The sequence below is a fragment of the Mustela erminea genome, chromosome 9 (assembly GCF_009829155.1).
Source record: "Mustela erminea isolate mMusErm1 chromosome 9, mMusErm1.Pri, whole genome shotgun sequence".
Lineage (NCBI taxonomy): Eukaryota > Metazoa > Chordata > Mammalia > Carnivora > Mustelidae > Mustela > Mustela erminea.
The window spans coordinates 49,849,439-49,921,527 of NC_045622.1; positions in this window are offsets into that span (position 1 = coordinate 49,849,439).

Below are 72,089 nucleotides of genomic sequence, written 5' to 3' on the forward strand. Positions count from 1 at the left end.
CCACAGTGCAGTTGTTGTGAGAGATGATAACATGGTAGGTCCTTTGTAACCTTGGTCATTTTCTGTCTTAAGCCACCAGGTGCTTGCCATCATGTCACTCACTGATGCCTGCACGTGAGTGGTTAGGAATCCAAAAGGAAAGTAAGAAATGCAAGGGAAGTTGTAATGGTTGGTCTTCTCATATGTGCTGGTTATAAGGCACTTTGAGTCTCACCTTCTTAGTCCTCCCAGTGATATTTTAATTAGATATTATTCCAATTTCACAGATGACAAATGAGGGCTTTGCAAGTTAAACAGCAGACCCGAAGTCATAAAGCCAATCAAGCTGCAATTTCAACATGGGTCTCAGGTGAGGGGGAAAAAAAAATCTAGACATTTTTGTAAAATAAAAACACACTTAATGGGCTATCGATATAACCACTCAGCAGATTAATACAGCTGCTTCCTATTCTAATAAGTGAACAGCATCCAGATGACACATTGTTACATATAGGATCTTAGAGTGAGCACCCATCAGAAACAGGACATTTAATTCAGGTAGCCATATTTATGAAACATTTAAAGACTTTTGAGCATACACAAAAGATGCTGAAGGGATAGAGAGTCCAGAAATTATCTGACAAGAGAAAATTTTTATAAACTACAATCATAAATTACCTAACTCTAGCTCTCTCATTGGAGCATTTGAGCTAAAGAGCAGAAGAGTTCATTTCTTGCCAAGGATCAGTGACCTTTCCACTGCATCAAGTGATGCTAATAAAACAGTCTCAGGAGAAGTTTCCTTACAAAGAGTAACATCTCAGGCTGATTTTTAAGTCAAAGGCCTTGCCTCCAGAATTCTAGTACTGTCTTCCCCTGGGGTAGCAGAGGTTTCCCAAGAAAACAACCACATTCTCTTCAGTCCCAGGAAGACGGCCTAGGAACCTATGAGATTCATATTTGGTAAAATTTTACGAAAACTCTAAGTATCTGACAACAAAAAGGGAAAGAAAGAAAAGTCATATTCTCCTTCTCAAAACAAAGTGTTCTGTCAAAATCCCAGTATTGTGAGATAAAATCATGTTGTAACTATCTGAAAAGGGGAAAAATAATGCTCAGACACATTAGTTTTATTTTAGTTTACAATTAATAATTGCCAAAGATGAACACTAACCTGAGGTCCATTTGACTCCAGGCTTGTGTTCTCGATTTCCAACCATTGATTCCCAGAGACATTTAAGTGGAAATTATTCAGTGTCAGGGGTGTGTTGAAAGGAACCTCACATTGGGAAGCTGGTTGGTCTTCATAACCTCTTAGATCTTTGCACTTTCTCAGCTTCTTTGATGTTATGATGCAGCTGGATGGCATACTTAAAAAAAAAAATTCAGGTAAGGCTAATGATGAAAATTGGTGCTTAAAATAGAGCTTTGGAGGCTTTCACTTACCTTGATCTTCTCTGTATAACTCTGTGGATGATTGGCATTTGGCTCCATTAAAGGTTTATACACCATGGGCAAAATGTTAGCAATTGCTCCCTCCAACCTTATTATAACATGGTTCTTGGTAGCTAAGCCACATGCCAGCTCCTGAGTGGTTTACTTGGTGTGAAGATAATTACTCCAGGGTTAATTACAGAATTCGTCCAGCTTTATTACACAGGTTCCTCAGAGACAGAGTCCGTTTTTGGGATACAGTGTGTAAGACTGACTACATATACATGTGCTGCATCACTTCCAGACACGAATCCATGTAATCGAATAAACTTACAGGAGGCTGAATGGTGAGGTTCACTTGGTTCTTCCATTCCTCCCATCCCTTTCTCAAATACCAAGGGCATATAGTGATACTGTGTTAGACATTTTCTAGATTTACCATGGGCTGATTGGACAAATGATTTCGAGATCAGTTTGTATCTATGTCATGAGATTTTCTTAAAACTGTAAATTCCTCTCTCTGAAACATCTAAGACTGTTGAACATTCTCATTTTAAAATTTTTTCTGCATTGTCTGCAAAGTTTTGTCAATTAGATTTTTTTGCTTCAATTAACAGAAAACAGAAAGTGATTTAAGTAATGAGTACATCATTTGCCATATAACTCTCAAATTATAAAAAATATAGAGATAGGAATACAACGAGTGACAATTACATACATTGTCTGGCTCTGCCTGTATGGATTCTCTCTGTTTTCTTCTCATTGTCTTGTTTGTCCTCAGGGTGGCTCATCATGACCACAGGATGGCTACCAACTACAACTGGGGCAACATGTTTCTACAGGGACATTACCAATGCATGCAATATGATTCCTTCTTTTCAAGTTCATGGGGTGCAACCTAGGTTAGTTGACCAATATGAGTATACAGAGAAATACCTTGGCTAGTCTAGAATGATTTAGAATGATTGGAATTTATTTCTGAAACTGGAATGTTAGTTCATAAACCAGCTCTTATGCATGGAGGGCAAGGAGAGGTCAAATAAAAAAGTAGACGACTCCAGATTTGCAGGTGTCAGGTTTTAATAAGCAAGGGAACTTACATACAAGGCTTTACTTGGGCAGCCATGGGACAAGTGGATGTTTGCACCCACCCACCAGAATTTTGAAAGTTTACATAGAATTCTTAACTGTGTGTAGTCACATATACCATGCAGGTGGGCTCAGCAATACCTTACTCTCTAAAAGTTTATGTTTTGGGGACATCTCCCACTGTGAGAATGGTGGGCAGAACTTATGTTTTAAGGACAAGAGAGGAGGTGAGGAATCTCTGGTTCCTTGGGTTTATCTTGTGAGTCAACCAACAGTCACGTTTTTTCTATTACTGCCTCCAACATGGGGATGGGTTCAGTTTCTTCTGTATCACATAAAAAGGGCAGAGTGGAAACCTTAGTATCCCTGGTGTCCTGCTAGGAGGCAAGAAAATATGGTAAGTACTGCATAGTAAACCAGTGGTTTCCTTTATGCAAGGCAACACACTCTTCTCTACTAAGCCTATTCTCCTTTCACAGACACTTCAGTGCTGGTAGTCACAGAGTTCTGTTCTTGAAATTCTATTTCACTCTATAGAGATGATATGTGTGTTATTATAATATATAGTATACACATTATGTCATGGATGTATATGGTGTATAGAGACTGAGGGAATAGATCCTGAAGCCAGGCAACCTAAATTTGAATCCCAATTTGATTATGTGGTGTTTGATTCATCTTAAGCAATTTCTTGAACTCTATATGTTTCATATTCTTAAAATGGAAATTAGGACAAAAACATCCTTTATCTCATAAGGCAAAAAGGTTTTATGGGGATTAAATAAGAAAATATGTAAAGCTTACAACAGTCTTTGGCCTCATTTTAGAAACCTTTCTTTTGGTGCTTCAAACTCAAGAAAGGTTGATATGAGTAAAGGAAAGAAAAAGAGAGAAGACAAGGCACCATATCTTGTATCTTATCTTATTTCAGGTTCAAAATGACAACAGTGATGAAAGTCTTAAGAAACAACTTGTATTTCTTTACACTCACTGTTTGGAAGGAGGAAATCAACATTTACTGTGGTCTTGGTGTACACTAAACACTGCTGGGGGTACTTTAAATTCACCTTCTTCTGTACTTTCCCTCAAACCACATGAAGCAATGTTGTTATTCTTTTACAAAGAAAGATCCCAGGCTCAGAGAACATGGGTATATTGCCCAAGGACAGTAAACGGGGAAATCAGGATTTGAAATCTGATTAGTCTAACTTTGCTTACTTATTTTTACTTATTCCTTAGATTTTGGTTTAACCATTGTTTCTTCTTTAAAGCCTTTTCTGATCACTCAGACTAGGTTCTGTGATCCAGTTCTTTGTTGGCAGAAGACTCTCTGCTGCAGTGGTATTGTTCATCACATCACATTGCTGTTGTCCAAATGTTGTCACATTTTAACGTGTTTCCCCTTACAGATATCCCCCCTTGCCATAGACTTTTACCTCCTATTACTTTTTCAGCAAACAGCAGCAACCTCAGTTATTTTATATTGAATGAACAAATAAATTAGTGGGCAGACATGAGACTCTTTAAACTCCATGGTGTTCTTTCTTCTATGACACTTAGATCTTCTGTCTTCCCTTAAGAGAAATGTGCCAAGTTGAGAGGGATGGAGATGGATGTGTGTGTAAAAGCTGTGTGTACACGTATATGAAAGCCGAATGGTTGACAAAATGTGGTTTATATATGATATATATATATATATATATGTATATATATATATATATATTTTAGTGATTCTATATAGACAATGTTGATAGATATTGATAGCTAGGTGATATTGATAGATGTATCTAGTCAATAAATGTATCTGTATATTCTGGAGATGTTCTAATAAGTGGGAAGTCCAAAGGACCTCAGCACCTTACTTCTTCCCATCCAAGGCTGGGGGTTTTGTAGACTGGCCAATTGAAGGTCTAGAAAGAAGTGACTGGTAAATTTCCCTTGATTAATCCCTGGAGGAGATGAGCTGTATATGAATTCTTAAGTCTCCTGAACTCAAATGAAGATCTCCCTTTTAAACATTTCTGTGGGGCAGACACATCTTGGTTATATCACTTTGTCAGATCATTTGACTTTCCTTTGAAAAATGGAAAAAAATCTGGAGAAAACTTCAAATTATAACAAAAGAATAAAATGTATATATATGTGTATGTTAAAATGGAAAACAAATCTTGTATTTCAAATTATAACAAATTATATATAAAATACTATATATTACAAATAATAAACTTCAATTATAAACTTCCAAATTATAAACTTCAAATTATAACAAAAGGACAAAATGTATGTGTATGTGTATGTAAAAACGGAATACAAATCTTGTAGTTTCTTATCCCCCTTTAGCTTTATTTTTTTTAATTGTTTTTCCATTCTTTGTTACTATTCCTAAACATTCACTTCTGAGGGGCATGTGTATTATGCAGAGTCTGAGAAGATCAATTTAGTGTAAATGCTGTATCTTAATGGGACCAGGGAGAGGGGTTCCAAGAGAGAGGTTTGTGGTCATTTCCAAATTAATGTACAATATATAAAAACACTGAAGGAAAAAATTTTGATTTTCACAGTAAGTAAACACTGACTTTCTCACTTTAAGTAGCTCTGCAGCTTTCTTTGGAAGGTGAGTAAGGAACACTTTATAAAATAAACGTTTATGGATGCAATTTATTCTCACATGTTCGATTATTCATAAATCTATTAAAGCAACTCAGATGATTAGTTGATCGTATTTACATAGCAAATATTTACTGAGTGTCTTGTAAGCATTAAATGCTGTGCTGGGTAAAATGCTGGATGAGTCTTAGTTATTATTCTCAAGGAGTTTTCCATCCAGCAATGCCATCCGTGTGGATTGCACACTACAGTTTATGCAGGCTATCATTATTGCCACTTTTATTGTACTAACACATGCTGATAATTATAACAGTCTTATGGCTAGGCAGATGAGTATGGTTATTTTCTTTTCATTTTACAAATGAGAAATTGGAGGTTTAAGGATATTAAGTGACTTGGTCTAATTCACAATAGTTAAATGATGCCAAGATTTGAATTCAAAGCACTTAACACAATTCCCAGCACCATGCCTTAGCTATTAGTAATAAGGGAATTTGTATCACTTCATTTCTTATTTTATGAAGCTGGAACTTTAGTGTATCTTATTAGTATTAATAGTCTAAAACACCACCGACAAAATGAAAATTCTGTCACTGGATAGTTAATTTTGATTATAAAGCACATCATTTATTACAGTATTGAAACTCATTTTGTGCCTATCAGTGACTAAACTGAATTGCAGTCTGTGTTTTTCTTTACTGGTATGTTTTTATCTTTTTCCCTCCCAAACAAACAAACAAACAAAAACCAACTCCTCGTGCTCACTTCGGCAGCACATATACTAAAAACCAACTCCTGGTATTTTTATATACAGTGCTTTCTCAATAACAATGTGTTAGGTTGAATTATATGTGTCTACCTCTAAGGGCAGCTTATTATAGTGGTTAGAAAAACGAGCTCTGGTGTCAGGCTCTCTGTGTTTAAGTCCTGTCTCCACCACCGGTAAGCTTTGTGACCTCTGGCAAATTTCCTAGTCTCTCCGTGACTTTGTCTCCTCATCAAAAGTAAGGATGAATGTAATTATGTCATACTGATATGGTCCTGATTAAATGTGAAGATGTTCTTAGTGACACCTTAGCTTCAATTAGAACTGAATTTCTTTTACTTCCTCCTATTTCTTTCTCATCTTACTAATGATCTCAACTTGATTTTATAGAAAAATCGATGACAACCTGGGTAAAATGTAGATTCCTAGACCCTACTTCCCAGGTAACTGTACCCCACAGGCTTGATGTGGACTCAAACAATTTGCATTTTTCCCAAGCATTCCTGGATGACTTTGCTGTGGTTGGTCCACCATCCACATTTTGAGAAATTCAGCCTTGGGACAGTTGCATATGCATTTTGTTGAGCAATCTGCACACAATTCCCAGTCCCTGTCCCTATATCCTGGTTAGGAGGCAACACTGAGTGTTTTGTTTCCAGAGTTCTCTGGGTTGCTACCCATAGAATGGGAGGGACATTCCAATTTTCTAGTCCTATTCACATATCAACCCTGCCCAGTGCCTTCACTAAATCATTAAGTCTCTAAAAGCTGGAGGCAACCAAGCTTTTTCTACTAACCCACAAATCTCTTTAATTTCTTGGAAGGTGCCTTGAAATGTCAAAGGGAATCTCAAAAGCAACATTCTCAGCATAACTATTAGTGAGTAGACCCACATGCCATTTCCTGGGAGTCAAATGCTGATGACAGTTCCTTCTTCAAAAGGAAAAAAAAAAAAAAAAAAGAAAGAAAGCAAGCAAAGAAACAAAAGTTATGGGCGCCTGGGTGGCTCAGTGGATTAAGCCGCTGCCTTCGGCTCAGGTCATGATCTCAGGATCCTGGGATTGAGTCCCGCATCGGGCTCTCTGCTCAGCAGGGAGCCTGCTTCCCTCTATCTCCCTCTCTGCCTGCCTCTCCGTCTGCTTGTGATCTCTCTCTGTCAAATAAATAAATAAAAATCTTAAAAAAAAAAAAAAGAAACAAAAGTTATGAGGTTCATATTAAAATTATGCACATGAGAAGTTAGAACATGGCAATTATGCACTTACATGCCAGAAATACTTTCCAGAAAACTCATATTTGAACAGCAGTGTGGGCTTTAGGTAAGAAAATAAAGACAAATCTGAGATAAGCCAGCTCCTTGACTGGAAGGAGCTGTAAAAAATGAAAATTCCTACTCCTTATCTAGTGCTAAATGCCAGGCACAATGGCACATGTCTTCTGCCCAATTTACATGGTCAAGATCTTATAGATAGACTGTGTTAGGCAGAGGTAGAGATAGGAATATCTGTCTCCCTCCCTCCCCAGAGTCAGAAAAAGAAAACACCAGTTGTCTCCTTGGCTTCTTTGCCCCAGTGTTTTGGACCAGGTTATCTCTACGGAAAAAGTGCCACAGACCTTAATAGTGCCAGTTTAAAGAACAGGTCAGCCTGACAGAGGAGAAGAGGGGAAGCACTTAGTGAAGAGGACAAACTGAGTTACATAATGAAACCCATTTACTTCACTTCAGAGAAAAGTAGAAGGAGGAAGCTTTGAAAAAGAAGGAAAACAAAGCTGAAGTTTATTGCATAGAGAGAGGAGTTATTTTGTTTCAGGCTCTTGTGGACTGAGGGGTAATATGGCTAAGAGCAAAGACTTGGGGCCAGAGTCCCTAGGTTTACATTTCATCTGCCTCACTTACTTTGTGACCTTTGCAGTTCCTTAAACTCTGTTTGCCTCTATTTTCTTCATCATGTTCTCTCTAGAGGCCAATGGTGGTGGTGTCACTTTGGACTGACACCAAGAATCAATTATTTTAATGTATAGAAAGTGCTTGGAATCAAGCCTGGCACACAGTGACCACAATGGAAACATTTGCTGTCATTCTCATGTCTGTAGTCTTTAAGCTATGAGCTCTGTGAGGGGGGAACTACATCTAATCGTTCCCTGTTCCTTCAGTTTCTAGCCTGGGGCCCAGTTCTGAGTTGAATTAGCTACTCAGATGAGTAAGACTCTGTATTTTGCCCTTTTTCACCAGACCCAGTCCACTAAAAACATATAGGAATAGTTCCTGAGTAGTTCAGGAACATGACTTGCCCTAGAACACACCACCAGAAAATGATACATTCTGGGTTTCAACACTGTCTTTAGTTTAAGTGCTCTGCACTTCATGCATCATTGGACAGTTTTCTCTTGCTTTCCTTCCCTGCATTCCTGTAATAGTCCTCTGGCCCAAGAGGAGCAAAAGTGTTGTCAGAGTGACCTCCTTTCTCACTATTAGTCCTTAGGTTGAGTGAACGAGAAGGAGACAAGAGTGATGGGTAGACTTGGCCTAGACACAAGTGACCACAGAAGCCACCACAGTTTAATGTCACTTAGAAGTGACATTTTAATGTTGCAGAAAAGTCGGGGGTTATGTACTTTTCTCCTTCCAGGAATTAGAGAGTAATTGTTTGTAGTTGATGTTATTGTTTTGTTTATTTGTTTCTATGACCACACCTAGAGCCTAAACCAAGTCCCAAAGAAAGAAATGGCAATAAAAAAGGGATATGGGAAGTAGATGGAGAAAGGTAAAAGAGGGAGTGTTGCCAAGAGAGAAAATATTTATTAAAAATCACTGTTGTCCATCTTACTGCAGACATTATGTCTTTAAATGTAGAGATTATTTTTTAGCTCCTTCTTCAAATATTTGCTTAATCTGAAGTACTTTATTAATTTTGAGCAAAGAGTGCATTCTGAGCATGAGTGCAAGGAAAGACATGTACGGTTCCCTACACGTGCACATGGCTTGAGAGGAAGGGAGCAACCTTTATTTCAACATTTCTAGATGTTCATAGAGGTGTTCTGTAATAGTAGCTACCTTAACGGCTACCTGCTGAGTATTTCTGTTCTAGCAAAGAATAGAAAAAAATGTGCTTAATATGAAGGTATTGCAAAGCACATTCTGTCACTGACCCAGAAGAAAGCCCCTTTCAACTCTTAAATTCTCTCTTTCTCCTGGTTACACTACATGGCCTAAACAACAGGTGTTTGGTTCCAATTATGGATGGATAGATGGATGGATGGATGGATGAATGAATGAAAGAAATTTTCCTGTTCAAGAAATCTACTCAATTCAAATTTCTATAGGACACTGGGCCAGGGAATTAATGTTTCCTGAAGTCACAGAAGAAGGAAGTTTGTTTCAGTTTTCCCACAACCAGCCCTTAATGCAGATGGTCTATTTAAGAAAGCAGTTAAATCCTACCATTTAAGTTTGTCATGATTCTCAATTGGTCACTTTATAAAGAAAATTCTCTGACCATCCTTTTCTGGTAGAAATTTGCTTGGAAAAATCAATAATGAGGTCTGATTATTGGAAGCTTAAAGCTTCTTCTCTGGCATTCATTTAAAAATAATGAAGGCTCGAAGCCACCTTGACAATAGATCTGATTTGACCCGACTGATTAAAAGGGTCAATGGGAGTTCATTTTTTTTTTTTTAAGAAAAATCGACCTTCTGCTTCTGTATTAGGATAATCTTTGTGATTAGAAGAGTCACAATTCATGTACAGCTGAGCAAAAGGATTCTTTAGTGAAAGAACCTATGCTACCAAACTGTAGAGCTTAGTTACAATTGCCCCTTGACACTAAAATGCACCATTTTCAGTGTGCATTTTGATCAAAGGTCCTTCTGCTATCTCTTTAACTGATATATACTCATAAAATGTAATCATATGATGTACTGCTTTTTTAATGGAAATAAAATTGACCAATAAACTCCACATAAAAATCTAAAAAAACCTGACATTCTTGCAATTTTGATTTCAGTAATGAATGTGTTCATGTATGTGTGAGTACAAGGAAACCCACCTGCATGTGTGTTTGTGTGCACATAGCTTGAAAGCAAAGGGGTAACCATCATGGCAGCATTTTTAGTTATCACTGGAGGTTGTTCTAGAATGGGATAATCTTACTGGCTACCTGCTGAGTAATTCTAGCCAGCCAGAATCAGACAGAAAACCTTTAATGCTGTGTTCGTTTTGTTTGCGTACATTATCTTTATGGAAGGAAGATGTGAATGATTGTATCAAGAATAGTTGAGAAAGTTTTCTATTGCTGAACATTTTGATGAAGGGTAGTCTCAGATAAAGCACAAACACCACAAACAAAACCAGCAACCTAGATTAAGTTTTACACAGGGGTTTGAAGCCAGAGAGTACTAAAATGAACAATAAATTTGTCGTGTACTATGGTGTGATGTTGGCCGAACTCTAGGACAGCTTGAGGCCTTAGTTTTCTCATCTGTAAAATGAAGTTAATACTGTTACATAGCTCAGAACCTCAGTATATGGAAGGTGGTTGTTACCAATATTGTTGTTAGTGTTATTTGATTATATATGTGTGTGTGTGTGTGTGTGTGTATATATATACACACACACACATACTTACCTGGCCTAATATCTATCTCTGACCCCATCTACTCTGTCAAATGTTCTATTCCTGCCCATAAAAAGTGAGCAGATAGGGGTGCCTCGGTGGCTCAGTGGGTTAAAGCCTCTGCCTTTGGCTCAGGTCATGGTTCCGGGGTCCTGGGATCGAGCCCTGCATCGGCCTCTCTGCTATGCAGGGAGACTGCTTCCTCCTCTCTCTCTGCCTGCCTCTCTGCCTACTTGTGATCTCTGTCTGTCAAATAAATAAATAAAATCTTAAAAAAAAAAAAGTGAGCATATAGAACCTGCTCTGTAAATATGCTATTGATTTGAAGCCCACTTTGGAGTCAGTTACCTGAACACTGAGATGATTTTCTCCCCCATGTTAATAGTAATACCAGTAGCATGAGTTGGCTAACTCATTTCCAACACCTATCTTTGCCAGACATTGCGCATATATTTCACATGCATTATGTTATTAATTTCTATAGAAGTCCTACAGAGATTTTTAAAAGGAGCTAAGACTTAGTGAGGGCAAGATAGTTTATGGCAGCACCAAGCCCAACCCAGATTTTTCCAATTCAAAATCCCCGTCCTTTTTTACTGCACAATTTTGCCTTTCAGTAGTAAGAAAAGTAATGATCATAGCTCAGATATGGGGCTAATTTGCAAAAGCCCACCAAATTCAAAGTGTAGCCAGCATTTAGACCATTGTCTCTTTGTGTTTGCGTATGTCTTTGGAAGCCTTCAGTTACAAGGAACAGAAAAACCTGACTCATACAACCTTACAGATGGGGAAATTAATCACCTCACCTCCTACAAGGCCAAGGGTAGGAGGTGTGCTAATCTTAATTCAGTTTATAAGCCAATAGCTCTTTAAAAGCCCAAGGTTTTTTCTACCTCTCTTTTCTGCCTCTTCAGTGTGACTTTGATGTTTGTTATACTAAAATGATTTCTGTATGTCCAGATGTCATATATGGAATGATTTTTTAGGAATGATTTTTTTTTTAGGAATGATTAATCCTTTCCTAGAAGCCCTAGTAGACTTTTTAAAAAATTTATTTAATATCTCATGCTAGGGTTAGGATATATACCCATAATAAACAATCAATGGCAAGGAAATTAGGATTACTGTGATAGGTTTCGTCAAACTTTTGGAGTGGGATGGGTGTTGGGAACACAATCAGTAAACCTCTCAAATATGTGTCGGTGTGCATGCATTTGTAGCCACATGGAGGGATTGTATAGTGTTTCTCCACACAGTGGATAATATCCATACTTCTCTGAAAATAGAGTAGCTTCCAGTACCCCTTTGTGGTATCCATTCCAACCTCAAAATAGAGAATACGTGCCTAGCTCTTATGGAATTGACTTGACTGGAGTCCAATTTGTTATTCTTTGTCAATCTCTAATGAACAGGGGTAGCAATTGGATAAATTAGATAAACCCATTCAGGGAAATCACTTGAATAAAGAAAGCTATAGCTATAATGCCAAAGTCTTCCTCATAAGAGAGCCCTTCAACAGTGCATTTTAAGAAGAACGATGGAGTTTATTTATATTTTATCTAAGCTTCAGTGAGCTCATATTTGTCTCAGTAAATATCTTCACTTCTTTTTAGATAATTATTTAGATTGGTATTATGGGCCATAGGGCTAGGTATATTTTCCAAACTGGTATAACTTTTACACTTTGACCATCAAACTAGGAACATATATCATGAACATTTGGTCTTGACTTATTTTTATTTTTAAAAATTACCATTCTAACAGGTATGTAGTGGTTATCTCACTAGAGTTTTAATTTGCTTTTCCCAAAACACATTAATGATGTCTTGTATTTTTTCATTCTTTGTCATTTCTATGTCTTATTGATGTGTATAAATATCTTCCCCATTTTTAATTGGGTTGTCTGTCTTTATAATTTAATTGTAGGAGTTCTTTATATTTTGGGGATACAAATCTTTTGTAAAATGCATTCCGTGAAAATCTTGCCAGAGTATAAATTATCTAATGATTTCCTTTATGAAGTCTTAAGCACAAGTTTTAATTTTGATAAAGTCCAGTATATATGTATCATTTTGGTGGTTAGTGCTCTTTATGTTTTAATCTAAATAAACTGTGTATTCCTAAATTGCAGAGATAGTCTCCTATATATTTTTCTAGAATTTTATCTTTTATATTGACATATATGATTAATCTCAAAAATTTTGCATATGCTTTGAGGTCAACATCAAGGTTATCCCCCTCTACTTTCTATGGAAGTGCAGTTGTTTGAGCATTAGCATGATTTGTTGAAAAGATTGTCCTTACTTCATTGATTTGCTTCAGTGACTTTATAAGACATGAATTACTTGTAAGAATTGGCTTATTCGTGGTTTCTCTATGTAGGTCTATGAATTGATTATCTATCTCTTTGCCAATATTTCATGATTACTCTAAGTTAGTCTTGAATCCTGTAAGTTTGGAAGTAGTATTAGTAGTCCTCCAACTTTTTTTTTTTTTTTTTAAGATTTTATTTATTTTTGACAGAGAGATCACAAGTAGGCAGAGAGGCAGGTGCGGGGGTTGGGGAAGCAGGCTCCCTGCTGAGCAGAGAGCCCAGTGCAGGGCTCAATCCCATGAGAACATGACCTGAGCTGAAGGCAGAGGCTTACCCCACTGAGCCACCCAGGCACCCCAACATTTTTTTTTTAATTAAAAAAGTATTGCCTTTGTTATTCAAGGTTTTTTAAAATAAAAATTATAGATTCTATTTTTTATTTCTACTGCCTTCTGGGGTTTTGATTGATACTACATAGATGGCGGCAAAAGACACAGATATACAGATACACAGATATAGAGATAAAACTAGAAATAATTGGTATAATAATAATAATGGTATAATCTTAGTGATATAATCCATGGACATGATAGATAATGACCTATCTGGGTCTTTTAAAATGTCTCCAAAAAACTTTGTAGTTTCTGATGTAAAGTTTTCACATCTTTTGTTAAATTGATTTCTAAGTAGTTTTTGTTTGATAATGCTATGATAAGAATTATTTTCAATTTTGTTCTCCATTTGCTTATAGGTATACAGTTGATTTTTGTTAATTAAGCTAGTCTCCTATGATATTGTTAAATTTATTTATTACTTCTGCTAGGGGTTTTTTGGTAGATTTCTTATTAATTTCTATATACATCCTCATATCATCTGTGAATATTTGAACTTTTGTCTTTTTTTTTTTTTTTACCTTTTGTACTGGACTGAAACATCAGTATGATTTTATTTTATTTTATTCATTTATTTGTCAGAGGGCGAGAGAGTGAGAGAGTACACAAGCAGGGGGAGCAGCAGGCAGAACGAGAGGCAGGCTTCCCCTTGAACAAGGACTCCCGCATGGAACTTGATCTCAGGAACCTGGGATCAAGACCTGAGCCAAGGGCAGGTGCTTAACAGACTGAGCCACCCAGGTGTCCCCATCAATAAAATTTTAAATAGAAATGGTAGTAAGAGATCTTACAGGAAAGCATTCATAATGTTAGTCAAATATAATGTTCTTGATAGGATTATTATATTTGCCCATGATTAGGTTGAGGAATATTCTAACTCCAGTTTGCCAAGAAATTTTGTAATGAATAGGTGTTGAATTTTGACAGGTCTTTTTCTGTCCACTCCCTCTCTTCCCTTTTTTTCTGGGACTCATTTTAACATCTAAGTTTGTCATTTAATACTGCCCCATACCTTACTGATCCTCTGTTAACTTTATTTCAGCAAATTTTTCTTACTCTTTTTATGCTTCAGTGCAGAAAATTTCTAGTGCTATGTCTCTCTCTCTCTTTTCATTATTAGATTGGCAGTTAATTTTATCCAGTGAATATTTCATTTGTGGTACTAGATTTTTCATTTCTAGAAATTTTATTCCATTCTTTTTTAATATCTTCTGTTTTTCTTCTCGTTATGTTTTAGCTTTCCTCTACCTTTCTGAACATATTTATTTAAAATAGCTGACTTAATACCCTTATTTATTTAAATTCTGTGATTTGGACTTGGTATGTTAATATTTTTTTAAAAGTATTTTTTTTCACTTGTTTTCATGATGGATATTGTTCTTTGGTCTTCATATTTTTTTCAGATTTTGGTATCAGGGTAGTACTGGTCTTATAAATTAAGTTGGCAAGTTGTTCCTCTATTTTTTTTTCCTTAAATGCATGATAAAATTCACCATTGAAGCTACTGGTCTGATAGTTTTCATGCTGGAAAATAACTCAATTATAAATTCATTTTTAAAAACTTTAATTTAAGCTCATGCTATTTTGCTTTTCTGTTATATCCTGTGCTAGTTTTGGCAATTTGTACCTTTCAAGAAAACTGTTCATTTCTTCTAAGATATATTTTTTAAATTATTAGCACAAATTTTATTTATTACCTTAATATGTCTTTATTATCCCTATAAATCCAGTGGTAATGTCTCTCATTCATTGCTGGTATTGGTAATTTGTGGGGTTTTTTTTCTATTTTATTGACCAGTTTGGTTATTTATTTTTAATTTATAGATAACTTCCCAAAACAGGCTTTGATGTTATTGTTTTTCTATTGTGTTCACATTTATTGACTTCTGGATTTTCTTTTTTTTTTTTTTTAATTAATTTTTTATTTTTTATAAACATATATTTTTATCCCCAGGGGTACAGGTCTGTGAATCACCAGGTTTACACACTTCACAGCACTCACCAAAGCACATACCCTCCCCAATGTCCATAATCCCACCCCCTTCTCCCAAACCCCCTCCCCCCAGCAACCCTCAGTTTGTTTTGTGAGATTAAGAGTCACTTATGGTTTGTCTCCCTCCCAATCCCATCTTGTTTCATTTATTCTTCTCCTACCCACTTAAGCCCCCATGTTGCATCACCACTTCCTCATATCAGGGAGATCATATGACAGTTGTCTTTCTCTGCTTGACTTATTTCGCTAAGCATGATACACTCTAGTTCCATCCATGTTGTCGCAAATGGCAAGATTTCATTTCTTTTGATGGCTGCATAGTATTCCATTGTGTATATATACCACATCTTCTTGATCCATTCATCTGTTGATGGACATCTAGGTCCTTTCCATAGTTTGGCTATTGTGGACATTGCTGCTATAAACATTTGGGTGCACGTGCCCCTTTGGATCACTACGTTTGTATCCTTAGGGTAAATACCCAATAGTGCAATTGCTGGGTCATAGGGCAGTTCTATTTTCAACATTTTGAGGAACCTCCATGCTGTTTTCCAGAGTGGCTGCACCAGCTTGCATTCCCACCAACAGTGTAGGAGGGTTCCCCTTTCTCCTCATCCTCGCCAGCATCTGTCATTTCCTGACTTGTTGATTTTAGCCATTCTGACTGGTGTGAGGTGATATCTCATTGTGGTTTTGATTTGTATTTCCCTGATGCCGAGTGATATGGAGCACTTTTTCATGTGTCTGTTGGCCATCTGGATGTCTTTGCAGAAATGTCTGTTCATGTCCTCTGCCCATTTCTTGATTAGATTATTTGTTCTTTGGGTGTTGAGTTTGCTAAGTTCTTTATAGATTCTGGACACTAGTCCTTTATCTGATATGTCGTTTGCAAATATCTTCTCCCATTCTATCAGTTGTCTTTTGATTTTGTTAACTGTTTCCTTTGCTGTGCAAAAGCTTTTGATCTTGATGAAATCCCAATAGTTCATTTTTGCCCTTGTTTCCCTTGCCTTTTGCATTGTTCCTAGGAAGATGTTGCTGCGGCAGAGGTCAAAGAGGTTGCTGCCTGTGTTCTCCTCAAGGATTTTGATGGATTCCTTTCGCACATTGAGGTCCTTCATCCATTTTGAGTCTATTTTTGTGTGTGGTGTAAGGAAATGGTCCAATTTCATTTTTCTGCATGTGGCTGTCCAATTTTCCCAGCACCATTTATTGAAGAGGCTGTCTTTTTTCCATTGGACATTCTTTCCTGCTTTGTCGAAGATTAGTTGACCACAGAGTTGAGGGTCTATTTCTGGGCTCTCTATTCTGTTCCATTGATCTATGTGTCTGTTTTTGTGCCAGTACCATGCTGTCTTGATGACGACAGCTTTGTAGTAGAGCTTGAAGTCCAGAATTGTGATGCCACCAACTTTGGCTTTCTTTTTCAATATCCCTTTGGCTATTCGAGGTCTTTTCTGGTTCCTTATAAATTTTAGAATTATTTGTTCCATTTCTTTGAAAAAGATGGATGGTACTTTGATAGGAATTGCATTAAATGTGTAGATTGCTTTAGGTAGCATAGACATTTTCACAATATTTATTCTTCCAGTCCAGGAGCATGGAACATTTTTCCATTTCTCTGTGTCTTCCTCAATTTCTTTCATGAGTACTTTATAGTTTTCTGAGTATAGATTCTGTGTCTCTTTGGTTAGGTTTATTCCTAGGTATCTTATGGTTTTGGGTGCAATTGTAAATGGGATTGACTCCTTAATTTCTCTTTCTTCTGTCTTGCTGTTGGTGTAGAGAAATGCAACTGATTTCTGTGCATTGATTTTATATCCTGACACTTTACTGAATTCCTGTACAAGTTCTAGCAGTTTTGGAGTGGAGTCTTTTGGGTTTTCCACATATAGTATCATATCATCTGCGAAGAGTGATAATTTGACTTCTTCTTTGCCGATTTGGATGCCTTTAATTTCCTTTTGTTGTCTGATTGCTGAGGCTAGGACCTCCAATACTATGTTGAATAGCAGTGGTGATAATGGACATCCCTGCCGTGTTCCTGACCTTAGCGGAAAAGCTTTCAGTTTTTCTCCATTGAGAATGATATTTGCGGTGGGTTTTTCATAGATGGCTTTGATGATATTGAGGTATGTGCCCTCTATCCCTACACTTTGAAGAGTTTTGATCAGGAAGGGATGCTGTACTTTGTCAAATGCTTTTTCAGCATCTATTGAGAGTATCATATGGTTCTTGTTCTTTCTTTTATTGATGTGTTGTATCACATTGACTGATTTGCGGAAGTTGAAGCAACCTTGCAGCCCTGGAATAAATCCCACTTGGTCGTGGTGAATAATCTTTTTAATGTACTGTTGAATCCTATTGGCTAGTATTTTGTTGAGTATTTTCGCATCTGTGTTCATCAAGGATATCGGTCTATAGCTCTCTTTTTCGGTGGAATCCTTGTCTGGTTTGGGGATCAAGGTGATGCTGGCCTCATAAAATGAGTTTGGAAGTTTTCCTTCCATTTCTAATTTTTGGAACAGTTTCAGGAGAATAGGAATTAGTTCTTCTTTAAATGTTTGGTAGAATTCCCCCGGGAAGCCGTCTGGCCCTGGGCTTTTGTTTGTTTGGAGATTTTTAATGACTGTTTCAATCTCCTTACTGGTTATGGGTCTGTTCAGGCTTTCTATTTCTTCCTGGTTCAGTTGGGGTAGTTTATATGTTTCTAGGAATGCATCCATTTCTTCCAGATTGTCAAATTTATTGGCGTAGAGTTGCTCATAGTATGTTCTTATAATAGTTTGTATTTCTTTGGTGTTAGTCGTGATCTCTCCTCTTTCATTCATGATTTTATTTATTTGGGTCCTTTCTCTTTTCTTTTTGATAAGTCGGGCCAGGGGTTTATCAATTTTATTAATTCTTTCAAAGAACCAGCTCCTAGGTTCGTTGATTTGTTCTATTTTTTTTTGGTTTCTATTTCATTGATTTCTGCTCTGATCTTTATGATTTCTCTTCTCCTGCTGGGCTTAGGGTTTCTTTCTTGTTCTTTCTCCAGCTCGTTTAGGTGTAGGGTTAGGTTGTGTACCTGAGACCTTTCTTGTTTCTTGAGAAAGGCTTGTATTGCTATATATTTTCCTCTCAGGACTGCCTTTGTTGTGTCCCACAGATTTTGAACTGTTGTATTTTCATTATCATTTGTTTCCATGATTTTTTTCAATTCTTCTTTAATTTCCCGGTTGACCCATTCATTCTTTAGAAGGATGCTGTTTAGTCTCCATGTATTTGGATCTTTCCAAACTTCCTTTTGTGGTTGAGTTCTAGCTTTAGAGCATTGTGGTCTGAAAATATGCAGGGTATGATCCCAATCTTTTGATACCGGTTGAGTCCTGATTTAGGACCGAGGATGTGATCTATTCTGGAGAATGTTCCATGTGCACTAGAGAAGAATGTGTATTCTGTTGCTTTGGGATGAAATATTCTGAATATATCTGTGATGTCCATCTGGTCCAGTGTGTCGTTTAAGGCCTTTATTTCCTTGCTGATCTTTTGCTTGGATGATCTGTCCATTTCAGTGAGGGGAGTGTTAAAGTCCCCTACTATTATTGTATTATTGTTGATGTGTTTCTTTGATTTTGTTATTAATTGGTTTATATAGTTGGCTGCTCCCACGTTGGGGGCATAGATATTTAAAACTGTTAGATCTTCTTGTTGGACAGACCCTTTGAGTATGATATAGTGTCCTTCCTCATCTCTTATTATAGTCTTTGGCTTAAAATCTAATTGATCTGATATAAGGATTGCCACTCCTGCTTTCTTCTGATGTCCATTAGCATGGTAAATTCTTTTCCACCCCCTCACTTTAAATCTGGAGGTGTCTTCGGGCTTAAAATGAGTTTCTTGGAGGCAACATATAGATGGGTTTTGCTTTTTTATCCCTTCTGATACCCTGTGTCTTTTGACAGGGGCATTTAGCCCATTAACATTCAGGGTAACTATTGAGAGATATGAATTTAGTGCCATTGTATTGCCTGTAAGGTGACTGTTACTGTAGATGGTCTCTGTTCCTTTCTGATCTACCACTTGTAGGCTCTCTCTTTGCTGAGAGGACCCCTTTCAATATTTCCTGTAGAGCTGGTTTGGTCTTTGCAAATTCTTTCAGTTGTTGTTTGTCCTGGAACCTTTTAATCTCTCCTTCTATTTTCAATGATAGCCTAGCTGGATATAGTATTCTTGGCTGCATGTTTTTCTCGTTTAGTGCTCTGAAAATATCATGCCAGCTCTTTCTGGCCTGCCAGGTCTCTGTGGATAAGTCAGCTGCCAATCTAATATTTTTACCATTGTATGTTACAGACTTCTTTTCCCGGGCTGCTTTCAGGATTTTCTCTTTGTCACTGAGACTTGTAAATTTTACTATTAGGTGACGGGGTGTGGGCCTATTCTTATTGATTTTGAGGGGCGTTCTCTGAACCTCCTGAATTTTGATGCTCGTTCCCTTTGCCATATTGGGGAAATTCTCCCCAATAATTCTCTCCAGTATACCTTCTGCTCCCCTCTCTCTTTCTTCTTCTTCTGGAATCCCAATTATTCTAATGTTGTTTCGTCTTATGGTGTCACTTATCTCTCGAATTCTCCCCTTGTGGTCCAGCAGCTGTTTGTCCCTCTTTTGCTCAGCTTCTTTATTCTCTGTCATTTGGTCTTCTATATCACTAATTCTTTCTTCTGCCTCATTTATCCTAGCAGTGAGAGCCTCCATTTTTGATTGCACCTCATTAATAGCTTTTTTGATTTCAACTTGGTTAGATTTTAGTTCTTTTATTTCTCCAGAAAGGGCTTTTATATCTCTCGAGAAGGTTTCTCTAATATCTTCTATGCCTTTTTTGAGCCCGGCTAGAACCTTGAGAATTGTCATTCTGAACTCTAGATCTGACATATTACCAATGTCTGTATTGATTAGGTCCCTAGCCTTCGGTACTGCCTCTTTTTCTTTTTTTTTGTGTTAAATTTTTCCGTCTTTTCATTTTGTCCAGATAAGAGTATATGAAGGGGCAAGTAAAATACTAATAGGGTGGCAACAACCCCAGGAAAAAATGCTTTAACCAAATTAGAAGAGATCCAAAATCGTGAGGGGGGAGAAGGGGAATAAAAAGAGGTTCAAAAAGGAAGAAAGAAAAAAAAAGAAGAAAGAAAAAGAAAGAAAAAAAAGAGAGAAGAAAATAATTAAAAAAAAAGAAAACACCTAAGAAAAATGTAAAAAAGAAAAAATATATATATTAGATAAACTAGTAAAAAATCGTTAAAAAAGAAAAAGGTAACAGTTAAAAAAAAAAAATTTTACCCGAAGGCGAGAGAAAAAAAAAACAAAAAATGAAAAAGAAAAAAAATTAAATTAACTGCAAGACTAAAAAAAATCACAGGGAAAAAGCCATGAGTTCCACGCTTGGCTTTCTCCTCCTCTGGAATTCTGCTGCTCTCCTTGGTATTGAAACCGTACTCCTTGGTAGGTGAACTTGGTCTCGGCTGGATTTCTTGTTGATCTTCTGGGGGAGGGGCCTGTTGTAGTGATTCTCAAGTGTCTTTGCCCCAGGCGGAATTCCACCGCCCTTACCCGGGGCCCGGGTGAGTAATCCGCTGGGGTTTGCTTTCAGGAGCTTTTGTTCCCTGAGCGCTTTCCATAGAGTTCCGGACGGGAATACAAATGGCGGCCTCCTGGTCTCCGGCCCGGAGGAGCTGAGAGCCCGGGGCCCCACTCCTCAGTGCGCCCTTAGAGAACAGCGCCCAGTTACTCCCATCTGCCTGACCTCCGGCCGCGCTCCGAGCTCACCGAGCCTGCGACCGGTTCAAGGTAACACCGAGCTGTGAGCTTACTGTCGGCTCTGTCTCTGTAGCCGGCTTTCCCGTTTCAATACCCGCAAGGTCTGCGACACTCAGACACCCCCGATCCTTCTGTGACCCTGCGGGACCTGAGGCCATGCTGAACCCGCGTGGGCTCGCCCCGGTTTAGCCTCTGGAGCGATGTCCCTCAGTGGAACAGACTTTTAAAAGTCCTGATTTTTGCGCGGTTGCTCCGCCGCTTGCCGGGAGCCGGCCCCTCCCCCAGGGGTCTAACTTCCCGTCGCTTTGGATTCACCTCTCCGCCGGTCCTACCTTTCAGAAAGTGGTTGTTTTTCTGTTTCCAGAATTGCTGTTCTTCTTCTCTTCGATCTGCCGTTGGATTTTCAGGTGTTTACAATCTTTAGATAAGCTATCTAGCTGATCTCCGGCTAGCTGAAGCAGTCTCAGCCTGCTACTTCTCCGCCATCTTGACTCCTCCCCCGACTTCTGGATTTTCTTATTTGTCTTTACTTTCTTCTATTCATTTTGGCTTTAGTTTGGTCTGTTCATCTGTATATTTCAATAGAAACTTATTTCTTTGGTTTGAGAACTTCCTTTTTAGTAAAAACAAATTTTCCAAAAAAACCTATTAGCTGGATTCCATTCATTTTGATAAGTTATATTTTCATTTTCATTTCACTCAAAATGTTTTCTAATTTGCCTGATTTTTTTTGTTGTTGTTGTTCCATGGGTTATTTAGAAAAAATTTGCATTATTTCCAAGTAGTTGTGGATTTCCTAATTTTTTTTTTGCTCTCGATTCTTGATGTAATATTGTTATAATCAGAGAACATATTATATTATAATCAGAGAACAGGTAAGAAAAATAAAGGCAAAAGTTCAAATACATAGAGAACATTTAAAGTGTCCTTTAAAATTTACTTAGAGCTCTTTGTTGGCATAGCATATGACCTTTCTCAGTTAACATTTTATCTGCTCTTGGTAAAAAGCACGTATTTGCTGCTATTGGGTAAAATGTTCTATAATGTAAATTAGGGAAAGTTTGGTGATAGTGTTCAAATTTTCTCTATAGTTACTGAATTTTGGGAGCTAGTAGTTACATCAATTGCTAAGAGAATATTTTTAAAGTCTCCAAGTATAATTATATGTATTTGTGTATTTTATTTTTCTTTCAAATTTGTCTTCTCCTGTGTTATCAATTTTTAAGCTCCATTTTTAGGTGCTTGAAAATTTTTGCATGGTCCCTAATGAATTGGCCCATTTATCATTATATTGTTTATTCATTCCTTATAGTATCTTTCACTCAGAAGTCTACTCTGCTTGATATTAGTGCAGCCACTCCAGCTTCCTTCAGATTAATGTTAGCCTGATGTTAGCATAGTATATCTTTTTGCATTATTTTAACCAATTTGTGTCTATGTGTCCCACTTGTTCTTTGTTATTTTTTCCTGTATTTTTAGAAGTTATTTAAGTAAATGATATTATTCTATTGCAATTATCATATTGACTTCTAAGTATACTTTTTCTATATTCTGTGTTGTTAATGGTCACTCTAGATTTTACAGTATGCATTTCTAACTTATTGTAATTGACAATCTCTTAATATTAAACCATTTCTATAAATAACATATGATGACTATAACCATATACTTTCTTCCTTTTTTCTCCTTTGTTGTATTGACATTATGCTTAGTCCTATATGTGTTTTAAATCTCATAGTAGACAAACCATGAGAGACTGTGGTCTCTGAGAAACAAACTGAGGGTTTTGGAGGGGAGAGGTGTGGGGGGGTTGGGTGAGCCTGGTGGTGGGTATTATGGAGGGCACATATTGCATGGAGCATTGGGTGTGGTGCATAAACAATGAATGCTGGAACACTGAAAAGAAATAAAATAAAATAAAATGGAAGAAATACAATAAAAAATACATTGTATTTTCTGTCTTAAGTAGTCAGTTATCTTTTTAAAGGAAATATGTACACATGCACATATATTCATGCATCAAATTATATACCACCTTAGTGATCTTTATTCCTTAGTATGGATCTGGGTTTTTACCTGGTATTATATTTCTTTAGTCTCCAGAACTTTCTTTAATATTCCTGGTAAGGCAGATCTTTGAATTCTTTAGCTTGTGTTTGTCTGAAAAAAAAATTAGTGTTTATTTTTTAAGGATATTTCTGCTGATTGAACACCACCATTTGTTGAAGACACTGTCTTTTCTTCTTTGCATATTCTTGCCTCTATTGTCAAAGATTAATTGACCATACTGTCGTGTGTTTGTTTCTGGGCTTTCTATCTTGTTCTGTTGAACTGTGTATCTGTTTTTATGCCAGTACAGTTCTGTTTGATTACTACAGCTTTGCAGTATGACTTGAAGTCTGGAATTCTGATTCTTCCTGTTTTGTTTTTCACTTTCAAGATTGTTTTGGCTATTTGGGATATCTTTTGGTTTTATACAAATTTTAGTATTACTTGTGTTAGTTCTGTGAAAAAGGCTGTTGGTATATTGATAGCGATTGCATTAAGTCTGTAGAGTGCTTTGGGTAGTATAGACATTTTAACAATATTTTTGCTCCCAATCCATGAACATGGCATATCTATTAGTTTTTGTCATCTTCAATTTCTTTCATCGATCTTTTATAGTTTACAGAGTTCAGAATTTTCATCTCCTTGGTTAAGTTTATTCTTAGGTATTTTATTATTTTGGTGCATTTGTAAATAGGATTGCTTTCTTTTTTTTTAATTTATTTTTTATTTTCAGCATAACAGTATTCATTATTTTTGCGGGATTGCTTTCTTAATATATATTTCTGCTGCTTGATTATTAGTATATTAAAATTCAACAGATTTCTGTACATCAATTATGTATACTATAACCTTATTGAATCTATTTATCAGCTCTAGTAGTGTGTGTGTGTGTGTGTGTGTGTGTGTGTGTGTGTGTAGTCTAAGGTTTTCTATCTATAGTACTGTGTCACCTGCATAAGTTTTACTTTCTCCTTACCAATTTGGATGTCTTTTATTCTTTTTTCTTGTCTGATTGCTGTAGGTAGTACCTTTAGTATTATGTTCAATAAAAGTGATGAGAGTGGACATCCCTGTCCTGTTCCTGATGTTAGGAGGAATAGTCTCAGTTTTTCCCCATTGAGTATGGTATTTACTGTGGGTTTTTCATATATGGACTTTATTATGTTGAGGTGTGTTCCATCTAAACCTACTTTCTTGAGGGTTTTTATCATGAATATTTTACTTTATCAAGTGCTTTTTCTACATCTTTTGAAAATATCATAGGGTTTTTATCCTTTCTATTACTGATGTGATGTATCATGTTGATGGATTTGCCAATATTGAACCACCCGTGCATCTGGGAATAAATTCCCCTTGATCACGGTGATTTATTTTTTTAATTTATTATTTGATTGAGTTTGCTAATATTTTGTTGAGGATTTTTATATCAATATCCATCAGAGATAATAACCTATAGGTCTTCTATTTTATTTTGTTTTGTTTTATTGGTGTGTTTATCTGGTTTTAGTATAAGGGTAATTCAGTCCTCATAGAACGAATTGGGAAGTCTTCTTTTTTCTTTTTTTTTTATAGTAGTTTGAGTAGAAAAGGTATTATCTTTTCTTCAAATGTTTGGTAGAATTCACCTGTGAAACTGTCTGGTCCTGAACTTTTGTTTGTTACAAGTTTCTTTCTTTCTTTTTTTTTTTTGGATTATCAATTCAATTTCATTTCTGCTTATTGGTCTGTTTAAATTTTCCATTTCTTCCTGATTCAGTTTTGCAAGGTTATATTTTTCCAGAAATATGTCCATACTTTCAGGTCATTAAATATGTGGGCATATATTTTTTCATATTCTCTTATAGTCTTCTGTATTTCTCTGTTGTCTGCTGTTATTTCTCCTCTCTCATTTCTCATTTTGCTTATTTGAGGCCCCTTTTCTCTCTGTCTTTTAGATGAATCTTGTTAGTGTTTTACCAATTTTGTTGATCTTTTCAAAAACCAGCTCTTGGTTTATTACTCTCTTCTCTTGTTTTTGTTTGTCTTGTTTCTATTTAGGTTATTTCTGCTCTGATCTTTGTTATTTATTTCCTTATACTGCTTTTGGGTTCTATTTATGCTTACTTTTGAAGTTCTTTTAGGTGTAAAGTTAGGTTGTTTATTTGAATTTTGTCTTCCTTCCTAAAGTAAGCCTCTATTGCTATAAACTTCCTTTCTTGAACAGTTTTTGCTGCATTCCAAAGATTTTGGACCATTGTATTTTCATTTTCATTTGTTTGCATGTATTTTTGATTTCCTGTTTGGTTTCTTGGTTGACTCATTCATTGTACAGTAGCATGTTATTTAACCTCTATGTATTTGTGTTCTTTCCATATTTTTCCTTGTGGTTGATTTCTAACTTCATAGTGTTGTCAGAAAAGAGGTGTGGAAAGACTTCAATCTTTTTGAATTTTTGAGGTTTGTTTTGTGGCCTAATGTGTGATCTATTCTGGAGAATGTTCCGTGTGCACTTGAAAGGAATGCATATTCTGTTGTTTTAAGATGGAATGTTTTGAATATATCTGGGCCAATATATCACTCAAAGCTACTGCTTCCTTGTGGATTTTCTGTCTGGATGATCTGTCCATTGATGTAAGTGAGGTATTAACTGACTTAAGTATTTGTGTTCCCCATGTTGAGTGTATAAATATTTATAATTGCTGTATCTTCTTGTTGCATTGTCCTCTTAACGGTTATATATTGTCTCTTCCTACAGTTTTTGTTTTAAAGTCTATTTTCTGCAGTATTAGTACTACTACCCCAGCTTTTTTTTGACATCCATTGTATGATAAATTTTTCTCCTTCCATTTCCTTTCAATCTGTAGGTGTCTTTATGTCTGCATTGAGTCTCTTGTAGGCAGTATATAAATGGATCTTTTTTTTTTTTAATCCATTCCATCACTTTATGGTTTCCGATTGGAGTGTTTAGTCCATTTACATTCCAAGTGGTTATTGATAGGTATGTATTTATTGCCGTTTTGTTGCTTGTTTTATGATTTTTTTCCTTCTCTTGTTCTCTTCTCTCATAATTAATGGACTTTTTTAGTGATATACTTACATTCCTTCTCTTTGTATTTTGTGTGTCTGTTACTGGTTTTTGATTTGTGCTTACTGTCAGTTTGTATGTAACACCTTCTGCATGTAACACTCTATATTCCGTTGATTGTCATTTTTTTAACCCATTCTTTACTCCTCTCCTCACCATGCTTTAGGTTTATGGTATTACACTTTGCATCCTTTTATTTTTATTTTATTTTTTCCCTTCACTATTATTGCAGATATAATTATTTGCACTACTTCTTTTGTTTCCTACTTTCCTTACCTTATTCTTGCTTATGGTCTTTCCTTTCCATTCATAGATTTCCTTTTAACATTTCTTGAAGGGCTGATTTAGAGGTCTTCAAGTCCTTTAATTTTTGTTTGTCTGGAAAACGCTTTATCTTTTTTCATTCTGAATGACATCCTTGCTGGGTAGAGTATTCTTGGCTGCAGATTTTTTTTTTAAACCTTTCTGTACTTTGAATTTATCATGCCACTCCCTTCTGTCCTAAAAAGTTTTTATTGAGAAATCTCCTGGTAGTCTGATGAGGTCTCCCTTGTGTATAATTGCTTTCTTTTCTTTTGCTGCTTTAAAAAACCTCTGTTTATCACTGCAGTTTGCCATCTTAATTACTATGTGTCTGGTTGTGGACCTCCTTGGGTTGATTTTGTTGGGGGAATCTCTGTGCCTCCTGGTTGTGGATATATGTTTCTTTCCCCAGATTTAGGGATTTTCAATGATTATTTCTTCAAGTAAATTTTCTATCTCCTTTTGTTTTTCTTCTCTTTCTAGGATCCCTATTATATGAATGTCATTATGCTTGATGGAGTCACTGAGTTCCCTAAGTCCATTCTCATGGAACAGTCGGGGTGCAGTGGTGGTGCTAGCAAGCTTTGAGTAACACCTATCCTCTACAGAAGGAGTCCTGCACTATCTGGACTGAGGGAGGCTATCTAGAGCAGTGGATTTGTGGAAGCACAGTGTAGGGGCAGGACAACAGTACTGGCAAATTAAGTAGCAAGACCAGCAGGTACTGCTTCTATGCTGTATCTCCAAGGGTAGGGACCCCATTTTCTCTAGCCCACCTGTTCTCCAGAGCTAAACTGCTTATTTTTTTTTTTAATCATGTTTTGGGGTGCCTTGGTTGCTCACTCAGTTAAGCAGCTGCCTTCAGCTCAGGTCATGATCCCAGGGTCCTGGGATGGAGCCCAGCATAAGGCTCCTTCCTCAGCAGGGAGCTTGCTTCTCCCTTTCCCTCTGCCTGCCACTCCACCTGCTTGTGTACTCACTCTCTCTTTCTCTCAAATTCTGTCAAATAACTAAATAAATAAAATCTTTTAAAAAAAAATCCATGTTTTAAGTCCTGCTGGCTGTAACAATTCATGAAATTCAGCCCCTATGATTTTCAAAGCCAAATGTTTTGAGGATTCATCTTCCCCAGTGTGGGAGTCTTCTTCTCTCCTCTTTCTGTGCCAGTGGTGTATTTCCCTTTCCATGGACAGTCCCAGAAGTCTGTTTAGTTCCCAACCATGTCTCTACCCTTCCTAGTCTCTTCAGTGTGGTCTCTTTTTTACTTTTAGTTATGGAGTTTATGCTGGCAATCTTCAGGTGGTTTTCTGGATTATTTACATTGATGTGAGTGCTATGTAGCTAGATCTGTGTGACAGAGTGAGTCTAGTGTCCTCCTACTCTGTCGTCTTCCCCAAAAGAGCTGCTTTCATTACTTCTTCAACATTTTTCTGTCTCTCATTCTCTTCTGGTATTCACATCACAAATTCTGACTGTTAGGTATCTTCAAACATATGACTGAGGATGTATTCTCCTCATCCCCAGCCACTCCACCCCCAGTTGTTTTACTCTCTATGCTTCAGTCTATAGAATTTCTATTGCTATGTCTTCAACCTATTTTCTCTTTTCTTCTGAAGTATCCAATCTAATGCTAAATGCTTACTCAGGATTTTTCACTTCAGATACCGTATGCTTCAGGTTTATAATTTTATTTGTCTCTTTTTAATAATTTTCTTTTCTATTCATAGCTTTAAAGTCTTTTTCTGCTCATTTTAAGATCTCTGGATATATTTATGCTTACTCTCTTTAATATTTAAATAATTTAAATTTTAAATACTGCATATATTATTTTCCTGCTTTTTCATATGCCCAATAGTTTGTTCCTGTACTTGACCATTGTGGATATTATACTGATAAGATTTTAAACTTTGTTGTTTTCCTTTGGAAACTCTTGAATTTTATTTGAAAGATAATTTACTAAAAAATCAGCATGATTCATTAAAAATCTGTTTTTAATCTTTGTGAAAATGGTTCTAATGTAGCCCTTATTATAAGACCAGAGTAACTCTATTTCTGAAACATGGGATTTTTTTTTTTTTCTGAGGAGTCCCAAATTCAATACCCAGGTTATTCAGCAAGGTTACTTGCCCAGACTGCTCAGAGGGCCTATATCTCTCAATATGGTACAGTCTGAGGCATTTATTTTTAGCTTGCAGCTTCCTACTAGCTTTTCTTGTCCTGGCCTTGAAAAGAATCTTGCTGTATACGTATATAACTTGGTCTTTACCCAAAGATGTAAAGGACCTCCTATCCTTATTTTTAGTGCTACTTTGTGTAGCCACCATCCCTTCCTTGGGCCCCACCAACCTGCATTATACTCATGAACATGTCTAAAGGCAGAATGTTGGGTTGATCATTATCTTGTCTTAATAGTTTCCCTCCTTTGGGCACATACAGTCCTCATCTAGATAGCATGTCAATATTGTAGTTCTTTATGGCAAGGGGACTAGTACAGTATGAAATGCTCTTTCATGACAAGAAGCAGAAAATACTCAATGGAGTTTTTAAAAATATTGATGTAGAGTCCCAGCTCATTTCTCCTAGATTTCTTCTTACCTGTTTAGATTCACTGTTGGGGGAAAATAAAAAAAACAAACAAGCAGAGTTGCCACATAATTCTCTTTCTAATTTTAGAAAGATTAGGGGAGACTTTGTGAGTGAAAGACCAACCAATTCCTCTTCAGTTGCAACAGTTCATGTGATAAATATTGAGAATGTGAACTAGAGCAGTAGATGTGAGATTGAAAGACATGAACAAATTATCAGGGATATTTAGGAAGCTACCATGTTTGTTTAGGGATTATAAATGAAGGAAAGAGAAGGGAAGACATCTAACCCAATCATTAGCTCCAGCATGTTGTTGATAATAATGCCACTAAAAAAGAAAGCATGTACATAAGTCAGATGATGACTTCACTTAAACCATGAATTTCATTTTGAAGTGTCCTGATTAAATAAGATGAGGACCTGAATTGAGACAATAAAAATGGAGACTGAAAAAAAGATAATAAACATGAGGTACATTTATCAAATATCATTAATAGTATTTGGTATCCTATTAGATATAGATGGAAGAGAGACTCAGAAATTTGTAGTTTGGGTAGTAATGCTGTTAACTGAGATTGAGAACATTGTTGAATGTGCTCGTTTTGAGGTGGGAGGTTTGGGAAAATCAGGACCGGTAGTGAATACTAAATTGCATATAGTGATTTTGAGGACACACAGGTGAAAAAGTCTATTTAGTGGCCAAATGTGCAGGCATGATGGTGAGGAGAGGGGTGCAATTTAGAAATAGAGATTGGAATTTAAAGCTGCAGTAGCAGAGCTATCCCCAGAGAGACAATCAAGTGAGAAGAAAAGGAAGACTGAGGGGAGATCAACTGGAGAAAATGAGTATCAAAGAATACAGGCTGTTTTAATGTACTTGGACATGACTTATGTTGAAATGGAAAAATATTGGGGCATCCGGGTGGCTCAGTGGGTTAAGCCTCTGCCTTCAGCTCAGGTCATGGTCTCAGGGTCCTGGGATTGAGCCTCACATCAGGCTCTCTGCTCAACAGAGAACCTGCTTCCCCCTCTCTCTGCCTACTTGTGATCTCTCTCTCTCTCTCAAATAAATAAATTTTAAGAAAAAGGAAAAATATTATATCCCATAACCATTTATAGAAGTATCCAGCTTAGAGTTGCTAAAACCCTGCATGAAGAATACCTTTAAAAACACCTGTTTTTACATTTGAAGTTGGATATCCTCTCTATGTGCATCACAAAAGTAAAAATCTGTAAGTATTTAAGTAATATTGCTGGTGAATATAGCAAGGCCATTATTTTAAATATCATCTAAGTGTGAGAATATGTTGTATATATTAATGTTTATTTTATTGACTTTTTGGTGCTTATCTAATTCAGCTATTACTTTGCACATTATGAAAAAGCAAAGCAAAGCGAAGAGTTATTCATGAGTCCAAATGATGAACAGATTGCAATACGGAAAAAAAAGAGGAAGAAAAGAAAAGGGGAAAAAGGAGGAAGTATTTGGGAAAATTCTAAACAGTATGTGTATTGTGTGTGATTAGCTTTTTTCTGGTGGTGTTATTTCGTGTCATTGCAATCGATGTAATTGCATCTTATGCATACTTTGCAACATGTGTTTTGCCCAGATGAAGAGTAATCACAACAAGTAATTTGAACTTGTCATTTGGTAGCATTACTATAAATGGCAGGAGAATATTTTCTTAAATCTTTATGACTTGGATATGCATTTTTGTAACCATTCCAAAAAGTTAGTAGAGGTGACAGATGCCTGACAGAAATCTTCCTGTTAGACTGTTGTGGTGAACAGAAAGTCAATAATGGACATTCTGCCCTCCTACTCGCCTGTGTACTTCTAAATGTAGAATCACAGAGAAGCACGTCACCTCCTTTCCCGTACACACACACATACACAGATATATGCACAGCCCATAGGTAAATAAGAATCCAAGTATGTAATAATTTCTGTACTACTTTGTATTGGGGGCGGAAATCAAATCACCAAGTCTCTTCTGCAATGTGCTTACTGTTTTTCAAACACTGTTATCTGTCATGCCTCTTTGTCTTTGGTTCACTCTCTTTCCTATACTTGGAATGCCCTTTTTCCACATTTCTTCCCTTGTCTGGGGCTCCCTGTCTCAGATGCTGTTCAAGATTTTCTTGTTGTATGCTTGCCTGAGACTGCTGTAGGTGCTCCCCATGTGTGCTTCTTAGCTGATTACTGTGGGATACTGTATGTGTAGGACACTATATATGCAGGCATTTGAGCTCTCATTAGGATCTGTTATGTCAGTTACCTGAGCAATCTGACACATGACTCTAATCTTCCTGAGATCAGAAACATTTTCTTACTCATCTTTGTAAAGCCCCAATATGTTGCACTGTGCCTAGAACATGACAAGCCTCTAATCTGATCTCCCAACCTTCACCCTTAACCCTGACTAAATTTTTCTCTTTATTAATCAACAAAATCATAACTCTCTCTTGGATGAAAGTGGGGAGTAAATAAGTATGTGCTGAACTCTATCCTAGGCACTGTAAATATTTACAAATCCTGTAATTAATTCTTTGTAATTAAGACAGAGTAAAATAAATATTCAATCCATGTATAAATAGAAACAGGTAGTAAAAGAAAAAAAATGGAGTGGTAAACTCTCATGTGAGTCTTCGTGGGAGAAATACCATTACGTCTCTGCTACAAAAGTACATAAATTTTGCTGGAAAGAAAAGGGAGGGTGGCAAGGATTGAGGAAAGGCAGAGGGGCATGGGAACATAGGTACAGCTATGGGGGTGGAAGCTAGTCAGTTCTCTGAGGCAGCTGCTTTAATAGAAAAGGAAGCAAGGACAAGATGCTGATCTGAAATGGGTGGAATTAGATAGTAAATGCAGTCAACACCAGCATTAACATCTGTATCAAAAAGAATTATTAAAATTGCTGTAGGTATGTGTATGCTATTATGAAAACATAAATTTTGTGCATGTATTTATTTTTTTATTTTTTATTTATTTTTTTATTAAAAGATTTTAGTTATTTATTTGACAGACAGAGATCACAAGTAGGCAGAGAGGCAGACAGAGAGAGAGGAAGGAAGCAGGCTCCCTGCCGTGCAGAGAGCCCGATGTGGGACTCGATCCCAGGATCGGGATCATGACCTGAACCAAAGGCAGAGACTTTAACCCACTGAGCCACCCAGGCGCCCCTTGTGCATGTATTTATAAATTTTCATTTATTGTGAATATTTTAAACCTAGTTTATCAGATACAAAGTAAAAATACTAGGCAAATCACCTGTGGTAATTTGATAACCAGCAGTAACAAGCAGTTGCTTTTTTGTAAAAGAAAAAAAGAATGTGTGGGGAGAGGACATTATAAGAAACCTTAAAAATATATACATCTGAGCTGCCTGGGTGGCTCAGTGGGTTAAGCCTCTGCCTTCAGCTCAGGTCATGATCTCAGGGTTCTGGGATTGAGTCCTGCATCGGGCTCTCTGCTAGGCAGGGAGTCTGCTTCCTCTTCTCTCTCTCTCTCTCTCTCTCTGCCTGCCTCTCTGCCTACTTGTGATCTCTCTCTGTCAAATAGATAAAATCTTTAAAATATATATATGTTTTATATATATATATATATATATATATATATACACACACACACACATCTATCACTAGTATATTATGCAAATTACAAATACATTAAAATTAAAATTTTAGTATGTTGACATTGATAAATTGAATATTATCTACTGTTCTTTTCCTTTTCATCCACCTTCCCTAACTTTGTGTTTCTATCATTGTAATCTTTGGCCACGTGTCTATTATGAATAATGTCGGGTTTAGCCAGTAAATGTCTCTGTGAGGAACTAGAAAACAAATAAACAAGCCTATCTATTTTCCTTGCCTATTTGTTGACAGCAATAATGACATACTAGTATTTATTCTGTTATCTAGTAGATGTTTCATAGGGTTATGCCCATTGCCTGGAAACTTGATCCTGTCAAATGAATCAGTACTAATGGAAGTATTAATTTATATGAAGGTATGTAGGTCAATACCCTTGAACAGTACCTACCACCATATAGAAGGTCGATTCAAATCTTAATCCTCAGTACCTTTGAATATAATTTTATTTAAAGATAGTTTTTTGAAGATATAATTAAGTTAATGAGGCCATACTGGATTAAGGGTACTAAAGCCAATAACTAGTGTCCTTGTAAGAAGGCCATGTAAAGCATGACTCATGTAAAGGGTCTTGGGACAATAGGCATAGATTGAAAAACAAGCAAAGAAGTGCCATTAGAAACTAGGCAACCATTAGAAACCAGGCAGAGACAAAGAAAAATACCTACCCAGAGACTTCAGAGGAAGTATGGCTTTGCCAAAATCTTCATTTTGGACTTCTAGTTTCCCAAAAGAAAGCTTCTAGCTTTCTGTTGTTTGAAGCTACCCAGCTCGTGGTAATTTGTTATGGCATCCCAGGAAACTGAATGTGTTAATATAGCACTCTTTATGCTCACTAAATGAGGTATTTTAGTAAGAAGTGAAATCCAGGGGTGTCTGGGCGGCTCAGTTGGTTAAGCATTTGCCTTTGGCTCAGGTCATGATCCCTGGGTCCTGGGATTGAGCCCTGCATTGGGCACCCCGCTCAGTGGGAATCTGCTTCTCTCTTTTTCCCTCTGCTACTCCTCCTACTTGTCTTCTCTCTCTCTGTGTGTCAAGTAAACAAATAAAATCTTTTTTTTTTTTTAAAGGGAAATCAATGAACAGCTCTAGGTAGTGCATCTCTACCAGTTTCTATTAAGAGAGAGAACTAAAGAACTGGCTTAACATGACAGTCAGGAGTATGGGTTTTATCAAAGAAATAATGATTGCCAAGTCCAACTCTAATCATTTATGTGACACTGGGCAAAATGTTTACTTCTCTCACCTCCACTTTCCTATCCAAATAATGGCACTAGTAGGCACTTTTCTATGGTCTAGAGAGATTAAGCACTTCAAGATAACACAACTAGTAGGATATAGAATCAAGCCTTTATGGTGCAAAAAGGCTTCTGGTTTTTTCCACAAGGAAATATATACATAATATGTACCTGCTCAAAAGATTTGTGAAAATTCTAAAGGAGGTTCAGCCATTCTGATAGAGGAAATCAGTGAAACTTTAAAAAAAAAAAAAAGTAGACTTAGAGTGGCTACATATAGCCTAAGGGAGTTTTGATAGGTGAAAATGTCAGGGGCTAGATAGACAAGTCAGGGACCCTGGAAGCCAGTCAGACTAGGAGTCAAATCCACGAAAGATGCTGAAGCCCCAAAGTGGGTGGCTTGTTTTAAATGAACAGCAAATAGACCCATGGGACTAAGTAAATACAGTAGAAAATGAGGTCAGAGAAGTAAGTCAGGCCAATTCTGCAGGGCCTAATTACTTGCTGAGCTCTGGAAGGCATTCTTGTTAGCAAGACATCATTGAAGGTTTTTAAGCAAGATAGTGGCAAAATATATGAATCCTGTAGACATAGTCAATTCACATTTAGGCATATATATACAAAACAAAATTATATAATGCATACATATGTAACATATATATATTTCTCACAGGTGTTACATGCATAGTTATATTGACACTTATGCTTATTTTTATCTGAAAGATATGTATCAAAAATATAGCAATGATTAGCTCTGGTAATAGCTTTTGGCCAATACTTACTTTTACCTTTTTACTTTTTTGTTTGTATGTTTCTCAACTTTTCTATAATGGTCTGCTTTTTATGTCAGAAACATAGTGAAAGTCAGGCTAGCGACAAAGAGGCCAGAAGGAAAAACCTCGCAGTAATCCAGCACAGAAAAGATAAGGTCCTGTGCCATGGCTGAATCCAAGGCAAGCATGAAATACATCTCATCTCCAGGTAGAACTGACAGGATTTGGCAATGATTCTTTGGGGGAAGATGTTGGAAAGGTGGATCTGAAGATGACACAAATATTTCTTTTCAAGACAACAGTAGGGGTGGGGGTTCCATTAACTGAAAGTAAGAGATTCCAGAATAAACATGTTTGCACAGAGGGTCAAGAGGGGTACAGATAATGAGCTTAGTTTTAGACATGCAGAATATGAGGTGACAGCTAGACTGCCATGATTTTGAGAAGAAGTCATAAGGGCTGTCCCAGAGGACCAAAATGTTGAGATAGAAAGAGACAGTAGATATAGTAAGATATTTCTAGAGGAGCTTTAAAAATCCAAATGATGATGAGTATAATTGCCTGGTAATAAAATCTCAGAAGCCTTCTGATGTAGCTAGATTCACATGAATTGTTTTACTAAGAGATATAAAGTGATGCATTCTTAGAAGATAGATATAATTCACAAATTATAGTTAATGTACTGTGGAATTATTAGGCATTCAAATATAACTAAAAATGCAGTAAACTCAACCACCTCATAATAAGGAGCTGACAAGCGACGCAGAAGTCTGCTTGAAAAAATACATCCCTGCTGCTTGTCATAGTGTCGTCCCAGATTAGGTACATAAATAAACATGTCACTCACAGTGTTTTCACTTCCTCCCACAAGACTGTCAGCAAAATGGGGTAAGAGAATTAAACCACAGTCCCGACGAACAGAATCAAACAAATAATAGTGATAAAAAATGAAGAACCCTCTTGGTTCAATGTTACGTTGCCTGTAGATCATAGAGGAAGAGCCCATGCATATCTGGGAGAATGCACTGAAGACTGCCCATCCTAGTAGAATCACCTTCAGAGTCTAGTGATCACATTACTCATTTTGGCAGGATTTTAAACACCATATTAAAAAAAAACACACACACACAATGCCATATTGACTGTCAGTAACGGAGACTGTCTGGCATTGTTACTCTATTGTGTGACCTTCTCTGCCAGATGAGTGAGCAGAAACAATGCAGATGAGTAAGAGTTTGATCCATATGGTTTTAGTCAAATTGCTCATGTTTTTGAGCCTCAGCTTCATCAGCTTAATTGGGATTATAATAGCAATCTTCAATGGATGGGGAGAAACGACTTGAAGGAGGTATTCAAAGAGTTTAGGGTATTCTAGTTAGAGTTTGGAATATTGGGGGAAAATTTCATTTTTCTCCTTCCTGAAAGCCACCTGAAACAACAGTAAAAGGTGTTAAAACTACAAAGAAACATAAATCTTCCAGGATAAAGAGAACAGGGGAGTAGAAAGGGAAAAAATGGAAGCTGAAAAACAGAAGATTAGTAGAAACTATTTTAGACATGAGGAAACTGAATTCTAAGCCATTTAGTGGGACAATTGGAAAGCAAATGTATTTGTGCCAGAAATCTTAAATCACTCAAGAATTTGCAAGAGGGACCTCTGAAAGTGGGAGTAGGAGCAAGGAGGGAGGATAAAATTGGTTGAAATCCTCTTTAAGAAGGGCCAGATCTTCATATTCCATCTTCTAGACCATGTGACTGAGCAGCAGACTTCCTTTCTTTTCCTTCCCATCAAAACAGAAGATTAGATGATTTTTTTAGACCAAGTAAAATAAGGTGTGTCTTTGCTTGGGGGTGTTGATACTGTACTGAAAGTAATGAAAGTAAGTAAAAGTTTGCCCAACAAAATCGAATTGAAACCTAACCCTCCTCCTCTATTTGATCATCATAATTGGGTAGCTAGCTTAGACTTCCATTCTGGATCTTGGAATTCCATCCCCTTCCTGCCCCTAGTCCCCAGCTGAAATGTTTTAGATCAAGAGAACCATCTAAAGATAGTGATGTTAGGTCACTAAACACACACACACAAGTTCTTATATGAAAAACAGACCAAGACAAATTGAAATGAGCCAACTGGAGGAACAGAAACTATGCAGGAAAATGAAAAGTTCAAAAGACTCTATCATTAGTATTTCTTACTGATATAAAACCCAGTATAGGCTGTCCTGTTTAACATGTAGTCTTAGACACAAATAGCTATTTAAGTTCAAATTAACTAAAATTAAATAAAATTCAACGTCTTGTCACTAGTGGATACTGTATTCAGTAGTATATAATGTAGAATATTTCTATCATAGCAAAAAGTTATGGAAAGTACTAATGAAGTAACAATTAGGAATTTAAAAAAAAAGAACTTACAAAATTATAACCATGTGAAACTCAGAGGAAAAGCTGGAAGATATGGTAAAGGAAGTTCCACAGAGTGGAACAAAAATACAAAGGAGGATGGAAAAGATAAGATTCATCTAGGAGATCCAAAACCAAATTAAAATGATGTCCGGAAGTGTAATCAGAAAGAAAGGAAATCATTTAAAAGATAGTATTAAAGGACATGCCTTCCTTGACCAAAAGACCCTCTTCATGAACCAGCATGATGGATGAATTTGATCTATGTCAAAGTACACTACCATAATATTTCAGAACACTCGGAAGGAGAAAATTCCAAAATATTCCACACAACAGGAAAAAAAACAGAAAACATATGAAAGCTCAGAAATCCAAATGATTCTGCATGGATTTATCAATAGCAACACTGGAGCTAGGAAAGGAAAGTTACTGCTCATCTAGAATTCTATATGCAACCAAACAGATCAATTTTGTGAACAAAATAAGAAATGTGTGTTTGTGTGTGTGTGTATAATATTGTGTACATGTGGTAGGACTCAAAAAGTTTAGTTCCTGGAGAAGATATTCCACCAAAAACAAGAGTAACCTAAGAAGGAGAAGAAATGGAACTCTGGAATTGCATCATCTAATTGAAAGGAAGGGAAGAGAGAAGGGAGAAGGAGAAAGAGAGGAGAATTGGGGATAATAGCATGAAAGTGATGAGAGATTCCCAAATGACAGCTGTCCACTAAAGATAGCAATGAGTGTGTCATTGGAGAGATGTCCTCAAGACATTAAAGCTGAGATAATTCTGATGTATTTGAATACATTGAGATGTAGACAGCTGGGAGAGAATTTGAAATTGAATTATACAGAAGTGCCTAGAAAACTGAGTAAGTAGACATATATTATATTAACTTTAAGCAAAATATATAGTTTGATAACACAGAAAAAGTAATTACAGTATACTATATGGCTAGGGAGTGAGCTATTTCACATACCCAAGCGGATGTAAAAATACCTAATGTTGAACTAACAATACTTAGGATAAAATTATGTTAAGTGGATGGGGGCAGTGAGAATTCTGCATGCTATATTTAACTGTGAGAACTATATCCTCACAAATAGGTAATAACAGAATCTAAAAATCAGTAAATAATAATATAAAAACATAACTTAGAGATAAGGAGGTAAAATCAAAGTATGTTTGCCTCTGTGAAATATTAGATGTGAGAAAGGGGTTCAGAGCATTGCTTTTAAAACATTGCTTTTAAAATTTGATTTTAGCTACGTACATCTATTGCTTTGATGAAAATTTTAAGCATTAATATATTAATGAAAGAGCCTAGTATATTGAATGACATATATTAATTCTCAATAAATGGTAACTGGATCTGAATCAGGAATATAACCTATTTTATGTTTACTGTGACCAAATCTTTCTCCTTTCAGACCAGTCTCAAATACACATAATTGTAAGTGTGTATAGGTAGGGTGTATAGGTAGGGTTGTGTAGGGGTGCCTGGGTGGCTCAGTCAGTTGAGCATCTATCTGATTCTTGATTTAGCTCAGGTCATGATCTCAGGTTCCTAGGATCAAGCTCTGTATCAGACATCTTATTGGTGGGGCCTCTACTTGAGATTCTCTCTCCTCTTCCCCCTCCCTACCATGCTCTCACTGGCATGTGCACATACACACACTCTATCTCAAATAAATACATAAATCTTTTTTCTAATTTTTTAAAGAAATGTTTATGTAAGTTTACTGTGTTGGGCTAAATTGTCCTATAGGCCTGGAATCACAGACAAGTTTTAGCCAGAGCCTACAGATTTGTAAGATATGTTTTCTCTCTCTCTCTCTTTTTTTTTTCTGTTCTCGCCCCATTCTTTCTCTCCTTCCCAACTCTCCCCCCTCTTTCTCTCATCTATTCTCAGTATTTTAAATCAAGATTTTTTTTTTTTATCTTCTCTTGGAACTTAGATGATACAGCACAGCTGGTCCATGTTCCCACATGGCAAGTATGAGCTGAAGTTAACTAGTGGTTCCCCGTTTAAACGAGGCACATGCTCTCTAGTATGCCATAGAACTACAGCAATATTTTACCTCTTCCTGAACCTGTCTTTATGAAAGTGCATTATTAATCAGACATTGACACAGGAGTAGTAAAGTCTACTTTCAACTCTCACTTAAAAAATGAGCCGTTTTTACCCGATGACTTTACTATTGGTGAAGTTTCAAATGCTTGTTTGCATTTTCATGCAAATGTCAGCTTGACAGGTAGATATGAGTTCAATTTTGCAGAAGGGACTGTGGCTGGGGCTATAATGTGAAAACCATCATCACAGGGTGATACACTTGGCACCTGGACACTTGATGAAATTTGCTAGGAGCCAGGGTGTCTGGGGGTGGGCATCACTGGCAGGGGAAGTAAGATTGTGTGGGTGTGGTCTTCTAAGACAACAGTGGCTCTTGTCTTCATTCCTGTCAGAGGTGCAAGGAAGTGGCAGAGATAACAAACAGAAGGATCTTTGAATACTTTATAATCCCTCCATTTTTCCAAAGGCATGTTAAGTCAGCGAGGTCTTTAGTATCAGGGGCTTTGAGCTTGGCTTTATAGAGGACCTACTCTGTGGTAGCTCATAATCTATGAGGGTGACATGTTAATAAACAATTAAAGCATAGTAGAAACACTATTAAAAAAAAAAATGTTGAGAGGGATGCCCAGGTGGCTCAGTTAAGTGTCTGCCTTTGGCTCAGATCATGATCCCAGGGTCATGGGATCCTTGAATCCCACATCGGGCTCCTTGCTGAGCAGGGAGCCTGCTTCTCCCTCTGCCTGCCACTCCCCTAGCTTGTGTTCTCTCTCTCTCTCTCTGACAAATAAATAAATATATATTTTTAAAGTGCTAAAAGCGCACTGAACATAGAACAGGGCTAACTGACTTGGCAGGAGTGAAAGAAAGTTTTAAGGAGTGAGATGTGAGGAGTATACTGATGAGTGAGAGATCAATAAATAGATTAAAGGGAAAATTCACACTGGAAATAATAAATTTTGAGAATTTATTCTCAAAAAATAAATTTTGAGAGATTTAATTTACTTACTAATTTATTTAATAATTTAGTCATTCATTCAATTCAGTGTATATTTACACAGGACATACAGAACTGAAATACAACAGACCTAGTTCTCAGAAAGCTTATAGTCTAGTGTAAAAGATAGACACATACAGTTATTACGATAGAAACTAATAAAATGACAGAAAAGCAATAATTAAAAAGGTAACAAGGATGCCTGACTTTGAGGAAATCATCAGCTCTAGAATGATTGTTGAATTCCGGGGAAACTGATTTCTCTGAAAAAGCATGATGCCATGATTCACTTTTAGGACTATTTACAATGAAGAGATAAAGAAGAGGAGAAATGTGATGAGCTAAAAATTGAATGGTCTAAGGAATAGGAAGAACAAAATATATCCAAGAATTGTAAGAACTACTGAATCAAATAAGAGATTGGCTCATTATTAATAAAGGTTGTGTGTGTGCATGTGTGTGTATTATTTAGCAGCATTGATAATAAGTATAAGATTAAGTGGACTTTATTTTGTAAATATCTTAAGTTTCAGATTGATAGGAAACTAAAAAACAAAACAAAACAACAACAACAAAACAAAACCAGTAATCTTGATCAACACTCCCTAGAATAGATGGTACAGAACTTTGATTCCTTGAAATGCATTTCAGAGTAAAGTTCCCCTCTTTGACAAAGCCAGGGTCCATTTGCCATATTTACTACTATTGTGGCTGATTAGGCATAGTGTTGTCTCCTTAATTTCTAGTGTCTTTATTATTATCCTAAGTTATCAAAAAAGGCAAAACTATAAATTTATTTATTTATTTATTTATTTGGGGGAAATGTTATAATATTTGATTTTATGACTGTATGAAAGAGGCCTATTGAATCCCTCAGAGCCATTTCAAGGATTAAGAAGATGTGAGTAATAATATGAAATGTCTTTTTAGTTATGACCTTCAGTATTGAAACAGAATCATTAAATTTTTACTTAGTCTAAAAACTCAATATCTTTACATCAGTGTTATGGTATAAAAGTCTCATGGTTCAGAGCTGCACTGGTTGCTTTATATCCAGGCAGCATGAGATGTAAAAGAGAGATTTAGAGTAAGGGGGAACTGGATTCAAATTCTGGTGAAACGTAAGCCAAGTAACTTCTTTCTTCTGACATTATTTTCTTCATTTATTAAACAAGAATGGTTCTGCCTCACTTTCAAGTCTTTCTCTCAGCTGCCTGTGCTTACCTTAAAGTTACTGCTTTGTAGTTGGATATCCCAATCCTTAACTAATACTTTCTAGGGACCAGTAACTATATCTTTTCTGTTTCTTCTTTCCATATGTTCAGTATCTACCAATCACTGTATATTCAGTATCTACTAATCAGTGTGTATTCCAAGCACATAGAAGGCATGCAACTGTTGTTAATACCCCCTAAACACACAACACACACACACACACACACACACACACCCACACACACACGAGTGACAGTAATAAGAATTCTCTTCATTGCTGATGGTGTTTTCTTTCCCACCTCGTACATATATGTACACACACACACACACACACACACACTATAGGCACAGGTTAATGTTTCTTCAGTAAAAAAAAATAAGCCCAGTCAACCCAGAGACACATGTGCTAGTGAAGGCAGAATGAATTAAAACCATGGCTCTCTTATTAGCTGCTTCAGAACAGGCCCCCTCATGAGCATTCAATTTAGATTTAAAAGAGCAAGGAGGAAAGTTATTGCATGCTAATTATCTTTAACTTCCACCTTTACATGGTTGATTAGAGATGACAGGATAACTGCCAACTGGGCAGAGATACTTCTGTGAGAGGAGGGGGATAGATGCTTCAGTATCCCTCCCTCCCACCTTTCTGGCCCAGTAGGCTCCATCACTTTCACTTATCCCATACTTTCAACAATGTCACAGGGTCAAAACAACTTCAGCGTAAACAAGGAACAGTCTCTGTATGTCAGTCATGAAGCTGAAATTCTAGATGTGGCAGGTGAGTTCTACCTCAATAAGACAGTAAGTTCCCTAGCTCTGGAGTTGTCCCTCCTTTTTGTTTCTGTGTTCCCATAATGCCAGGTACTTCCATTATAAAAATGTATTTTATGTCTCTTTCTTTTACAACGACTATGTTGGGGGAACAGATTGAGTTTTTAGATTTCTTTATTCTTAGGACTAACACATAGCAGGTATTTAATACTTGTTTATTGGTTGGATAAATGGTATAATCAAATCTGGGTGGAAGAACCATGTGGCAGGGAACCTCCATGAAAAAGTAATGTATCTGGTTCAGATTATGTGGGTTCTCAACCCTGTCTATGATTTGTACAACTGCCAGTCATTAGGCTCTAGAGATGCAAAGCAAAGAGCTTCTTCGTGCCAAATTCATCTGTCATCCTTGATTAATTCTTTCTGATGATGTGGACTGAAAGAAACAAAAAGAAACCCAATTTCCTTTTTTTTCCTTAAAGCCTTGAGTCACCTGGAGTCATCACATGACTTAGGTTTCTTTTCCTTGTGTTGGGTTGAAGGAACTTCTAGATGGAAGGCATATCTAGTTTTCAAGTGGAGTTCCTGAGCCTTGTTACTCAAGATGCCATAAGAAAGTGGAAGCAAGAGTAAAAAATGGTTTTTATACATTCTCTTACTTCTGCCATTTGAGATATTCTTATAACAACTGCCATATGAGATGTCTGGGTAGACTAGAAGTAGGGTGGTGGAAGTGGTTACAGTAACATATAGACCTAGGATCTGTTATTACTATGATACCAGGCAGACTGGAGAGGACTGAAGAGAATAGAAAAAGATGTTGTTGATAACATATTGTAAGGACTACATGAAACACAAGATCTTATTGAACCCTTGGAACAGTTTTAAGGTAGGTGTTACCATTATTCATTTTATAGATGAGGATGGAAGTTGAGAGACTTTCTATAATTTCTTCAAGGTCACACAGCTAGTAAGTGGTGAAACCAAACCTCAAATCCGTCTATGGTTGGCTTATTCCAATATGCATGTTATTAACTACTATACCATATTGCCCCGGGCAGATGTAGATGATCTTAGAAAAAATACTAATGTACTACATAAATGCAATGTTACTCTATCTTTATTCTTGCTAAGTTAGTGCTAAATTTGTTTTTAAAAGAACTATAAACTTCAGTCCCCAAGCTTAACATCTGCCAAAGACCTATTTTTTGTTTTTCCATTATTATTATTATTATTATTATTATTATTATTTTAAGAAATTTTCCAGTATCTCATCTACATCTTTCTAGGACATATGTGGGTTTGGAATGGGCAGAGTTGTGAAGGATGATTAGATATCAAAGTACCAGCTGTGGGTCTCCCTTCTGTTATTTTCTTCCTTGGCAGTCAAACAAATACACAAAAAATAGAAATAATGGAGGAGAGACTGTAGTATTTTAGTTGTGTTCTCTAGAGAAGCAGACAGATTTTACATATCCCCATTATGCATTTATCCCACTGTGTTGCCATAGGATAGCGAAAGAGCAGAACAGCTGTGTGTGTACTATTGAAGACGATCAAAGTAAGGGAGGTATTGTTCATGGCTCTTCCTCCTGGATGGAGAATTTATGAAAGTGGCTTGGTGTCTGATAAAGAGCAGAGAACAGTATAAACTCTGGACTAAGTATGCAATGTCTCTCACAAGATGAGCTCTAGAAATACTGTGGGATGGCAGGAATGAGAACTCCAGCATACAGTTGACATAAGCAAATACATGGTCAATGACACAGGTTTCTGAAAAGGAAAACAAGTCCCCATTAGCTCCCTTAGTATCCTAACAGGTACTTTTTTTCATGGTTTCCTTAGTGTGAAATTATATTATGAATGATGTGTCCTGTAACTAATCCCCTGGTACCCAAAGGTTGGAGCATAATTTTCTTCATAAGGTATCTAAACATACCATTATCTGTTTCCAAATAGCTTTTCTCTTGCCACTCCTCATGCTTTTCATGAACTCTGTATTCCCTGTTTTCTGAGTACCTCACCCTTCCCTGTAATGACTGATCTTGTGCCTTTACATACTCTCTTCCCTCTAATCAAATTGCTTTTCCCCCTTTCTTTTTTCCCTGATCTGTCAAACTTCTTGAATGACATCGTTTTTTAAGACCTGACTTACATGTCACTTCTCCCCTGAATTCTTTCTCAACTACAAGGAAGACATTTTCTCTTCTGGAGTTCCACTGTGCTCTGATGGCATGTGATACATAGCCTACCAGAATGGAAATAATATGATATTGACATATCATACATGTTTTCCATATATTTTGAGTATCATCAGGGATGAATAAGAACAGAAGAAAATATCTGTCTTCATGATGTTTAGAATTATAATGGAGAGACAGAAAATAATCAATTAAATATAAAATAAAATGCTGGGGTTTTATATATAATAAAAAGCAAAAATAAAGTGTAGAAGTGGAAAGTGACAGGGGAGGGTGATCAAGAGGGTCTTTTGAGAAGGTGACTTGAGCTGGGACCTGGAGGGAGAGACCAAGCCATATAGATATTTGTCAGTGTAACAGTCATGAACCAGGAGTATTTGGGAACATGTGGGGAATAGTAAGAAGGAGGGCATGATTGGGGAAAGTCCAGAAATGAGGTAAAATGAGAAGTCTTTGGTATAATAAACATTGCCCTATAGGCCATGGCAAGGACTTGGAGTTCTAAATGTGAGCAGAATCCATGGCAGGACTGAAAGCTGGAGGCCAATATCAAGTGGTTTGACTTTGGCTGCTATGAAGAAGGGATCATAGGGGTAAGAAAAGAGCAGGGAGCCTAGGTAGAAGGCCTCACAGTGTTCTAGAGAGAAGAGGGGGAAGCCAGTTTGAAGTGTGCACTTTAACCTATCTGTTCTCTTAAGCCATTCTTCTCTCTGGGTCTCAGATTCACTCAACAATTCCTACTTGGACCTTAGCACTTGGAGTCCCATATCAGAAATGCTTCTCTAGCTGGTCTTGTAGTCTCCATACTTCAGATATCATCTCACTTAGCATCCCCTCAGAGAAGCCATCCCTGAAGTCAGCCACCTCAAAAAGCTTCTATCCAACCCACCACTGTGTTTCCTTCACAGCACTCATCACTATGAATATCTCTTGCTTATTGATTTGTTGATCCATTCATTGTGTTTCTCCTCCACTTGAATGAAGGAGCATGAAGACAGGGGTCCTATCTGTGTTTGTTCACTGATATATATCTCCACTGCCTAACAGCTATGCTTGTTACAACAGAGGTATACTGATAAGAATTTGTTGATGAATAAATGATAATGATAAATGATTAAATGATAAAATGATAAATGAATGTATGATAAGTGACTGAATGAACTAACCAAATGGAGTAGGCAGAATGGGGCCCATAGGAGGCATACTTGGCCCAATCTTGAAAAATTAGGGAAGGATACTTAAAAGAGATTTTTTTTTTTAAAGATTTTATTTATTTATTTGACAGAGAGAGATCACAAGTAGGCAGAGAGACAGGCAGAGAGAGAGGAGGAAGCAGGCTCCCTGCTGAGCAGAGAGCCCGATGTGGGACTCGATCCCAGGACCCTGAGATCATGACCTGAGCCGAAGGCAGCGGCTTAACCCACTGAGCCACCCAGGTGCCCAAAAGAGATTTTTATAGGCTGAAAATTCTATTTGAAGAAAAGTAGTTTTGAATATTATTTTTTAAAGTTTTCCTCACTTAAATACCTGGGAAAAGCATTTTTTGGTGTTTGTGTCTTTGGTTTTTTGTTTTTTGTTTTTTGTTTTTTCCCAAATAGAGCGTAAAAAGCACCTCCCATTCAAACTTCTATTTCTCTCCTCCTATTCATGGCAAAGCCCAAGAGCCTCTGATCCTCTTTGTATACCAAGTTTATTCTTGCCTCACACGAAGCCAGGCTAGCTTGTCATATTGAGCCATTATTGCTGTTCACACAAAATATCTGCTTTTATATTGGTCAGACTTCTTGTAAGTGCCTAACTCAAAAGTCTTTGTTTATTTTCCCTAGATCATCAAGGCATTGGGTGCCATTTTTACTTAATATCCTGGCAATGGCTGTGGCTACTGCATCTCTGCCTCATTCTACATTCTGATATGAGTAATCGCTCTTCCCCAAATCTCTATATACGTCCGGAAAGGAGTGGATCCACTTAATACCAAAACAGAGTTTTTCCCATTATATCATACTACATAGTGATATTTTATATTTCAGCACTAATCTTTTGTTGTTATTTTGGGGGGATAGGGGAGAAGGCAATATGTGAAATTATTGAATAAAGCTCTTAGGAGGGAACAGGATTTATTTAGGTATCTAATAATCCATTGTCACATAACCCCCTTACCCTAACTCCAATCCTGAGTTAAGTATCACTATGCCACTTTTCAGCTGAAAAGAAGTGTGGAGAAAACTTACACATAACCAGAGTTCTCACAGCTAATAAATCGGTGGAGGTGAGTTTCAAGCTTATGTTTGTCAAAGACCCACAAAGCCTACCTTACATTCTAATCTGCTCTGATCACTATGTTTATCACCAGTAGTCCTGATGAAAAGCCTAAACATTTAAAAATAATCCTGCCAAAGTTCTAGTACCTGTACTTCTCTTTAGATATTTTGTCTAGTATACTGTTTTCTTTTATGATTTTTTTCTCAACATCTCTATTGCTTGATCTTCAGAAAATGATGAAGGATGTATGATTTCCCGCTAGATATGCTTATAATATAATTAACCCCACTTCATTTGGTAAACATTTATTGAGAATTGATTATGTACCAGGAAAATCATCAAATAGTGAAGGTACTTAGATGAATGAGACATGGTTCTTCCTCTGGAAAAGTTTATATCCTACTGGGATAAACAGTCATTAAAGCAATTAATTGTAATGATCCATGCAGTAGTTGAAATAAAGATGTGTCAGATGTAGAAAAACAGAAAAAAATTACTTCTTCTAGGAGGATCTGGAAAAACTTTCATAGGGTAGATGACATTTGAACATCCACCAAAGGATAAAGAGGCATTTAGCAAGGTGTCTTGAATACCAAGTGGTTTTATAGCAGCAAAGTGTAGCTATAGAAAGTATTAGTGTTTTGGTAACATCACTAGCCCTATGGTGATGAAACTGTATGTATGTAAGGAAATAGAGGGCTGTAGTGAAGGGGATGATGTTCTAGGAGCAGCCTGAACTGGCACACTAAAAAGTTTAGGCTTCACAAAACCACAATCAGATATCTCCTCACATCTGTTAGGATAGTTATTAGCAGAAAGACAAGAGATAACAAATGTTGGTGAGGCCACGGAGAAGAGGGAACCCTGGTACACTGTTGGTGGAAATGTAAATTGGTACATATAGTAATATTGGAAAATAGGATAGACATTCCTTTAAAGATTAAAAATAGAACTAGTGTATGATCTAGCAATCCCATTTCTGGGAATATATCCTAAGGAAATGAAGCCACTATCTTAAAGATACCTGAATTCTCATATTCATTGTAGCATAATTCACAAAAGCAAAGCTATGGAAACAGTCCAAATGCCCATCAATGGATAAATAGATGAATAAAATGTGGGATATATATTTATATAAATATAAACATAAATATAAATATATATATGCATGCAATGAAATATCATGTTCTTTTATTTTTTTATTTTTTATTAACATATAATGTATTATTAGCCCTAGGGGTACAGGTCTATGAATCGCCACATTTACACACTTCACAGCACTCACCTTAGCACGTACCCTCCCCAATGTCCATAACCCCACCACCCTCTCCCTAATCCTCTCCCCCCGGCAACCCTCAGTTTGTTTTGTGAGATTAAGAGTCACTTATGGTTTCTCTCCCTTCCAAGCCCATCTTGTTTCACTTTTTTCCTTCCCTACCCCTCAAACCTCCCATGCTACTCTCAAATTCTTCATATCAGGGAGATAATATGATAATTGTCTTTCCCTGATTGACTTATTTTGCTCAGCATAATACCCACTAGTTTTATCCACATTGTTGCAAAAGGCAAGATTTCATTTTTGATGGCTGCATAGTATTCCAGTGTGTGTGTGTGTGTGTGTGTGTGTGTACCACCTCTTCTTTATCCATTCATCTGTTGATGGACATCTAGGTTTTTCCGTAGTTTGGCTATTGTGGACATTGCTTCTATAAACATTTCGGGTGCATGTACCCCTTCGGATCACTACATTTGTATCTTTAGGGTAAATACTCAGTTGTGCGATTGCTGGGTTGTAGGGTAGCTCTATTTTCAACTTTTTGAGGAACCTCCATACTGTTTTCCAGAGTGGTTGCACTGGGCTTGCATTCCCACCAACAGTGTAGGAGGGTTCCCCTTTCTCCACATCCTTTCCAACATCTGTCGTTCCCTGACTTGTTAATTTTAGCCATTCTGACTGGTGTGAGGTGGTACCTCATTGTGGTTTTGATTTGTATTTCCCCGATGCCTAGTAATGTGGAGCACTTTTTCATGTGTGTGTTGGCCATCTGGATGTGTTCTTTGCAGAAATGTCTGTTGAGGTCCTCTGCCCAATTCTTGATTGGATTCTTTGTTCTTTGGGTGTTGAGTTTGATAAGTTCTTTATAGATTTTGGATACTAGCCCTTTATCTGATATTTTGATTACAAATATTTTCTCCCATTGTGTCAGTTGTCTTTTGGTTTTGTTGACTGTTTCCTTTGCTGTACAGAAGCTTTTGATCTTGATGATGTCCCAATAGTTCATTTTTGCACTTGCTTCCCTTGCCTTTGGAGATGTTTCTTGGAAGAAGTTGCTATCACTGAGGGCAAAGAGGTTGATGCCTGTGTTCTTCTCAAGGATTTTGATGGATTCCTGTCTCACATTGAGGTCTTTTATCTATCTTGAGTCTATATTTGTGTGTGGTGTAAGGAAATGGTCCAGTTTCATTTTTCTGCATATGGTTATCCAATTTTCCCAACACCACTTGTTGATGAGACTGTCTTTTTTCCACTGGACATTCTCTCCTGCTTTGTCAAAGATTAGTTGACCATAGAGTTAAGAGTCCATTTCTGGGCTCTCTATTCTGTTCCATTGACCTATGTGTCTGTTTTTCTGCCAGTACCATACTGTCTTGATGATGACAACTTTGTAATAGAACTTGAAGTCTGAAATTGTGGTGTCACCAGCTTTGGTTTTCTTTTTCAACATTCCTCTGGCTATTTGACATCTTTTATGGTTCCATATAAATTTTAGGATTATTTGTTACATTTCTTTGAAAAACATTGATGGTATTTTGATAGGGATTGCATTAAACATATAGATTTCTTTGGGTAAATTAGACCTTTTCACCATATTTGTTTAAAAAGGTGAATTTTAATTATATTTTTGGAACTGTGTTCCAAGCAACAGAACAGGAATTTCAGAACCCAAGTTGAACCCATGTGCAGTATGTCCTAGTAAGCAAGGAGATCCCAGTAAATTAAGGGGAGTGTAGTGAACATGAAATAACATTGATAACTGGCGGCAGATTATAAAAATATCTTGTAGGCCAAGGCAAAGAAACATACCACTGGAGAGTTGCAGCAAGATCTGACCTAATGTTTTATGAGCATAATTCTGTTTATAAATTTTATAGGCTTCAAAGGGAACAAGCATATAAAGAGAATATTGGAATAGTTAGACAGGAAATGAGAGTGAATCAGGAGGTAGTGAGCAGGGTGGTCATATCTGGATATATTTTGCAGATAAAAGCTACAGCATTTCATGCTGGATTGAAATAGGGTATGATTGAAATAGAGGAACAAGGGTAAGTTAATTTTTCTGGCCTGAGCAACTTCCCCACTCAAGAATAGTTCAGTTTGGGACATATTAGCTTTCAGATAGCTACTATATTAGTGCAGGTGTTGAGTAAGTGGTTAGATATATGAGTTTGGAGTTCAAAAGAGGGTTCTAGGCTAAAACACTATGTTGGAGAGTCAGTGCCATATGGATGATGTTTAAAGCCATTGTCTAGAGAAGATAACCAAGGGAGTGAGAGCGACTAAAGAAGAAAGAAGACCAAGGAGTAAGGCCAGACATACTCCTATCTTATGAGGCCAGAAAGAAGTGAATTATCTAGTAATAGAGACTTAGAAGGAACAGACATAAGGTAGGAGAAAAAACAAGAATGTATGGTGTTATTATGGATGAGGAAATGATTAACCGTTTCAGTTGGTGTTAATAGTTGAAGACAGATACAAAGCTTAAGAATTGACCATTGATTTGGTAAGAAGTATGTCACAGGTGGTCTTTATTTAAGCAGTTTTAGTAGCATGGCAAAGATGGAATTTCATCTGGGCTAGTTTAAACTAAGGAAAGTGCTGGAGGTAAGTGTGATAATTCTTTCAAGGAGTTGAAATGGAAAGGAGAGAAGTACAAGAGGAGTAGTTGAAAGGTAACAATTGGCTACATAGATCTATTTTTGTTTCATTGTTAAAGAAATACAAGTAAGAAGTTATGCCAATGGGAGTAGCTTACTATAAAGAGAAAAGTGGTGATATAGGATAGAGAAGAATTGCTGGGGATGTGGGAATGGATTAGGGTTGTATAAATTTGTCTGACAGGGTTGCCTGGGTGGCTCAGTGGGTTAAATATGTCTGACAATCTTAAGAGCTAACCTGAAGTCCATAATCATACTTTATAAAGGGAGAACAATCAGTCTGGATTTTTTGTTGTTGTTGTTGTTTATTTGTATTTTGTTTTGTTTGGTTTTTCTAGCCACAGTCAGCTGCCAGGTTTCGGCATAGAATTAAGTCCAGGGTTGGATTTAACAAGAGTTTTGCCAGTTGAATTCTGCAAATAATGAGCAGGGTCAGTAAGTTAAACTTTTATGCAAAGAAGAGATAAACTCTGCAAGGAAGTGATATAAGACTTGAAATGGCTAAGAACAGAGGTGAAGTGGTTAGATAAAGGAATGGGAGGCCCTGGCATGGTGAGAGGATTAACACTGGGCATACTAGAGAAAGTAAACTGGAGAACTAGGAAATGGTGCAAGAGAATAGGATACATTATTTTGAGATTATAGGGGTATTGCACTTTATGGTAAAAAAGATTTTTGGAGATCTAGGTGGAAAGTGGCAAATGTAGCACAGAGGTTGGTATTTTTGGAGGAGAGAGTTGAGGTTTTAGAGCTGAGAGATCAGAGTGTTAGAAATATTATCTATCTGTATATATATTAAAATATTCAAGTACTAAGACAGAGTATTATTGGAGAAAATGACCATGAGCCAGCAATAAAGAATGATGAGATCCAATGCTGAAGATTTGCAGGGAGAATGACGGTTATGTGCCTGCAAATATATAACAACCAGTATTCTGGAAAACAAAATAGACAAGCCCTGATTTTTAGTGTGTGTCATTTTCTATGATGTAGATTGCACCATGGTGCCTGCAAGCTACTGAGATAATATTACCAAACACAGAGTTGGGAAGAGATGTGCACCGTCAGCTGTCACAAGTAGGTTCAAGTCAGCTCCAACATGCCACTATAAGAGTATAGTATAAGAATCACCTGGAAATGGTGAAGAGGAGAAGAAAGACCCTAGCTCCAGCTGTCAGCTCAGTGATACCAGGCCCATGTGAGAATGAAAAGATCCCCACTTGGAAAGACTGGATGGGAAGTAAAGGTCTATGGGTGGTGAAGGGAAGCCTGTTTTGTTTAAATGCAAAAAGTTGAACAAAACGTTCAGAGAAGAGTTTGAGGACATAGGATATTTTGCCAGTGACAGAGACTGAATTCTGGAGGGTTCAGTGGAGGGATTTCAAGGTAAGAAAATGAAAGGAACAAGAGATTCTGCTTTATAGAGATAAGAGCATAGGAGATGAGGGGCGATCTCTACATCTAAGACTTTCTGAATTAGAGGGCAAAAATGGCAGAAGGAAGCATCTGGAAAAGCCTTCTTCTGAAGACTCTGATTTGTAATGGTGGCAAGGCTGTGACTGTTAGTGCACCTAGCAGGTATGTGACTCAGCTCTCTCCTGACCTTTGTCAGAGATAGATATACTCACTCCCAGGGGAGAAGGGCCCTTTAGACTCCCACTGATGGAACTGAGGATATTAGAAGAGGTCAAAGTTACTCAGACTGTGTGGGCATTCTTTTGTCCCTCAAACTGCCTCATTATCCAGGGCCCCTTCCTTAACTCGTTAGGTTGGATTACTTCTCTCTGTACATCTCCAGCATTGCTCTCAAATAACCCCATTATACATTTTTAAATTTATCTTGCTGTTGCCACAACATGATGGAAGTTCTTGAAAGAAATGAGCCCTGCAGTCATCTTTGCTTTCACAGGTCTATGTCAATGCCTAACCCAAGCCTAGAGCATAGGGGCCTTCAAAGAATGTTAAGGTGAATCATCTTCATAATAAGATTTATCATTTGTTGAGATTTTATTATGTGCTGAGCTATGCTGAGGACTTCATAAAGATTGTCATGTAATTTTCACAACATATCTATTTTATCCCCCATTTTACAGAGGGAAAAACTACAGCTCAGTGGTTTAAGTGACTTGCTAAAAGTCAAAAACCTAATAAATGTCAGAATCAAGGTCCTTTGGATTTGAGATTATGCATTTAGCTTTTTTATTAGCTCTATTTTGAAGGGAGCTGTGTGCCTATGTAAATAAAAAAGAAGAGTTTTAGCACTTCCCAGATTTACAATGAATTTAATAGTTCTGACCATACTCTGAGATTCTCAAGCAGGATCAGATTTAGTGTTTATAATCCTAAAGGCACCCAAACTGACAGGTTTAGATTAAACCAGGAGCAGTCAAACTGATAAGATCTGCCAGCTGCTTGCCACACATCTGGTGAGGAAGTAATCTGATAAATCAACCTAAAGATAAGCCAGATGCTAGTCTAAATCAGGGAGAGTGACAGACACTTAGCAGCAGGAAAAAATAATATGTCAGTATCCAAATGCTAATGATTGGTGCAAAGTGTTCCTTGTAGATTTTTTTTAAAAATTTCAGATGGAAATTCAAATCCCGTTTAACAAATATAAATGAGTACATACTATGTATTGTGCCAAGTTGAGAAAAAAAAAAACTACTTTAAAGTTGTGGTCTTTGTCCTTGTGAAGGTCAGAGTTTAAAAGAGAAGAACACGAAATAACTATATTGTGATCTATGAATTGTTTTAGTTGAAGGGGACACCAGTGTGGACACTGATGACATGCAGTGGTAGCAACTAACCTACCTAAGGAGGATCACCAAAAGAAAACAAGATTTTATTCAAGTCTTGAAGAATAGTAAGAGTTTACGAGTAGAAAAGATAGGGAAAAAAAGATCTTCCTGGTAAAATAAACAGCATGAGCAAACGCAACTGGCATAAGGGGCATGGTATCTAGAAATCTGTACCTCTCTTGTTGCATCTAGAAGACTGGCTGTGAGAATAGGGACTAATGCTCCTACAAAAGTTTCCTGGGCCTTGAATGCTGTGCCAAGAGCTTGGACTTCGAAATCGATATAAATCTTCAGCTGGGTCAAATATGTACTTATTGAATTCCTAAGGGAGCTAAGAATTACTTAGATATGGGAGAGAATTCAACCAGGTAGGATATAACACATTTCTACCTATAATGAGCCTTGGTACAGCTTAGGGAGGAAAACATAGTGCATGTAAAATACTTGAAGGACAAATCTGTTTCTACAAAATATATATTGTTCAAGAATTCCAAGAAAGGCAAATCATTGTGACTTGGATTCATCAAGGAAGGCTTCAAAAAGAGCAGAGTTTTTGACCTAGCCCCCCCCAAAATCGGTAGAATTAGAATAAGTGCATGTATGCTAGATATTTGCATAATAGTTTTAGCTTATGACCTCAGAATTTCCAATTTCTCTTCTTTGTCCTTAGAATTTTGTGGTAAAGATAAAATAAAGATTGATACCACAAGTTCACATGTGCAGAAGCTCTCTAGGGCTGAGTGGCCATCATCGTACAGTTAATGTACAGCAGATATGGGATCTCAGTGCAGGTATGCCTAACTCCATAGCCAGGCATCAAATTCTTGTTAATTGAGAAACCATCAGAAGAAATGATTGGAACAGAGTAAGGAAAACACCCTTTTCCCCAGCAGAAAAGTCCAAGCTTATATGGATGGATTGATATGTAGATGAATGTAAGCATACTTCCTTCACTGAGAGAAGTCTAAGAACTCACTGTGGCTCAGAGAATGCCTGCAGGTGTGGCTGTGGATCAGCCATCTGTCCTGAGAAAATAATGGTCTGGATATGGAGTCAGTTTTATCTGCCCTCTCAGTACCCTCTTACACCCATAAAATCTAAACCCAGTATTAGATTTGCTCAAGGCTGCAGGAAGCAGGGGACACCATTTCTGAAATTCTCACCCTACATAGAATATTTGGAAATGTCCTAACCATGGTGACATATTCCTTGTCATGTTCAAGATTTGCTTGACCCTACCTTCTCACACCTGCTTTCCTAATTAGCTGATTTCTTTTGGACTACATTCTAGGAATCACTTTCTAAAAAAAAATGGGAGAGGAAACACACTGTGTGCCCGGTACTTGAAAGTTACCATATATATCGCCCCTGTGATAATCCTGAAAATTTTATGCATTTACCTCTCTAGCCTCCCTCTCAGAAGTTCTTGATTTTTCACTTTCTTTGGAAATAGGGAAGTAAACATGTAAGAAGGGCTAGTATATTTTAACAACCCTTTAAATTCCAAGACCTTTCTTGCATTATCCAATTTAATCCTCAGAATAACCCTGAGAGGTAAGTGCTTTTATTATTACCATTTGCACAGACTAACAAATGAAAGTCCAGAGTTTAAATAATCTTCGTGTAGTCATATGTCCAGTAAGTGGTAGAACTTGGCTGGAAGCCAGATTGCCTAGCTCCATTAGATCCCAGCACTGTCTTGTCTTATGATGCAAAAGGAAATATGCATGCCATTTGGACCAAGAAACCAAGAAACCTGAACTCAGTCCATCATCTTTCAGTGAACTAATGCTAAAAAGGAAAATTCACTTCCTTGTAATAAAAAGGACCATATACTTTTACTTCTGTTGTTCAGAAATAGCCAGTTAGTCTCTTTACTATCCTTTATTCTAATCTGGTCTGTAATATGGTAATCATAACTATTAGGATAGAATATGCTATCCTTTGAAAAATAGTCTATGTGTACACATTTATGTCATATATATATTTTTTTCTAATTATATAAAATTTCTGATCGTATTGTGTCAAATATACTCAGAGCCATTGATTAGGTAATCCAGTTTATCTCTGATTCTGAGGACACCCCTTGTTCTTATTCTTCTGGGCAGAAGAAACTATGCTGCCAACATGTGCTTGGATGACAGAGGATGGGTAGAGAGGGAGCATTTTTGCCATTTCTTGTGATTTTTCATCCTTCTAAAACTCGTGGAGAATTAGAGAATAATAAAATAATGCATGAAACAGAATTGTAATCCAGTCTAGTTTTAGTTACTCGCTAGCCTTGGGATTCAGGCCTTTTTATTTGTAAAATTAGAACAACTACCTCATAGGATTGCCATGAGGATTAAATGAAAAAAAATGTTTCCCCAACACCTAGTAAAATATGCCCATTTTATTTTATTGATTTATTTAAGTCTATCATGATATTTGTTTTAGTTTGAATATACAATTTTAAACATTTCCAAAAAGATACATGGGTATGGACACAAATATTTTTTAGTGTTTTCCAGGTATCAGAAATTGTGCAGAGTGTAGGTAGTCACCAAACTGAGGACAGACAGGGAACCCTGTTTCCATAGTATCCATTCCCTGGTAGAAAAGGCAGATATAAACACATAAATGAGTCTAAATTGTAAACAACATTATCTCTTCAGGAATATAGTTGAGTCATCTAAGTCTTCTCTGAAGAAAAGTGAGATTGGAAAGAAAAATGAGACACACAGAATTTAGGACCTCCTAGGCAATACTAAAACTCCTATGTATTTGCTTCATCAGTAGAGGGGTGTTTCTGGTCCTTAGTCCACCATAAATGAGTTTAAAATAAATGCATAGTTCATCCCTAATTCTCTTCTTTCTTGGTCAAAAAGACCTTGAAAGTCTTTCTTTCCAAGAAAAAATAAATTTTCTTTCTTTCTTTTCCAAGAAGAAAGTAAATCTCAAGTAAATTTGCTTAAATATAAAAGACTTTTTTATTCATGTTCTCTCTCATTTTCACAGAGTCTAGAGGTAAGTAGTCCACAATGACAAGGACCTAGACACCTTCCACTTGGTCTTCCACAATATATGGTCTTTATCCTAAGGTGCCTCATTCTGTAATATAGTAGCTATAGTTCCAATCATCATGTCCAGCTAGTAAGAAGAAAAAATGGGCAACAAAGGGCATTTCACCCCCTTTGAAAGGCATTTTTGAGAAATAGCACAACTATGTACAAAGGAGAATGATAGATGCCGTATATATTCTAAGCACCCCCATTTTTTAAGATGGGAAACCTGAGGAGCAGAGAAATTAAATAATGTGAAAAAAGTCACACAGCAAGCAAATTCATGGTTCATATTTATACCTAAGCAGTCTAGCTTCAAATTACACTTTTTTTAAACACTCTTCCACACATTTGTCCTCTCAATTTCTTGAGATAGTTAATACATGGGTTACATTTTGAAAGATTAATAAGAAGCTGATCAGTTGAAGAAATTGGAGAAAGGAACACCTCTGGGGAGCAAGGACAGTACATGCAAAAGAAAGGACTCAACGTGCTCATCTGTGCATGAAAAAATGCATCTGTTTCCTCCCTGAACTGTTCTACAAAAATCAGTAAGATCAAGAGGGTAGGAACACATGTCCCAGTGCCTGGCACTTTGAGAGAACTCAATGAAATGGGGTTTAGACCAAATGCCTCAAGCATGTCTGCAAAAGATTACACAAGAGCTTGTGAGCCATACTAACCTTCTGTTAGGGGACAGGTTTTTGTTAATAATATAACTCCTAATTTTACCAAATTAGGAGTTTTTGTTTATATATATATATATATATATATATATATATATATATATATACACATATACATATATATAAAATTAGGTTTTTGTTAATAATATAACTTTTACCAAATTTTACCAAAGCATATCTGCAAAAGATTACACAAGAGCCTTATGGGCCATATTAACCTTCTGTTAGGGGACAAAGTTTTCTTAATAATATAACTCCTAATTTTACCAAATTTAGTTTAACAAATTATTTGTTAATAATATAACTCCTAATTTTACCAAAACATTTGATGTGGTCTCTTGTAAAAATTTAATTGCAGACTTAATTCCATTTGTCTTCCACATGGATTGAAAGGTGGCCAGACGAAAGGAATAGGAAAGCTCACACCAGTAATATGTTAATTGTAAAAAAGTATCTAAATGGAGAGCAACAGTGTTTTTTTTTTTTTAAGATTCTATTTATTTATTTGACAGAGAGAGCACAAGCAGGGGAGCAGCAGGCAGAGGGAGAAGGAGAAGCAGGCGCCCTGCTGAGCAGGAAGCCTGATACAGGCTCTATCCGGGAGCCAAAGGCAGATGCTAAACCGACTGAGCCACCCAGCTGCACCTCAACAATGATTTTTGATTGTGTTCATTATCATTAGAGATTATCTATGGGGATGACTCAGTACAAAGTTCTCATCACTGAAAATCACCAAGCCTTTATTAAGGCTATTAACCAGAAGACTTAACTTCTCACCATCTCCAACATTAACCCACCTAAGAAAATATTTACATTAGGGTTTAGACCCTTTAGTTTTCTGCCCTGTGGAATTACATGCTGTACATTTGAATATAGAATCCTACAAGTTGATGCTCTCTTAGAGACAGATCAATTTCTCAGCTGAATTATTTTATAGATGGCCTTACATGAGTTACAGAAAAAGTATGTGACTTCTCAAACATCACATGGGATCATTTAGGTTATGACAAACGTTAGTCTTTGGATCTTTGAATTCTAGGTGACCGAAGAGATTCAGTACCAGAAGTAAAGATACTCTTATTATAGTCCAGGGCTCTTTCGATGTTTCAAAATTAAAGAGCCTGGAGTACCTCAAGGACCTGAACACTAAAGCATAAAATAAGCTTAAGGAACATATATTTAAATTGTACTTTCTTGTATTCTTGTAACATTTTAAGTGCTATCCCAAAGCATTATGGTTATTTTCTTATTTCTGTGACAGTTCTCTTCATTTGCCCTTCTGCATCCTTTCTCCATTCTTTTCTGGTTCTCAGGAGACGAACCGTTATATTCTTGCTTGTCCTCTGACTTCAGGGTAGATTCAGCCAATGGAAGGTACTAGGAAAAGGTGAAAGGGGAGGTGGAGAGTGAGCCCACATCACCATGATACCCATATCCCTCTATCAAAGGCCACATGTCTGTCAGGGCACCCCCTCCTCCAGGGTCCAGTTATGCTCGTTCCCTTGTATATTCATATATACAGTAAATATATAGCAGTAAAGACCTCTCAGGGTTACCAATGCCAAAATCATGCCTCTAAGTAAATATCCGACCACTGAAATGAAACAGAGAGGGACTAGTACTGTGAAATTATCAGCAGTGTTGGAAAAGGTGCCTATTCTGTTCTTTGAAGTAAGAACTCTAAGAAGAATAGAAGAAACAAAATTGGTTACATTAAGATGCATGTACAAACTTCAGAGGGAAAGTCTTCAGTTAAGTGTTTTAAATGTTATATATGAAATAAGGAGAAGCTTTGTGTCAGTTTGTACAGGATAGTATAGAGAGCAGCTTGATGGTTTAGAAAGAGCCCCAGCTTTGAGCTCAGGGTACTTGCTAGATGGATATATCTGGAAAACTCATTTAATAGTTTTTGGTTCACTGTATACCACCACTGCTTGAAACGTCTATGTGGGTTTCTAAACTGCTAACTCAAAGGAAAGGTCTGTCTTTCATTCAGTTTAGTATTTGGGTGCTTAGTTCTCTATACAAGGCATGAAGTAGTACCATAGATTTGTGTGTGTGTCTGTGTGTGTGTTTGTATGATATTTACATTTATATATTTATTTATTGTACTTTATTATTTATTATTACATTTATATAATGTGTTTATATATGTGTATATATGTGTGTGTCTATTACCTAACTTTGTGACGGAATTTTCCCTTTTTAAATGGAAACTAGAATAAAACTTTTTTCCTATAATAGAAAAATAAATAGCATCATGACTAATGATTTTAAGTGGTATGCATGTGGTTTAGGTCCTGGAGTCATTTCAGGGTAGGATATTAGGAAATAGGAAAAAATAGAATCACTCTTTAAAAGGCAAGAAATTTTAAAACAAAAACAAAAACAAAAAACACTTCCAGTTAAGATAGTGGCTAGATATAGGTAAATAATACAATCCTGAATTTAAGTCTTGGATGATATTGGAAAATTTCCAACCCTCCTTCATCCCCATACCATTCCTCTCTCTTTTTTAATCTTTAACTTTTTCTTTCCTTTTTTTTTTTTTTTTTTTTAAGAGAGGGAAAGAGAGGTTGGGAGGAGCAGAGAGAGAGAGAGAGAAAATCTCAAGCAGGTTCCATGCTCAACACAGAGCCTAAAACAGGGCTCCATCTCACAACCCTAAGATCAGGACCCAAGCCAAAATCAAAAGTTGGATGCTTAACAGACTGAGCCATCCAGGCACCCCTCGTCTTTTTTGTTTGTTTGTTTGTTTGTTTGTTTTTAATCTTTTAAGTGAGGATGATAATAACAATACTCCTGTACTACTGTCCTGGGATTGTGATTAGATGGGTTTACAAATACATATGAAGTATGCTACTTAATAGAAGATAAAACATAAATACCAGTTTCTGTTGTCATTAAAGTCATCATCATCATTATCTTTACAAAGCATTTAATAATTTTAAGAATGGTAAAGCAACTAACATTTATTATGAATCTATCACATGCTAGACCTCATATTTCATATGATACTGTGTTTAATCCTTCAAATTAGATCTGTAACAAGAGTTAGCATGATAAAGCAAGAGATCATAACTTTGCAGTCAGAAACATTTAGGTCCAGATCCTAGATCTGCTACTTCTTAGCTATATGACTTCACCGAATTGCTTAACTTGTTTGAATGCTGGTGAATGTATTTATAAAGCTGAAATAATAATAATTAACTTATGATGATGGTATGTATATTAATGTAAGTGTCTATCAACATGGACATGTGTGAACAAAATATATAATGTGTATGTATAATATGAGAGCCTAAAAATCGTTTCTTAAATTATAATTAATCATATTATCCCCATTATCTTATTATAATCAAAAATGAGACAAAACTAGGCTCAGAAAAATATCATGCCATGCCAATGTTCAAATGAAGTTGCAGGGTCAGAATTCAAGGCCAGGTATACATAAATATTGAGGCCTTGTTTTCTCCACTATAGTACGGAGGCTCAGATAGTATCTTTGCAGAGAAGTCAATAAGGAATGAAGTAGAGGAAGGTTACATGGACAGTCCACTCTTTTTACTAAATTAAAATTTACTAATCCAAACCTATCTTGAATTCAGCTTGCTTTAAATGGGTTATCTCTTTGGTCTCTTGAAGTCTTTGGGCCATGATTATTTTATAGGATGCCCTTATATATAATACATTTATTAATTCACCAGAGAGATTGCACCACTTATTGATAAAGGATAGAGGGCAATAGAGGATCTCTACAAAGGGAAATTTATAAATAAACAAATTAATACATAAAGAAGATATTCCACATTTCCATTATAAACATATTTCCAAGAAAAAACACAGAAAACTTAAAAGGAATGTTCCATAATGGTACAAATGCCTAGAGTTTACATTAATCTAAAATGTACTGACCTTGTTTCAGGCACTTTACATATATTAATTTATTTAATTCTCAAAAGAACTTTATGAGATAGATGCTATTTTAGTTTCCATCTTTCATACAAGGCTAATAAATCACAGAGAGAGAAGTATCTTGCCCAACCAAGATCACATAGCTGGTAAATGGCAGATCCAGTACCTGGACCTACGCAACTGGACCTCAAAGTTTATGCCCTGTATCTGCCAGCCTTTGGAATAAATTAAAGAAAATAGGCTCATGCCTTTCTTAATTATTTCTAATTTACTTCCATTGCATAGTTATAGCTATAATTATTTTAACTCTGTTTGACTACTATCTACTTAGTGATCATCTGCTAGCAGCCAAGCAGAGATGCGCATACTAGAATTAAAAAAAAATTAACAGTACTGCTTAAGAACTGGGTAGAAATGGATATATAACAAAATGATGAAATTCAGAAGAATCGAAATTCTCAATCCAAGGCTTTTCTCACTCTATGTATTTTGTACCACTAGGGGAAAAAAATCTAGTTTGAAAAGCTATATTGCTTTCAACTGAAACAAAAATTGATTGGGAGCTTTCTTTCTTTTTTATTTCAGTAAGATAAGTTTGAGTCAAAATCAATACTCAGAAGAGCTCCAAAGAGAAAGAGATGTTTTCTGGGTACAAAATTCGTGAAGGGGTAATTCATTCCAGTGACAGTGGAACAGTCTATGAGTGCTTCTGTAAGCAATTCAACTTGTAGTAAAACTTCTTCAGAAAGAGTGCAGGGTTTCAAGAGAACCTGGAAAAAAAACCAACACAAGTCGTGGTCTTATCATGACCAAATTCTCAATCCCTTTCCCCTTCAGAGTGGGCCAATTGATTTCTAACCTGCCAAATATAAATAATTTCTCCACCCATTCTTTGAAAACTGGGATTTAATCAGGTTGTACTACAACACTGAGACTCAAAAGCTCGTGGCCTTTGCTTCTGATGAGCTTTGCCCCTTCTTTGTATATCCCCTAGTTCTGATAAATGGCTGATGCCTGATATCTTTTGTCTACTACCTAATGCCTTAGCCATTCAAGAGTGCTCTAGAGCTTGCTCTTAAGAATGCATTCTCCCAGACACCATGGTCTTGGTTGTTCAGTCTGGGATTCCTTTATTTATTCCTTAACTATTCAATTAAACATCAATTGAATGTCTATTATACCAGATATTTTGCTCTGCGAAGAATGTAGAGAGTAAGATAAAATACAGACCTCTTCTTGATAGATCAGAACAAGGAACAATCTGAGAATTTTGTAAATTTTATGGTAGAAGGGTATGTTAAGAATCATAGGATCATGGTGTAAGAAATGCCTAACCCTTTGGGGTCCATAGAAATGTTGCTATAGAGAGTGGCTTTTGAGCTAGGTTTTAGAGAATGCAGGAGTAAAGGACATTGAATGCAGAGCAATAATATGTGGATACATGGAAGTGGTAAGTTATGTTATTCCCTCAAGGCAGATGGACTTGCTTGGTTAATTAATGTTAAGAAAGGTGACTAGATTTTGGCAGGAATCAGGTCCTGGAGGACTCTGTTTTCAAATCTAAGTTTTGGGGACTTGATTTCAAAGCTGCAGGAAATCATTGGGGGGGTGGAGCTGAGGCATGCATGGTCACAGCTTGTCTCAGAAACTTGCTTCTCTAGACCCCCTTGTCACACCCAGAAATTTATAAATGTATGCAACAGAGTCAGGGAGAACTGCCCTTGAGTGGTGGTTCCATCTCTCGTTAACTGTGCAGTCTTAACCAACTCTCTTAAGTCGTTTAAGACCCAGTGTCCTTATCTGTAAAATTTGAAACTCTTGTGCCCCCTAGTCTTGCTGTAGCAATGAAATTATTTATTGTTGGTTTCCCTAATACTTATGTTTATCTATTCATTCAATTAAATAACATAGTAAGCACCTGTGATGGTTAATTTTATGTGTCAACTTGACTGGGTTAAAGGATGCAATTATGGCCAGAAAAAATTCTGGGAGTATCTGTGAAAGAATTTCTGGAAGACATTAACATTAGGCATGTGTAAAAAAGGTTGCCTTCACCAGTGTTGGTAGGCATCAACCAATTGAGGCATTGAGTAGAACAAAAAGGTGGAGGACAGACAAAATTTTCTTTGTGTTTGAGCTAAGACATCCATTTTATTATTATTTTTTTCCCTTGGGCCTTAGCATTTCTGATTTTCAAGCTTTGGAACATGGACTGAATTACATTACTGGCTTTCCTTTGTTCTGCAGCTTACAGATGGTAGATCATGGGACTCCTTAGCCTCCATAACCACATGAGGTGATTCCTAGAAGGAAGGAAGGAAGGAAGGAAAGAAGGAAGGATGGACTGTATCATCTCTCTCTCGATCTATCTCTCTATCTCTGTCTCTCTGGATAACCCTAGCTAATACAGCATCTACCTTGTTCCAACTACTGTTTTAGAAGGTACAGTGGTGAACAGAAAGAGATCTCTGTCTTTCTGGACTGATCTCCTACAATATCTTGTACAAAGAAGGTGGTCAGTGAATATATGACAAATAAATAGATATCTGCTTTCTAGTTTCCTGTTCCTTCCAGAGACATAGTTATCACTTCGCTCATATAGAATAAGGACAGACTCCCTCCCTTTATACAGTTTTTCTCTAATCTGGAACATTATTTTCAGCTTTTTTGGGAGACTCATGTGCTCCAATATCATTAGTTACATTTGTACTCTTGCTTTGGCATGGATAAGATAGTCTGTGGGATTTGCAAACATTTTTAGAGAGCTGGTTTTAATTGTACTTCAGTCTTTATTTTTTCATAGTGATTGTGATTCTTTGAAATCACTACATTTAATTATTAATTGTCTTTTAATTATCTATCTTCCTCCATTGTAAGTTCTGTGAAGGCATGTATGATATCTGTCTTATTTCCCACTGTATCCCTACCACAGTGTCTAGTCTATAGTAGGTTCTCAGTAAATGCTTTTGGAATGTAAATGCTTGTTGTTCCTATCCTTGGTACAATTCAGTTAAAAACCACTGCTAAAGAATACATGTAAGCACCAGATGGTGCTTCCAGTGGTAGAATAAGATGGCTTTAAAACGTCCTTCCCACCATGAATGCACTTATTCTAAATTGTCAGCCTCTGAAGAAACTTTTTTTTTTTAACCTTTTGAGCAATGCCAGTGCTTTAGACAGTCAAATATTAGAAGATGGGGTGCAATTTTCTACAGTACTTTGGATACATGAAATGGATTCTAGAGAAGAAAAGAAGCAATGGTTAGGTGGCAAATAGCAATATTAGTAATGCTAGGCCACTTTATATGTTCCTGCGTGAAATCAAATTTGTATGGTGTATATGGAAAATCTATCTGATATGCTTAACTACTTGTAAGCAGTTAATATTTGCATATCACCATGGAATATAGACTCTAGCAAGGTCATTTAACAGTTACAGGGCAGAAAGTTTCCATTTTGTTAATCACTTACAGCTCTAATTTCACACTACATCAGTCCTTTTACTCTGGTCCACAGCCTTTCAAAATCCCATTCTAAAAATCCACACGAAAACATCTGTTCACAATGTGCTACAAATAACAGCCACTGATACTCACCTAAAGTCAGAAATTTAAGGGCCAGAGTAACACATTTTGTAACATTTTTCTAATCCCACCTTGATCTACCTGGACTTGTGGGGCCTTTGTCTTGTCAGCTATCTCCTGTTTGCCGTCCCTACATTTCCTTTTCATCTGGGCTCTGATGACTTCTTCAGAGCCATTATTTTTCTGAGCTTCCCTTTCCAATTCTCAGCCATGCCTCTCAGCTACAGTGCAAGGAGTCACCACAACTGTTAGCACCACTAGTCACCTGGAAACAAGTTTTCAGGGGTGATGCTCAACACTCACTGGGACTCCCTCCAGTTCAAACCATGGATGAGATGCTCCCCAGACTTCCAGCTAGTTCTAGTAATGAGCTTCCTCAAGGAAGGAAACGTTCAGATAGAAAGAGGGATCCAGAAGATGTGAACTCCTTTGTGGCACTGTGCCTGCCCATCTGACAGATAAAGTCAGTTGCAGGTTGAGTCTCATTTCCAATCACTTAAATTAATACCATAAACCAATGCAACATCTCCACTCTGCCTTAGCAAAGGAATTTGAATGCTGGCTACTTTCTACATGGGAAGCTTCGATACAGCTTCATTTATAGAAGGTTAAGATGACATAGCCGAGAAAGAGCTAAGTTAAGTAAGTCAGACTAGTAAATCTGACCATAAAGTCAATGAGCATCCCATTTTCATAGCATTCAAACAAAATAAAACAGCTTTACACCCTGTTCTAAGAGTGATACATTGTCTCACCAGTTTCATTTTCTTGGCTTTATTCATGTCATAAGGCAGGGTCAGGGAAAGAAGACTCATCTGTATCCTGTCAAAGTACATTTGTTGCTAGCTGCATCCAGGTTCTGATTTCACAATGATATCCTGATGTAATCTGATTTTTCAAACAAATATGGATCCTATCAGTTACCAATGAAATATGGGTTGTAAGAAGGCCACTGAACCAGCACAAAGGAGGCTCTTCTTTCTTCCCTTCTTTCCTCTGAATTTTCAGTATTTTTTTTTCAGTTATTCTTGGCGTGTGAGCTAATTTCCTCCAGATAACATTAACATTGTTTGTTGAGTGTTAGTGCATTAGCTGAATTCCAAGCTCCTGCTGGTATAGAAGAGTGTCCTTCTAATGAGGAATGGGAGCCAGATATGGAAGGGTTTTTAACCACCAAAATCATAACACTGGTAATTAAATGCAAACGCGGAAAGCAAATACACAGTATTTTGCAGCCGTTTTCTAAGCAGAGTTGTGATAGTGGTTTTGTTTCCCAGACAATGATTCATGGGCAGTCATAGCAAATGTTTATTGCTTTCTACTCAGTCTTGTTTCAACAGTCTTCTTCACCAACAGTAGGCATTGTTAATCCTCTTTATAACTCCAAATCAAACTCTTTTTTTCATTTATTTGATTAAACACTTACTTTAAGCATATTAATTGCATACAAGCCTCTCATTCACAAGAGTATACTCATCAGCATTTCTCTGAGTGGATGTCTTTCATCTGTGCTTCCACTTCTGACACCCTTTTACCTATTTCCATGATCTTTGACTCTGGTTGTGTTCCATTAATAGGAAGCATCAGCCAAGCATCAAGGGGAGGAAAGGTAGTAATTCCATTCATTGCTAACAGTGGGGTTGTTGAAGACTGGCTGAGGTTCCTTAGTCACAGCTTCTCTTAGGCAGCCTTTCCTCTCTGGGTTCTGGTTACAGCACACTCGGTGGTGCTGTGGGGCAGGGCAGTGATGGAGTCCCACTCTTGTTAGCCCTAGGCACCTCCCTATCCCTTGTGACTTCCTTTCGTTAGTCCCACATGGTTGTGCACATATCATTAGTTTCAAACTCTCCTCAAATAGTGCTGATGTATGTCTTTTGTTTCCTGCTTAATCCAGATTGTTACAACTTTAACTTCAGTGTCCTAGGATCTTTAATGATAGTGTCTCTGTGTCAGACTTCCATGTGTTCTTCACACCCTTTCACTGTACCTCACTTGACACTCCCCTAGGGTCTAGTCATTGGGATTTGGGACTCCTAAACACCTCACTTCCCCAAAGGTCATAGATTCTCTAAGTCTGCCTAATAACCACCCAGAATTCATGCTGCAAATCCCTCTAAACATGTCTGCAGGTTTCTTTTCTTCTTCTTTTTTTTTAATCCACACCACATATCATGTTCTAACATACTCTATAATTCATTTATTTATAATTATTACTTCTTTCCTGTTTCCCTGCACTAAAACCTAAGTCTTGCAGGGCATAAATCTTGGGTTTTTGTTCACTGATCTGTCCCAAGGATCTCAAATTGTACCCTGCATATTATAACTGCTTAATAAATATTCATTGAAGAAAGGACATCTCAGCTTAGAAAAGAACTTTCAAGAAGTTTTCCTAAATTCTCCTTCTTTAGTTTCTCTCTGATTTCCTTCATCTTGGTCCAGATAAAGTGCCTCCCATGTGCTTCCTTAAGCATCCTGTACTTCTGTCCTCATAGCACTTAGCAGGTTCTATCCCAATTGTCTGTTGATTTGTCACACTAGATTGTAAGCTTTATCTTTGGTGTATACAGGCATGCCTCATCTTATTGTGTGTTGCTTTAGTGTGCTTCAAAGATACTGCATTTTTGACAAATTGAAGGTTTGTGGCAACCTGCTGTCAAGCAATCTGTCGGCGCCATTTTTCTAAAATCTGCTCACTTTGGGTCTCTGTGTCACATTTTGATAATTCCTGTAATATTTCAAACTTTTTCATGATTGTATTTGTTATGGTGATCTGTGTTTGGTGATTACTACTCTCTGAAAGCTCAGATTGGTGGTTAGCATTTTTTAGCAATTTTTCAAAATTAATTTATGTGCATTGTTTTTAGACATAATGCATACTTAGAAGACTAGAGTGCAGTGTAAACATAACTTTTATATTCACTGGGAAACCAAAAAATTCATTTGACTTGCTTGATTGCAATACATGCTTTATTGCAATGGTCTGGAACTGAACCAGCAATGTCTCCAAGGTATGCCTGTAAACGGATTAATAAGTGAGTGAAAAGATGAGCAAAGCTCACATCCTGCTGTTATAACAAGTAACTTTAACAACACACTAACTGGCTGTTGCAGTTGAGAGAAGCACAGAGCACTTTCGGAACCCAAGAGAAGGTTGCCATCCTGGGCTCGGAGGCAGGGAGATTGGGAGTGGATGGTCAGAGGAGGCCTCTCAAATGAGGCAATTGTTGAGCAGAAACTTGAAGAATAATCAGGAGTTATAAAAAGCAGGTCAGTTGGGGTTGGGGTCAGGGAGCAGAGTTTGGGAGTGTGAGAGAAGCCCATGCAGTGACACTCAGATGAAGGAAGCAGTTACTGAGTGGAACTGGGTTGTAGGAGCAGCCTGGTGAGAAACACAAGATGAAGCTGGAGCAATTTAAGAAGTCTTTGCAGGCTCTGCGAAGGCTCTTAAGCTTTATCCTATAAATAAGAGGAGGGAGAGAGATTTAAAATAATGGAAAAAAATAATAACTGTCCAAGTAAACCACAAGGCCCTCTGATCTAAATATGTAAAGTTCACTAATTTTCCCAAAATTCACCAGGAGTTTTGTATTTCCTGATGTGTAGGGGAGAAACAAAAGGATATCGTCCCTATATACAGGAAACCCCTTTGCTTCTCTCCTACGCAGATGATGCTCTGTTTTTATCAGTCGGAGGCAATTTTAGGTTTTGCTGCCCCTTTATGGGCCTCCCCTATACAGCCCCCCAAACCCCCTCCAGTTGCGCTGCCCTTCCCACATGCCTGCCTCTGCCCATGCGATTTCCTCTGTGCAGTCGTGGATCTCCAAGCTATTTTCCTCATGGAAAGCGCCTGCTCACACATTCAGAGTGAATGCCAGCACAAAGCCGTCCCCACATCTGGAGGGCACGATGAATTGCTCTGCCCTCTGTGACCTAACACATGCTTCTCTAACAGCTAATGCTAATTGTACAGAAGTTATCTGGAGACACATCAGTAGTTCTAAGTGAATACCTACCTATTCTGCCCACCTCTGAGATATCCAGAGTGCATAGCAAATGGTGGATGGTAAATATATGCTTGTCAAATAAAAGAGTGAAATATAAGAGATGCAGGGTGTGACTTGGTGGACGGCCACCAAGGGTGAATGAGCATGAGGGAAGCACCTGTAATGGACAGGGCTGCTCAGACACTGCAGCAGTGATCTGTGATATCTCAATGAAAGACTAAATAAAGAGTTTTGCTTCCATGTTTACCTTGCACATTTTTCACATAAAAAATGGCCAAAGGTAGAGTCTGAAACCAGGGGAGGTATTGGAGAGTGTGTGAGCACCATTTAATTTTTGTTTTATACTGAACAGATACTCTCACATCTCTGGAAGCTAAAATAGTTTTAAAGCAAATTAATACAGAAATTAAAGTATGCTCATCTGTAGAAGCAGTGATATCAAAGTGTTGGATAGGGTATAAGAAAAGTAAGGTGTGGAAAAAGAGTATGCATGCAAGTTTCATCTAATATAAAGTCCCTGTGAGAAAAATAATTGAAAGATGAAACTCCCTTACAAAGGCTCCACAGGGTGACTATTGCATTTGCAGTTTCAGAGAGAATTGTGTCTCCTGAGGGAGAATGAAAGAAAGAAAGAAAAAGGGAAACAAAACAAAACAAAACATATGTTTGACTTATACAATCACTTGCTGAGTCAGGTTTCTATCATTGTTATCCTAAAACACCATTTTCTTGATTGGAGTTTAATGGGGAGAGGATGTTACAAAGAAAACATTTAGATTCCACAAACTTTTACTGGTTTGGTGCACCAGACCTCCTGCTGGGTGCTTTCCAATTCATTATCTAATCCATACATTGCACAGTGGTGGGGAGGGGAGAGGAGTAGACACCCCATCATATCTATAAGACATCCTAGATAAGAGAAGGGGCTTGCCCAAGGCCATGTAGCTAGTGACTGGCAGAGCTGGGGTGACCTTCCAAGTCTTTGGTGGCAGGATCCGGGCTTCTTCCGGAAGGACAGCTGCGTCACTTTCTTTGGTCTAATGGTAACACCACTCTGTCAGTTTCCTTGTCTGTAAAATGGGATGAATAATGCACAGTATTTGTAAGCATTAATATACCTATGTTATGGATGAAGGAATTGAAATAGAGAGAGACCATGACCGTGCACAGCTTATACAGCAAGAAAGTTAGAGTTAAACTCTAATTCTAGGGTTAGAAGGGTTCCAGCTTCAGAGGTTGTGCTCTTATCAGTCATAGTGTTTCTTAGTCTTTTATATTACCCGATTTGCTGGGTTTTTTTTTTTTTTTTTTTTTTTTTTTTTTTTTTTTTTATTTCCAGCATAACAGTATTCATTATTTTTGCACCACAACCCGTGCTCCATGCAATCCGTGCCCTCTATAATACCCACCACCTGGTACCCCAACCTCCCACCCCCCCGTCCCTTCAAAACCCTCAGATAGTTTTTCAGAGTCCATAGTCTCTCATGGTTCACCTCCCCTTCCAATTTCCCCCAACTCCCTTCTCCACTCTAAGTCCCCATGTCCTCCATGCTATTTGTTATGCTCCACAAATAAGTGAAACCATATGATAATTGACTCTCTCTGCTTGACTTATTTCACTCAGCATAATCTCTTCCAGTCCCGTCCATGTTGCTACAAAAGTTGGGTATTCATCCTTTCTGATGGAGGCATAATACTCTATCCCCAGGGGTACAGGTCTGTGAATCACCAGGTTTACACACTTCACAGCACTCACCAAAGCACATACCCTCCCCAATGTCCATAATCCCACCTCCTTCTCCCAAACCCCCTCCCCCCAGCAACCCTCAGTTTGTTTTGAGAGATTAAGAGTCACTTATGGTTTGTCTCCCTCCCAATCCCATCTTGTTTCATTTATTCTTCTCCTACCCACTTAAGCCCCCATGTTGCATCACCACTTCCTCATATCAGGGAGATCATATGATAGTTGTCTTTCTCTGCTTGACTTATTTCGCTAAGCATGATACGCTCTAGTTCCATCCATGTTGTTGCAAATGGCAAGATTTCATTTCTTTTGATGGCTGCATAGTATTCCATTGTGTATATATACCACATCTTCTTGATCCATTCATCTGTTGATGGACATCTAGGTTCTTTCCATAGTTTGGCTATTGTGGACATTGCTGCTATAAACATTCGGGTGCATGTGCCCCTTTGGATCACTACGTTTGTATCCTTAGGGTAAATACCCAATAGTGCAATTGCTGGGTCATAGGGCAGTTCTATTTTCAACATTTTGAGGAACCTCCATGCTGTTTTCCAGAGTGGCTGCACCAGCTTGCATTCCCACCAACAGTGTAGGAGGGTTCCCCTTTCTCCGCATCCTCGCCAGCATCCGTCATTTCCTGACTTGTTTATTTTAGCCATTCTGACTGGTGTGAGGTGATATCTCATTGTGGTTTTGATTTGTATTTCCCTGATGCCGAGTGATATGGAGCACTTTTTCATGTGTCTGTTGGCCATCTGGATGTCTTCTTTGCAGAAATGTCTGTTCATGTCCTCTGCCCATTTCTTGATTGGATTATTTGTTCTTTGGGTGTTGAGTTTGCTAAGTTCTTTATAGATTCTGGACACTAGTCCTTTATCTGATATGTCATTTGCAAATATCTTCTCCCATTCTGTCAGTTGTCTTTTGATTTTGTTAACTGTTTCCTTTGCTGTGCAAAAGCTTTTGATCTTGATGAAATCCCAATAGTTCATTTTTGCCCTTGCTTCCCTTGCCTTTTGCGTTGTTCCTAGGAAGATGTTGCCGATTTGCTGGATTTTTATGAGAATGAGGAGTTAACACAGTTTTTGGCAAATAGCTGGGCTTAATAGCTGTCATTTCTAATGCTATTCTCATCTTAATGTTATCTCTCTCTCTCTCTCTCTATATATATATATATATATATATATATGCTTAAGTTTATATATATGCATGTATAAGTTTATATATAAGCATATATGTACAGGTTCATGCACACATATACACACACACACAAAGGAAACCTTAATAACTTGTTAAAATTGGTATTACAGTTGTTTTCAAAGAGTCTTTAGTGGGGCACTAAACAATGATCTGTTCAGACCACAAGAGAAAAAAAGGGGGGTTCATGACATGTACTTTAACATATTAAAAGCTCTGTGAGGTCCTGGGTCCTACAGGAAGAAAGGCCATTTAAATTCTTCAACCCAGTGTTTCATCTTTGAAAGTACCTGTGTGAGGTCTTCTGCCTGGTAGATGCTATTCACAAGAATATTATTGGTTCCCTCAAATTCTGGAACTGACTGTCACCCTCCTAAACTGAGGCTTATCTGTATCCTGGGGTGGTACTGCATTTTTCACTATAGTTTGGAGACCAAGAGTCAGTCCTGCGTTCCCAGTGTTTCCTCCATCTGGAGAAAGAATATTCACTCAGAAAACTAAGTTGTAAGTCAAGTGGTTTCCTGAAAAGCATGTAATAAGACTCAGGAGAAGGCCACTGGCTCTTCTGTGGAGCATCTGTCTTGGCTTGGGGAGCCTTGAGAATTG